This window comes from Cherax quadricarinatus, unplaced genomic scaffold, assembly GCF_038502225.1.
Source record: "Cherax quadricarinatus isolate ZL_2023a unplaced genomic scaffold, ASM3850222v1 Contig1098, whole genome shotgun sequence".
In the NCBI taxonomy this organism is placed as follows: Eukaryota; Metazoa; Arthropoda; class Malacostraca; order Decapoda; family Parastacidae; genus Cherax; species Cherax quadricarinatus.
This window is the reverse complement of record NW_027196124.1, coordinates 32,217-104,305: the sequence shown is the minus strand read 5'-3', so window position 1 is coordinate 104,305 and position 72,089 is coordinate 32,217. Positions and strand designations below refer to the sequence as shown.

Here is a 72,089-nt window from a genome sequence, read left to right as displayed (position 1 = left end):
ACAAAACATCCAGGCCATGGGAAAACCTGGGTAGCCACAGCCACTCAAGAGGGAGAGGTTTTTTAGTGCCAGGAAGGAAAAAAAAAACTGGCAGGAAATGGCAGAAATCGTACACCAAATCCAGTCATTCCTGGAGTGGAACCACAGTCGATGGCCTCCACTCCAAACCAACAGATACAGATACTAATGCCGGAAAAAAAATCCCCCCCCCCCAGTACCAACAATACCACCAGTCCGATAACATTCTTCTTGGCAAATATACAGGGTCTAAAGCCAGCAACAAACAACAAAATACCTTTCATCCGTGGACTGCTTGCAGAGGCAAAGGCAATGTTCGCGGCTTTCACTGAGACCCACATAAAGGATCACTTGGACAACGAAATATGGATCCCAGGTTACAACCTATACAGATGTGACAGAGTGAACAGGCAAAAGGGGGGGGGGGGGGGTTGGCCTGTACATTGCAGAGTCACTTGTTTGCACAGAACTGCTAAATGCCTCAAATGATGTAGTGGAAGTTTTAGCAGTAAAGGTCGAGAACCAAAACCTAGTCATTGTGGTAGTCTACAAGCCTCCGGATGCAACATCCCAGCAATTCCAGGAACAGCTGTTAAAAATTGACCACTGTCTGGAAAATCTTCCAGCTCCTGCACCCAACATCTTGCTCCTGGGGGATTTCAACTTAAGGCACCTAAAATGGAGGAATATAGCAAATAATATTGTTGCAGTAATAACACCAGGAGGCAGCTCTGATGAAAACTCACACTCACGCGAGCTTTTAAATCTCTGCACAAAATTCAATTTAAACCAGCAAATAATAGAGCCTACTAGACTGGAGAATACACTAGACCTCATCTTCACTAACAATGATGATCTGATAAGAAATGTCACCATATCAAAAACAATATACTCAGATCACAACATAATTGAGGTTCAGTCATGTATGCGCGGAGCCCCAGACCGACATAATGAGATTAGTCACGAGGGAGCATTCACCAAATTCAACTTCAATAACAAAAACATAAAGTGGGACCAAGTAAACCAAGTCCTAACCGATATAAGCTGGGAAGATATACTAAGTAACACAGACCCCAACTTATGCCTAGAACAGATTAACTCGGTGGCACTCGATGTATGCACAAGGCTTATTCCTCTAAGAAAAAGGAGGAGTAGATGTAAAATAGAAAGAGACAGGCGCTCCCTTTACAGGCGACGGAAAAGAATAACAGAGCGGCTAAAAGAGGTCAATATATCTGAAATGCGTAGGGAGACACTGGTCAGAGAAATAGCAAGCATCGAACTTAAGCTAAAAGAATCCTTTAGGAGTCAGGAATCGCGGGAAGAACTAAAAGCCATAAATGAAATCGAAAGAAACCCAAAGTATTTCTTCTCCTATGCCAAATCAAAATCGAGAACAACGTCCAGTATTGGGCCCCTACTTAAACAAGATGGGTCCTACACAGATGACAGCAAGGAAATGAGTGAGCTACTCAAGTCCCAATATGACTCAGTTTTTAGCAAGCCGCTAACCAGACTGAGAGTCGAAGATCAAAATGAATTTTTTATGAGAGAGCCACAAAATTTGATTAACACAAGCCTATCCGATGTTATCCTGACGCCAAATGACTTCGAACAGGCGATAAATGACATGCCCATGCACTCTGCCCCAGGGCCAGACTCATGGAACTCTGTGTTCATCAAGAACTGCAAGAAGCCCCTATCACGAGCCTTTTCCATCCTATGGAGAGGGAGCATGAACACGGGGGTCGTCCCACAGTTACTAAAAACAACAGACATAGCCCCACTCCACAAAGGGGGCAGTAAAGCAACAGCAAAGAACTACAGACCAATAGCACTAACATCCCATATCATAAAAATCTTTGAAAGGGTCCTAAGAAGCAAGATCACCACCCATCTAGAAACCCATCAGTTACACAACCCAGGGCAACATGGGTTTAGAACAGGTCGCTCCTGTCTGTCTCAACTATTGGATCACTACGACAAGGTCCTAAATGCACTAGAAGACAAAAAGAATGCAGATGTAATATATACAGACTTTGCAAAAGCCTTCGACAAGTGTGACCATGGCGTAATAGCGCACAAAATGCGTGCTAAAGGAATAACAGGAAAAGTCGGTCGATGGATCTATAATTTCCTCACTAACAGAACACAGAGAGTAGTCGTCAACAGAGTAAAGTCCGAGGCAGCTACGGTGAAAAGCTCTGTTCCACAAGGCACAGTACTCGCTCCCATCTTGTTCCTCATCCTCATATCCGACATAGACAAGGATGTCAGCCACAGCACCGTGTCTTCCTTTGCAGATGACACCCGAATCTGCATGACAGTGTCTTCCATTGCAGACACTGCAAAGCTCCAGGCGGACATCAACCAAATCTTTCAGTGGGCTGCAGAAAACAATATGAAGTTCAACGATGAGAAATTTCAATTACTCAGATATGGTAAACATGAGGAAATTAAATCTTCATCAGAGTACAAAACAAATTCTGGCCACAAAATAGAGCGAAACACCAACGTCAAAGACCTGGGAGTGATCATGTCGGAGGATCTCACCTTCAAGGACCATAACATTGTATCAATCGCATCTGCTAGAAAAATGACAGGATGGATAATGAGAACCTTCAAAACTAGGGAGGCCAAGCCCATGATGACACTCTTCAGGTCACTTGTTCTATCTAGGCTGGAATATTGCTGCACACTAACAGCACCTTTCAAGGCAGGTGAAATTGCCGACCTAGAAAATGTACACAGAACTTTCACGGCGCGCATAACGGAGATAAAACACCTCAATTATTGGGAGCGCTTGAGGTTCCTAAACCTGTATTCCCTGGAACGCAGGAGGGAGAGATACATGATTATATACACCTGGAAAATCCTAGAGGGACTAGTACCGAACTTGCACACGAAAATCACTCACTACGAAAGCAAAAGACTTGGCAGACGATGCACCATCCCCCCAATGAAAAGCAGGGGTGTCACTAGCACGTTAAGAGACCATACAATAGGTGTCAGGGGCCCGAGACTGTTCAACTGCCTCCCAGCACACATAAGGGGGATTACCAACAGACCCCTGGCAGTCTTCAAGCTGGCACTGGACAAGCACCTAAAGTCAGTTCCTGATCAGCCGGGCTGTGGCTCGTACGTTGGTTTGCGTGCAGCCAGCAGCAACAGCCTGGTTGATCAGGCTCTGATCCACCAGGAGGCCTGGTCACAGACCGGGCCGCTGGGGCGTTAACCCCCGACCCACGGAACTCTCTCCAGGTAAACTCCAGGTACTGGCATCATGAGTCCGCTGGATTTACCCACCGGCGAGCATGCCTGTGAGGCACTGAGAACTGATTTGTTTTATTACTCTATTTCGATTAAGGCTCTTCATTAAGGTCTTATTGTCAGTGATATTTTCTAGTGCAGAGAAATTTTAATTTATACGCTAAATGTGATTCTTTTGTATAGGCGGCATCATTTTATAGCATCGTTGTCAGATATCGTTAACAAAACTTCTGCGTCCGGATGTACTGTTATTATCAGACAGGCTAAAGAAAATGCAGACAAGGCAACTCTGGCAAGCTCCTCTCACCTCTTTTAAGTAACAAGCTTTACTGAACTAAACATTCCTTAGTGGCGCGCCAGTGTGTAGCGTCGCACACACTTACGTAATAATAAGAAAACCTCTAAAGATACTGTATGTATAAGGAAAAAGAAGTTCTGCATTACGGTGGCTAGACACTCGAGTCGTGCTGGAAAGTATCTTGGGCAAAAATACCATATGTAAAAAAAATTTTTTTTTAGCTAATTTATTAAGCTTAAAGCCTATTGACTATCTGAGGGCCACTATGGCTACATATCACCTGTATACTACCAGTCATTGATACTTTAATCCCTAAAATAGGGATTAAAAGTCACTTCTATTATCAAGAAAAAAACAGTGGATGTATTAATCCTTAATTTCACGATATGGATTACATTATATAAGAATGCAATGTCGAAAGGAATTTCACAGGTATGGCCACTTTTATATGTACAAAAACGTTTGATACAGTGAACTATGTAAGCTGATTAAGGCTTTTCTGAACAAGAAACGAACTGCCCAAGTCAATACGGCAACAAAATCCTAGCCGACACTATGTGGAGCTCTGAAGGGTGATATCTTCGCCCCCCCCCCTACTATTCTTGTGCTGTACAAATGACATGTTCATTTGTGTTAAAGAGTAAATTTTATTTGTATGCGGATGACAGTGCTTTCTTAGTGTTAGGAAAATACTCACAAGATATAGCTAAGTTAAAAATTAAATGTCAAATAGATCAGAGCGGGTATACAATGCTTTGCGTCTAATTGTGATAATGAAGGATAACCCACTGAACAGATTATTACGTTTCTTTCATGTGTAAAAAATTAAACTTATGATTGTAAAACGTTTTTCAGATTGTCTTAAAAAGTTACTTACTTAGGTTAGGTTAGGTTAGGAAAGATTTGTCAGGAAACAGGACAAGTGTTTCCTGATGCGGGTCTTAGTCATATGATGACCCGCCGCTGGAGCTTTAGATCATCTGACCGAGGCCTTCCGCTGGCTTACCGGTCCACCCCTTTAAAAATTAGAGTAATGATTATAACCATTTCATGCTACTACTCACACACTTAGCTCCCAAAAGAGATGGACTTAAGAACTACAAAACACCAAATCTCTCTCTTCTATGTTTTAACATGCGAACTTTCCTGAAACGGCAGTTAGATAAAATCTGGTTCGAATTTTTAACCCCAAAGAGTTAGGCACTCAGGGTAACCTAAGAAAGGCAGTGCGTTATCGAGAGACAGTTGATCTCCATTTGGGTCCTTCAGCCTTGTCCTCCAGGATGCGACCCACATCAGTCGACTAACACCCAGGTACCTATTTGCTTGCTAGGTGAACGGGACAACAGGTGTAAGGAAACGCACCCAGTGTTTCCACCCTTGCCGGGGATCGCACCACGGACACGCAGCGTGTAAAGCGAGAGCGCTGCCTACCAGGCCATTGGCACCCTCAATAATTATCCAGTCCTGTCTAATCACGAAGATTTACTAATGTGAACTGTCCCTCAAGTTTCCATCTTCTGATTGGGAAAGGATGGATGTATGTATAGGCAAGTCTCCTTATTCCTCTGTACAACCATGTAACTTGTAAAAACAATCTTAATCCTTACAAAACTTTGGGGGCCCAGTCCCTGGACCCATTACGTACCTCTGTAATCTGTAAATACCTTTGTAACTTGTCATGATTGTGACCAGACCTACCTGGAGTTCATTACCTTTGTAAATTGTGAGTTCATTACCTCTATAACTTGTTCAGCTATCAAAACTTTGGAGTCCAGTCCCTGGACCAATTATGTACCTCTGTAATCTTTTGACTACCGCCCACAGGATGGGTATGGGGTGCATAATAAACATATTAAACTAAAATCCTTACAACGCTTGCCCCTGTTCGTCCAGCAATAAATGGGTACCCAGGAGTTAGTCGACAGTTGTGAATATAATTTCTAGGAGAGAGGCCCTAAAGGTCTTAATGGAATTAACCTCGACTTTCTTGGGTTATCTTGGACGCTTACTCTCCGGAGTTAATAATCTCAAGTGTCTTATTCTTCTACTCTGTCTCCAGTTTAAGCCGCCGTCATTCTCTTCAAATCTTTAAACTTTCTTCATTTAAAACAAATATGATTATAGCTTTTTCTTCTTTCCTAGAAGTGCAGTTTGGATGGACTTCTACTAAAAACCCATCCAGTTTTTTTCAATACTGCTCATGTGCCCTACCAGTAGTTTTAGCTATGATATTTTCATGGATATTTACTTAAGTTTATCGTATTCACTTAGTTTGGAAACTCTGGAGCTGTCACTGGAGGGTGCACACTCTGTTCCATTCTCTTCAGGTCACACACTCAGTTTTTCCTCAAGGACTGAAACACTGGGTTGGACACCCTGAGCTACTATCAGCAGGATGTTACCAGCAGCCATCGCTGTAGCAGTGAATGACTGCTTGATTGAGATGATCTTCATTGTTGAACCTCTACTGGTAATGCAAAAAGATGCTGCTCCTCTTCGTTTTCACTTTGAAATTAGCTGGAGAGAACTGCACATACCAGCAGTAGTAAACACCCAGCAAGTAGTGAGGAAAATATATTTTAAAGCACCTAAAACTATGAAATAGCCTGACACACGCATTTCTCTGCAGTAGCAGCTATCGGGAGAAAGACAAACACATGTAGTGGACTAAACCTTTACTGAGACAATTATTATTATAATCAAAAAGAAGCGCTAAGCCACAAGGGCTATACAGCGCTGCAGGGTAGGGAAGGAAGCAAGGGAATTGGATGGCAGAAGGGAGGGGGGATGATCAGCAGGTTACAGAAAACAGCGGGGCAGGGGATAGTACGGGGGTAGAGGGTAGCAAGAGATACAAGTAGAAAGGGCTGAAAGTATCAAAATTTGTGGAGTAAGTCAGTCGTTGTCAAAAAGTCAATGAGAGAGTCCGGATGAAAGGTGGGTCCATCAGCGAGAAGGGAAGGTAAAGAGAGAGCAGCGGGGCGAAGACGACGACAGAGGTAAATTCTGCGTGCTCGTTGATAAAGTGGGCAGTCCAACAGAATGTGGCTGACTGATAATGGAGCTTGGCAATTCTCACAGAGAGGAGCAAGACGCCTCTCCATGAGATATCCATGAGTAAGACGAGTATGGCCAATGCGAAGACGGGAGAGAGTAGTCTCCCAACCTCGACACTGGTGATAAGAAGACGGCCAGTAACCTATACTCGGTTTAATAGACTGAAGTTTGTTGCCGAGCATAGTAGACCAACGTTGTTGCCAACGGGTGTGAAGGTGGGAAGATATTACAGCAAAATAGTCCGTACATGGAATACCTCTATAAGAAACTGGTAGGTCATGTACTGCTGACCGCGCAGCAGTGTCTGCCTGTTCATTGCCCTGTACGTCAACATGACCAGGGACCCAACAAAAAACAATATCTTTATGCTTAGTAAAGATGCGGCGTAGCCAAAGTTGGATACGGAGGACTAAGGGGTGAGGTGTATCAAATTTTTGTATAGCCTGTAAAGCACTAAGGGAGTCTGAGACAACCACAAATGATGACACAGGCATAGATGCAATACGGATAAGTGCTGTAAGGATGGCATATAATTCAGCAGTAAAAATACTAGCTGAAGATAGTAAATGCCCTTGTACGACGCTGTCCGGAAACACTGCTGCGAATCCTACGCCGTCAGAAGACTTAGAGCCATCTGTGTACACAGCAATGGCATGAGAATGAGAGTGAAAGTGGTCAAGAAAAAGAGAGCGGGAAGCGACCGTAGACAGTTGGGCTTTCGAGCAAGGGAGGGAGAAAGAACAGACTCGAACAGCTGGAACTTCCCAGGGGGGTAGGGAAAAGTGTGATGCTACATGTACATAGAAAGGTGGTAGTTGAAGAGAAGACAAGAGCGAATGAAGGCGAAGAGAGAAGGGACGGAGTAAGCAGGGGCGGCGAACAAATAAAGAATGTCTACTAATATCAGTGACCATTCTATAAATGGAAGGATTGCGGAGATCATGAGAGCGTACATAGTAGCGCAGGCAATGGGCATCACGGCGATCGGATAAGGATGGAACGTTCGCTTCTGCATAGAGGCTTTCGACAGGGGAAGAGCGAAAAGCACCAAGGCATAAACGTAATCCTTGGTGATGAATGGGGTTAAGGCTAGAGAGAGTAGCAGGAGATGCCGCTGAATAGATCTGGTCACCATAATCAAGTTTCGATAAAATAAGGGTGGAATGTAGGTGAAGGAGGGTTCGACGATCAGCTCCCCACGAAAGATGAGCAAGGGTTTTAAGAAGGTTCAGCCGGCTGTGACAAGTTGCCTTCAGAGAGGTAATGTGAGGTTTCCAGGATAACCTACGATCAAAGAGGAGGCCCAGAAACTTGACTGTATCACGTTCAGGGATACGTGAGCCATAGAGGTACAAAGGATGATCAGAGATGACAGAGCGTCTAGTGAAAGTGATTTGGTGGGTTTTAGTGCTGGAAAATTTAAACCCATGTGTGGTGGCCCAATTGGAAACACGGTCGACTGCATGCTGGAGAGAAACTGTAAGGAGGTGACAGTCAGCGCCTGCACAGGCAATAGCGAAGTCATCAACATAGAGTGATGACCAAATATTTGATGGAAGACTAGAGGCCAAATCATTAATAGCAAGGAGAAAAAGTGTTGTGCTCAGAACACATCCCTGGGGGACACCTTCAGCTTGGATAAAGTCCGGGGAGAGCACATTATTAACCCGAACACGGAAATGCCTGTCAGTTAAAAAGTTCTTAAGGAAGGATGGTAGATTGCCTCGAAGGCCTAAGGAGTGGGCTTGGGCTAAAATATTATACCTCCAAGTTGTGTCATATGCCTTCTCAAGATCAAAAAATATGGCAATAACTGAGTGGTTATTCGCAAAGGCATTACGAACATACGTATCCAAGCGCAGTAAGGGGTCTATGGTAGAACGTCCCTTACGAAAGCCATATTGACGAGTGGAGAGACTGTTGTGTGTCTCTAAATACCACACTAAACGTCTATTTACTAGACGTTCCATTACTTTGCAAACTGCACTGGTAAGAGCAATGGGACGATAGTGGGAGGTTTCATGTCCCGTAGTGCCTGGTTTGCGGAAAGGGAGAACAATGGCGGATTTCCACAGCTGTGGAAGAACTCCTTGTGACCAAATAAGATTGTAAAGGCGTAATAGGACTGCAAGGGCTGACTGATGTAAATGTTGTAGCATACGAATATGAATGTCGTCGGGCCCAGCTGCCGATGATCGACAAGCTGAGAGTGTTGCCTCCAGTTCTTGAAGTGTAAAAGGCACATTATACTGTTCTTCTCTGAGAGAAGAAAAGTCCAAGGGTGCTAACTCTCTGGCAGACTTTGAGGAAAGAAATGAGGGGCATAGATGGAGTCCCTGAGAAATACGGACCAGATGATTGCCAATTTCATTGGCAACATCTAGTGGGTTTGCTATATCAACACCGGCAACCCGCAGAACAGGAGCCGGGTCAGGAGAATATTTACCACTCAGTTTTCGTACTTTTTTCCAGACTGCACTCATAGAGGAAGCAGAGGTGATGGTGGAGACATAATCTCGCCAGCAAGTGCGTTTAGCATCACGGATGACACGGCGAGCGATCGCACGCTTCTGTTTAAAATCAAGGAGTCGCTCTGTGGTTCTATTGTACCGGTACCTGCCCCATGCAGCGCGTTTCAAACGTACTGCACGAGCACAAGCAGGAGACCACCAAGGAACGCATTTCTGAGAATGCCTGCTCGAAGTTTGGGGTATAGAATGAGAAGCTGCGGTGAAAACGGAGGATGAGAAGAGGTGTAAAAGCTCATCGATGGAGGACGAAGAAGGAACCTCTTTAAAAACAGTCAGGTGTGAGTAAAGGTTCCAATTTGCCCGATTAAATTGCCAGCGTGGGGTGCGAAGAGGTGGCGAATATGAAGGGGAAGTAAGAATGATTGGGAAATGATCACTGTCATGTAAGTCCGGGAGAACAGACCAAGTAAAGTCTAATGCGGCGGAGGAAGAGCAAACTGAGAGATCGATGCAAGAGAGAGTATGAGTCCGAGGATCAAAATGGGTGTGAGTACCTGTATTTAAAACATGGAGGGGGTGGGTGGCAAGAAAAGCCTCTAACTGAATTCCACGGGAATCACAGTGAGACCCTCCCCAGAGGAAATGGTGGGCATTAAAATCACCAAGTAACAGAATTGGTGGCGGTAATGACGAAACAAGGAAGGCAAAATCCGGAATAGATAATGCCCGAGAAGGAGAGAGATATAAAGAACAGAGCGTATACCACCTATGTAAGTGGATACGGGCTGCTGTGTAATGCAGCGAAGTATGAACAAATAGCTGATGGTACGGAATATCAGTGCGGAGAAGAAGGGCACTTTCATTAAAGGTCCCATCAGGAAAAGGATCTGAAGAATACAATAAATTATAGCCTGAGATGTGAGAAATAACAGCAGAGTGTAATTTTGGTTCCTGTAAGCAAACACCAACAGGGGCAAACTGGGAGAGTAACATCTGAAGCTCACCCCGATTACCCCTGAGGCCACGTATATTCCACTGTAAAAAGGCCATGATTGGCAATGATAAAGATACTTGAAATCCGCAGGTAAGGGTTCCTACGGACTAGGAGGGTTAGAAAAGTCCACATGCGGAGGCAGTGGAAAATGTTCAAGCAGCGAAGGAACGGTGCGCTGTGAAGAAAGGAGTTGCGCAGATGGAGCAGAGGAGAGAGAAAGAGCGGAAGGTGGATCAGTGTCCATTGATGGTTTGGTCTCTGCAATATATTCAGAGATTGCTTCAAGTGTTTCAGAATTCAGAGATGTCGTATGGGAGACAATATTGGGAATGGTAGGGGGAGGATGAGTAAAGATTGGAACTGTATTGGACTGTACCAAGGTAGGGGGGGGCGAAAGGGTGGAGGGAACTGGAGAAGCGTGGCAGGGGACAGAAGAGACAGGAACCTGGGAGGTGGCAGAAGAGGAAGAAACTTGGGAGGGAACAGGGGAGGAAGGTACATTACGAGGAGGAGGGTGAACCTCTGCACTTGTAACTGAGCCAGTGAGAGGGGAAGAACTAGGGACAGAGACAGGGAGGGTAAAATGAGGAGGTGGAAGATGGGTAGGAGGTGTTACCGGACCTTTTTTTGACTTTTGAGAAGTAGAGGGACGATTGGGAAGAGGTGTCGTACGAGGTCTCGTCGATACTGAGGCTTGTAAGAGAGAACTCGAAGAAGCGAGATTAGACTGAGGCGTTGAAGTAGGGACGTCTGAGCCGAGGACAGCAAAAGGATTAGATACAGGAGTGATTATGGGAGAGGTAACCACAGAGGTGGGTGTAGAAGATGGGATACCAGAAGTGGGGGGACGTTTTGAAACACGGGAATAAGAAACACGTGGGAGTCTCCCTTGGAGGCGGAGATGAGAAACTGCCATGGCATAAGGGAGACCTTCTGTCTCTTTGAGGTAACGGATTTCCCGCTCGTTTAAATAGACCTGACAACGGCGAGAGTACGAAGGGTGAGCCTCATGACAGTTAAGGCAAGAGGGAGATCGATTGCAAGACGTATTAGAATGGTCATCGGCACCACAGACTGGGCATTCGGCGATAGATCTGCAATATTTCGCTGGATGGCCAAATCGCCAGCAATTTCTACACTGTTGTGGTGTAGGGATCACCTTTCGAACTTGTAACCGATGTCCTGCTATATAAACTGAGGATGGGAGTTCTCGGCTGTCAAAAGTTAAACGAGCCACATTGCTAGGGTATCGTCTCCGCCCACGGGCAGGAAGAACGTAAGTGTCTACCTTGAGGATTGGGAGATCTTGGAGTTCCAGCTGTTCTAGAATGTCGGTGCCACATGTCTGGAAATTTTGTTGAACTATGGTATGGGGCAGAATAACGGTACCACTACAAGAATTGAGGGAATGATGTTTTTCAAGGGTGACAGGAACAGTATCTATATGGGAAAGACGAGAGAGCTCACGAGCCTGGGTAGCATTCTGTACGGTAATGATGCGCGTACCGCTCTTAAGAGCATGAAAAGAAATATCTTTACCAACATGGCGTAGGAGTGCCTTGCCAATACTATGGTCAGAAAGATAGGCAGTAGAGGAAGTTGGTCGTAAAGTGAAGAATTTAGTCCACTGTTCAGTCTGAAACTGAGCGTGGAAAGGTAGTGAAGGACGTGTCGATCTTTTCTGAGAAGAACGAGAAGGTGAAGGTGGAGAAGTATCATCAGCAGGTAATTGTCGTTGACGTTTAGGCGTGGGACCAGAGTTGGTCCGACGTGGAACGGGTCGGCGATTTGAAAATTGCCGCACCGTAGAGGGAGAGGCCGGAAGCATAGTCAGAGGAGAGCGAAGGTCTGATAAATCGAAGGAGTCAGTCGAGGCCTCAGTACCTGAAGCAGGTGAGGAAACAGCACCGGCAATAGGTACAGAGGCATGAGGAATGTCTGAAGAGTGGTCCAAAGACGAGGCGGGGTCAGAACGGGGTGCGGTATCAAGAAGGGGCCCGGGGGTACCAGGTTCATGGACTAGGGCTGCCATGGTTAGGTTACTTCTTTCTTTTTGTTTTTAAGAAAAAAAAAGAAAGAAGAAAAGAAAATAAAAATAAAAAAAAGAAAAAAAAAGGGGGGGACCGGGGAGGGATAGTTCCTAGGAGGAATGAAAGGGCCAGAAATCTCCCTCCGCGCCCAAGAGGACTCGACACCGCTAGTAGCGCAGATGCAGCATGGAACCCGTGCCATACCCTACCCTTCATGCCAGTAAACCAGCAATCTGGGATAGCAACCTCACATCTGCCGAGCTACCTCGGTGGACAAAAGAGAGGGCGGCCGGATATCCGCCACAAAGCATACCTCCTTCAGCCACCACCCCCGGAATCCGAAAGGTGGCTTCCAGAGATACACCCGTCGCCCAAAAGACACCCAAAGCTACTCCGGGATACCGGAGAGGGATCGGGACATCCCTAGGCAATCCAGATTCCACGGCAAACTACGCCACCGCCAAGAAACCTCAACGGAATGGGATCGACCCCGGTGTCCTTTCCTCTACCTAGGAACTAGCGTGCCTGTGGGAGAAATCCCAAAGGACAAAAAGAGGAAGGGCAAAAGGGAGGAGTGGGGAGGAGGAGGAGGAAAGGAAAAAGGGGAGGATGGGGAGGATGGGATAGGGGAGGGGAGATTGGGGGGTAATTAGGTTCGGTCTGAGGAAGAAGACCGATAGGTCTAATTCCTCAGACCAAGAGCCTCTTCACCACGCCAAGGAGCCCCCCTTGAAGAGGTTACTGAGACAAGATCAGAAAGCCTTGTTCAGCTACACGTCTTTCTCCCTATTAGTGTCAGCAATATGACCTAAAATCAGCAAATAGGAGTGAGCTAGCACGCGTCAGGAGCACTGACCAGACGTTGTGAAGAGACTAGAACTAGATGGATCAATAAATTAGCAACACGCTCTCTACACTCTAGTCAAGCTTCCTTGTAGTGCGTGTATGTTGCATGTCATGACTAAGTTTATATCACATAGTTTCTGAATGACCTTTCAATTCATGGGTCTTTCAAACCCACGTAGAGAAATTTTATCTATCATTAAGGCTTTGTTCCTGTTATTATTATTATTATTATTATTATTATTATTATTATTATTATTATTATAATTATATTATGAAACCAGAGATTATCCACTATCCTCCTTCCTCTGGCCTTTCAAGGGAAAGTTAAGTTTATTTAGGTACAGGGTGCACATAAATGCAATTATCATACATAGTAACATGTGTAAATGACCTTGGATAACCCAGCAAGGTCAAAGTGACTTATTTCCTTTGGGGTCCTTGGTAATGCCTAATAAAGGGCTCTTGATATTAATACCATAATAATCTTCCTTCTCCACACAGAGGCTGCGCAGCAGGACGGTGATGCGGTGGGTGTCACTAGGGGTTCTGACCTACGTGTATGTGGTGGGGGAGCTAAGCCACTTTCTGCTGGGGATCGTGTCTAGGCCAATGAGCCAGGAACTCCACTACGGCGACCATGCCTGCCTACCTAACCCCAACCTCTCGAACAAGTCTGACGAATGCCGCCCGTTAAATGAAACCAGGTGGGGGCCGAGTGCTGCGTAAGGAAGACATAGTAACAAGCCTCGTCGACATCAGCTGTTTTGATGGTGTTAAGGCTGTAGGTAGTATGTTCGACGGTGATACAGCCTTGTGGCTGCAGGGATCGAGTCATAGTTCCTGGCCCCGCCTCTTCGCGTTAAGAGAGTACATAAGGTTTTCGGATTATTAACCTAAATGGATATAAGTCATTTTGACTTGGGTTATCCTAGGTAATTTATGCTATGTATGATGACTGTAATTTTGTGTACCTGTGCCTAAATAAACTTAAAAACCTGAAGGATTAGCCACCTATGATAACCCAATAGTCAGTGCGTCATCGAGGACTGTCTTATTTCCATTGGGGTCCCTTTAATCTTGTCCCCCAGAATGCGATCCACACAAGTCAACTATAACTCAGGTACCTACTTACTGCTAAGTGAACAGGGACAGTAGGTGTAATTAAACATGCCCAACGTTTCCATACATGCCGGGGATCGAACCACGGCCACTCAGAATGTGAGCTGAGGGCGCTATCAATCGAGCCACATACCTTTAGGATTTAGAATGTGAAAAATTATGATTATTATTATTATTGCAAATCACCTGCAGGAGGTTACAGGGGATTACCTGAACTATTTCCTACAAGTAATCTGGGTGAGGTAAGTGGGACTCAGTCACAGTAGATCACTGAACTGCAACTCCTTCGACTGCCCATAACCTTACTACTTTCACAAAAAACTAGACCTAATAATTATAATATTAAAACTGGTACTCTCGTTCATTGAAATTCGGTGGACTGTATGGTATTTTGGTTGCTTGCTGGGTACACAAAAATATAACTATTAGTACAGTGCATATAATAATGGTGTTAATAGAAAAGAACTTTGTATTACCACTTACCATCTAATTGCTGGAAGACACTTAGTGCTGATGGAACACACCCTAACCTGACCCCTGGGGGCTAGAATTTACGATGGCCAAATTATTATTATAATCAAGGGGGAAGCGCTAAACCCGGAGGATTATACAGCGCCTGAGTGGGGGGGGATGTGGAAGGCATTCAGGCTTAATTCGGGGCACTGGAGCACAGACCCAATACCCTAAATCAAGAGCCTCACCAACATCAAGGAACCTTCCTTGAGGGGTACGATGGCCAAAGCAAGACTACTTAAACATGGATAAGCATCACTTAGCTGTGTTGCTAGGAAGGATTCATTGAAGTCCTCGATGTTTACATCCTCCACATACAATTCTTGAGGTCCCGCAAATTTGTCCCAGTTCTTCAGCAGGGGACATTAACACGGGTTCCTATTACAAATTCAGGCCGAAATACCTCATTTTGGCCTCCGAGAACGCACGATAATTAACAATTTCCCACTACATCCAACGTTCACACATTCAAAATGGCATCTCCCCCCCAGCGTCCCTACTGGCTGTTCCATCCCCTCCCTCGAAATTTCTCGAAGGGTCCAAAGAGTATCATATTTTATTACACAGTTATGTTCTACATTTAGGAAATTATGTAAAAAAAAATCCACTTAGGATTTATAATAGTACCACTGGCTAGGATTATGGTTTGGCTATGTAAAGGTGACTCCTATGGTCCTATGGCTTCAATTTTGTTGCTGGTGTCAGGATTTTTTTTTTTTTTTTTTTTTTTTTATTTTATTTAAAATACAATACATAGCTTAACATAAAAACCCTTAAACTAGGGTTGATACACATTGTATATAAACACATTTTGAAAACAATCTCTCAGAACGTACAATAGCAAATAAACACAATATTAACAAACACAAGAGGTTACACAATTATACTAGAAAATATCGCTTGTGACAAAACATAACATTAGGAAAATGGGCAATCTTAACCCTATGTACACAAGAACAACAACAAGAACATAACATGTAGGTGACCCCTGTAGCAGGTTCAATAATATAAATAAAACCATAATCCCTTCGGTATACACTATTTACATAATATACTGGGACATTGCCAATGCACAATACAATACAATAAGAAGAATAGTATGATAAATATATAAATATATCGGTTACTCACAACCAACACAAATAATCTATAACCGAAAGAACCTACATCACAATCTCATGATAAAACAAAGTACATACTCGCCTTACCACAAGTCTTACGAGTCAGCCACAAAACTAGAAAAAGCCATAATCATTCCGCACTCATCTACAGGCTATACACATTATATAACATAGCAATAAAATGCTCGGTACAAACACACAAAACCCCGTTTGCCAGGCCATAGCCGAAAGGTACATCAAGTACTTCAACAAAGAAAGAAGGCAGTAGACTCTGACTTAAGACATCTATAACACATATAACTTCACCACCACATCCACTCACACAACCACATTTTCCTCAACCACGCATTACACAGATACACACAGTAAACCAGCCGTTGTGCATACCCAACCCCGGAGACAAGCCCGTTCCATCCCCTGAAATTCACTCCCCCCCCCCCCTTTCACAACGTTAACAATGCTCTCACACTCATACTACGGTACCCTGCTGAAAAAGCCTGGTCCCAGCGACTTCCATATATTTCCCGATTATAACACAACGTTCTATAAATGGTCCCCGCCAACACCCTTTTGCGCACCTCCCAATCCCCATTCCTTCTCATTGCCCAGGATACAAAAACAAAATCCGCAATTATATACGTGATTGCACGTTGCACAGGCGCCTCGACGCCTCCCACGTCCAAACTTAACGCCCTCAATACTAATATCCCGCCTCCTCCCACTGTCCTCAGAACCTTACCCATCCATTCCCTGATACTCCCCAAATTATCACAAAAATACACTACATGAAACGCAGTCTCCTCATCCCCGCACACCCGACACGCGCCCTCCACCATCAACCCTCTTTCCTTAAGTGCAGCACCCGACGGCAGTATACCATGGAGAAAACGGAAAAATACCTCTCGCACATTTGGACGCACGCGCATCAACCGTAATCTTTCCCATATATCCTTCCACGCATACATAGGGTAGATACTCTCAGCCTTCACGACTACCTTCGTCCTTACAACACGCTCCAAAACACCCACTCGAACTTTATTAGGGTCCCGTACATGCAGCAACGCCCGCAACACGTCTTCACACACTTTCATCTCCGACCCTCCCCACCACATTCGCACCTCTTCATGCAAGCCATTCACGCCCCTCCCTGCATGACCCCGCACACGGCGTAACCCCCACTTCAAATAAATGCACTTGACTCTTAACCGTAAATCAATCAACCCCAATCCTCCTCTGTTGACCGGTAAAGTAACCACACTCCTACTCAACCATTCACACCCGGAACCCCAAAGAAAATGGAAAACCCTCTTTAACAGCCTCGTAACATCCGGACCTGCTAACGGATATACCGCAGCCACGTGCCAGACTTTACTGTATAACAACACATTCACAACAATCGCACGCTGATGTACTGTCAAATGAGTTGGTCTCAACCCATCCAATCGCCCCACCACTCGATCCACAACAAGTCCAGAATTAACCATCCTCGCCTCTCTCGCACTACGCATATACACTATTCCACACACTTTTATCCTGTCCACCATATTCCAACGTACATTCCTTCCCCAACTCTCTCTTCCCACCCAATCTCCTAAGACCAGTAATTTTGATTTTTCCACATTAACTCTTAACCCGGTAACCCCCGCGAAATTATCAATAACATCTCCAACCGCACGTAAACTCCTCTGCGTTCGCACGAGTATTGTCGTGTCATCCACATACCCTATTATTCCCTGCACTCCACTTCCTACTCCCCAATCCACCTCCATACACGCTTCCACCTTTCTATAGAAAGGGTCTGTTAAACAGGCAAACAACAATTGAGACAGGGGACAACCCTGCCTAATACCCCGACCCATGGATACCCACTTCCCCAATTTCCCATTTACTTGTACACACACTCCCACACCTGTATACAATGTCTCTGCCCAACGTACCACCTCCTCCCCAAAACCCTGCCTCCTTAATATATACCACAACACCTCACGTTCTACACTATCATACGCCGCCTGCCAATCTAACGCTAAGACACCCCCCCCCTGCTCCCCTCCCGACCCTTCCACAAAATTCTTTATAATACTATGCCCGTCATACATCGTCCTCCCAGACACACCATATTGTCCTCTCGCAACCACTCTATCCACCACACACTTCATCCTATTTCCTAAAATTTTTGCAAAAATCTTATAATCAGCACACAGCAATGATATTATCCTAAAGTCCCGCACCGTGTCCTGTTTCTTACCTTTTGGCACTAAAACCACAACCGCAGTTCCTTGCAACCTGCCCATCCTCCCCTCCCTTTTCATCGTATTCATTAGTTCTACTAAGAAGGACTTCAACACATTCCAATGGCTCACATAAAACTCGCAGGGCAAGCCATCCAGACCTGGAGCCTTACCCCGTGCCATCCCCTCCAAAGCCCTCCACACCTCCCCTTCTTCAATATCCCCCCCCAACGCCATGCGATCACTGCTACTTAGCACACAAGATACATTCTCCCCCAACCTCCCGAAAGCCTCCCCATCCACTCCTACACTCAGTAAATTTTTTCCAAACCACCTATCAACGTAATCACTCATTGCCTCCGTTGTTCTTAACTCATGTCCCGCCCTATATCCACCTAAGTCCTCATGTACCACCAGCCTATCAATTTCCATAGCCATACGTCGCTGCCTCTGTCCCCTTAACACACAGGCCGATGGTCGGTCACCCCACACCGCCTCTTCAATTCCACCCTGCACTCTCACCGCATCAAATCTATCATTCTGCAAATCACGAATCCTTCCTTTTAACAACTCGATTTCCTCCATGGGATACTGCCCTGCCTGCACGCCCCTCTCATAACAACTTTGCAACCTACCCTCGAAATACTGCTGCAACCCGTACGTCATCCAACCCTGGTACTTTCCCCATCGCACATAAAACTGCCGGATCCTCTCCTTAGCTACCCCATCCCACCACCCCAGCAAGTCACCCACATCCCTACCCTCTCCCCACAAATTCTCCCACATTGTCCTAAAATCTAACCCCGCCTCCTCCACCCCAAGAAGTCTCACATTTAACTTCCAATACCCTGGATACCTCTTAGGTAAGCTGGCCCAAGTCAAGTCCGTATAAACAGCTCTATGATCCGTGTAAACAGCTTCCACCGTACGCACACACATCACTCGCACACTTCTCGTCACATATAACCTATCGAGCCTGGCCGCGTATCCCTGTCTATGAAACGTATGCTCAACCATTAGGTCCCCACCTCCAATAACATCCCTTAACCCCACGCCCAGCAAAAGATCCCTTAGGCTAACCAAAAAACACCCTGCCCCCCGTGGCTCCACATCCTTTCTACGTACTATACAATTCCAATCACCGCCCATGATTGTTACCGAGGGAAGAGATCTCAAATAATAAACCAAAACATCACGCACAAATTCATTCTTCACCCGTACATCACGCTCCGCCGGCGCATACACACAAACCACTGCCAGTCGCTCACCTCTCCACCATCCATCTACCCGGAGTACCCTACCCTCCTCCCCTCCCTCACATCTAATTACAACAAACGGGCTTGTCTCCCGAATCAGAATTCCAACCCCACCTTTCAAACGGTCCGAATATGCCACAAACACACGATATCCGTCCACATTCAAATCCCGACCCGCCTTAAAGTTATGCTCCTGCATGAATACAATATCTATGGCATGACGCCTCAGAAACCCCTGGAGCCACAAACGCTTCACATTCATACACAACCCATTTACATTCACAGTCATACACCTGAAACCTTCTTAAGGGGTTTTACACGCTGCCCTGTAACTCCTTTCATAGACACGTCACCAGCCTTCCTATTTTTCCCACCATGCTCACCACAGTGAGCTCTATTCCCTCCCCGGTCGAACACCTGACCGGACACACCTGTGGCGCCTCCACTCACCACATCAGCCCACGGTTTCTTCCCCGGTCTTTGCGCCGGGGTCAAGACATCATCGGAATCAGAGTGCGTTGCCGCCCTCTTCCGCCGAACACTCTCTGCATCCATGGTCTGGTCGGGGGATGCCTCACAATGCACCTCCGCCGCCACCTCGACCACGGTCACCATTCCCGTAGAAGAGGCACCTGCAGTCAGCTGGCTGTCTCTCCTCTCGTCCTCACTCTCCTCAGGTCCCACCACCGATTGTACATCATCTCCAGCTCTCTTCGTCTCCAAAAACTTTTCCGTCAACTGCTCCAGAGCCACATCCTCTGCTCGTTCTCCTCCACTCAACTTGGTCTCCCCTTCCACCAAAGCGGAGACTGTAGATTCTACAGGCATCGATGGGCTCGACCCCACCGTCGGGAACTCTCTCTCCACCTCCTCACTCCAAGACGAACTATGGCCCTTTACAGGCGTCCCGCTGGCAGGCCCCGCCTTCGGGTCAGGCCCTCGCTCCGTCCTTCTGTCTGCAACCTGTCGTTGCTGCTGCCTCTCACACTGTGCTGCCATATGGTCATAAGCACCACATAGCCTGCAGGTCTTGCGCTGCCCTGCGTAATACACCATCACTTGCGTCCTAAAGTCGTCCAGGATGACAAACGACGGGATGGGATGCCTCAGCGTCATCTTTAGGTTGAACGTACCCTCCGGCCAGCCGGCGTACGCCCCATCCACCCAGGTACCTGCCATTGCCAGATGCACAGTACCATAACGTTCAAAAACGTTCCGTATATCTGCCTCGTCAGCTTCGAAAGGCACGTTGCGTACCTTCACCCAAGTGTAGTGTCGCGACACGTCAATTAAACGAACTCGTATTGCCGAGTTTACGTCCACACAGCCATCTTGATACTGCTCCACCAGGCGCTCATACACTGCCGTCGATCGTAGCTTAACGAATATTCGGTAAGCCCCGTTGAGCGATACTCCATACAAATCTTGATCAGCAATGCCGTATGTGTCGCGAATAATCAAAGGTAGAAGCACCTGTGCGGACTGAGGCGTAATTACACCCCGCACTAAATCAAAGCACACAGTGTTGACGCGCCTTCTGACAGTCTGCGCCATCTTGTGAAAATCAATCTGCGCAGGAAGGCCTCTCAACCAGGAGCGTGTGCGCAGCACAACCTCACGGCAATAAAGCGATGAGGTCAATCAGGTGTCAGGATTAAATATATATATATATATATATATATATATATATATATATATATATATATATATATATATATATATATTGGTACCACAGTTGAGGCCTGGAAACTAGTTTTGACTGCATATTTATGAATTTAAAGAGAAAGATGGCTCCAGCTTCATCCTGTTCCCTATCCGTATATCTCTTGTAAATAAAGTTAGAACCCCTAAACCTAGCCTTGTAAAACCCTGTGTTAAAGAGAGAGAGAGAGAGACTTATTAAAGCTCTCCATCATAAACCGCTGGACTTAACATCTTAGCGTCCAAATTTCAGTTCCGGTATGAAAGCAGGGAAAGTTGAGTCTGTCTCGCTCTACCTGTGGTTCCGTGTGCATGAAACACCCTGCATTATGCAGCACAGCAATAATTTCTCTCCCTCCCTCCCCTCGTATTTGCTGAAGAGGGCCTCAATTGGGGCCGAAACATCCAGACCTGCCGAATTTTTCCTAAAATCTATAGTGTGGTATTTCGTAGGTTTTATGACATCCTCATCTGCAGCACTTGCCTGGTATCTGAACACACGACTACCATCCTGCTATGGGAGTGTGAAACCTAGCCAGTGTTACTCTCTCGGGAACGGAGGTTCAAGCCTCCACCATTCCTTGCGTTGATCCACGCGGATTTTAACGCTTCATGTGATAATTATCAACCTTTTCTGACTTCACACTAAGTTTTTTTTTTTCCTGTTCCTATGTCTCGGCATATTAAGCTCCCTTGTACAGTGAAATTTTGCGTAAATAGCACAATGATAGGCTTTCTTAAAACGTGATATTCATTGTTATAAACTTTACAGTATGATTTACGAAAAAAAGCTCTGTATAGAGGAGCTTTACAATATTCCCATCTGGCAGTGAAAATTTAAGGTACACCTTAATGAGCACGGTGTAGTCGATAGGCTTCAAACCCCCCATTAACCAACTAACACTCCGTCAGTGTCTCCGTCAGTGTTGCACCCGCATTTTTATTCCTTTTTTCTTACAAATAATATCAGGTTCAGCGCCTCTAATGTTGAGCTCTGGCTCTTGGGTTCACAGGACTAGCCTCTACTTTTTCCTCCTCTTGGACCTTCCGCTTCTCTAGAGCCCTGATCCCTTCAGGGAGGTACCTTGATACAGATCAGGGGATCTTGATTTGATTCAATGGGATCTTGGTGCAGATCAGGGGCTCTTGATTTTGATCAGGTGGTTATTGATGCAGGCCAGGGGCTCTTGATGTGGATCAGGGACTCTTGATGCAGATCAGGAACTCTTGATGCAGATCACGGGACTCTTGATGCAGATCACGGGACTCTTGGTATGATCAAGGAAGTCTAGATCCAGGGAAGTGGATCTGGCCTTCCATCCCTGGGCGCCAACTTTATTTCCTCCTATTCCCCATGTTGCCCTGCGTGTTTAGCACTTCTTATGATTATTATAATAATTGAAGAGGGAATACAGTATTTTCTAACTGTCCCCTTGATGCTGTCCTCTCCTTGGATCAAACCTGATTACTTTCCTTTTCCTAGTCTTTGTAACCCATACTGTTTTAGAACTTATCCATATAATAATAAAATAATAATAATAATAATAATTATTATTATTATTATTATTATTATTATTATTATTATTATTATTATTATTATTATTATTATTATTATACCTCAATTTTATTACTTAAATTACCAGTAAGTGCTAAACCTGTAGAGGTCATGTAGCACCTAGGGGTGGGAGGCAATCATGTTTGCATCGACACCATGCCCAGCCTTTCTAGGGCAGGGTAGGTGCCTGAGCCCGAGCTTTCAGCTCACAACACTGTCATTCCCATCAGCCCCCTTGGGGCAGGGATGGCAGACTAGAGAGGCCTAGCTTGTGGCTAGGCCTGGGGACACTTGGTCCCAAAGATGAGGAGGTACTTGTGCCTCCTCCCATGGGAGACTTAGGTCTCAGACATTCCCTAAAGAGGGAGCCAAGGCCGGGCCACCACTTGGAAAAGGCCCGGGCTGGGAGAATACCGGCGAATCTTTAATAATAAAATAATAATCATGTTTGATCCAAGGAAGAAGAGGTAAGTCTTCTTCCATGGATCTAAAGCCCTTCACTGGCATCAAGGCCCCTCTATGAATGGACTGATTGATTTGGGTGTTGATTTTCTGTCTCTCTTCGTCCTGGGCTCTTTTATGTTATACAGTCTTTTTTTTTTCTTTTTACACATTGATAGTCTCCCATCAAGGTAGGGTGACCCGAAAAAGGAAAAAACACTTTCACCATCACTCACTCCAATCCTGTCTTGCCAGAGGAGCACCAATACTGCAGTTTAAAACCGCAAATATATCCACCCCTCCTTCAGAGTGCAGGCTGTGTCCATATTTTTTATATCATGGTGTACCGTGTACAGTATTTTGTATGTCCTTGTCATGGTTCCCCTTCTGCATCTTTCTTGATATGTGAAGGCAAATTCTTTGGTTTCCCACCAAACATGGTGACCCAATGAAGAAAACGTGTTCACCGTCATTCATTCAGTCACAATCTAGAATGGTGCTATGTCAACATTCACAATTCATATTTCAGTCACTACAACTTTGTTTTTTGTTTGTGGGCTTCACACTTGTGCTGTATACTCGAGGATTATTTTACACTTGTTGTAATAGTCAGTTTTAAAGGATTGTAATTTTTTTTGTGATTTTTTAAAGGCCATTTTCATGTGTGCTATTCTGGCATAGATTATACTAATGTTATATTATTTGTATGGTCCAAATGACAGGTTAGAACAATATATGGTAAAATTGATATGTGATACTGACAGGTTGTTGGAAAAAGACAAAATGTAAACAGGACATTTTATTTAGAACTGGTCACTGTATAAGTGTCAGGTCCTAGTACCAAAATGTTTCCAATAAAATTTTCTAGTTTTTGCACTGTCTTTTTTCCAGTAGCATAGAATGTATTCTCAGGTCCTTTGTCTTCTTATTTTGTAATATTTTTTTTGGCCAGGCAATATAAAGTGTGGGTATACAATATGTAGGATACACAAATAACCCACACATAGGAGAAAGAAACTTATGACAACATTTCTGTCTGGCTTTAATCATTAACTTGACACTAGTTAATGATTCAAAACATCATCATACTTTTCTCCTATATGCGGGTTATTTGTGTATTGTTCCTGTCACGATATTGTGCCTTTTTATTCTTCAGTTTGTATGATCGTTGATTTTCAGATGGAAGCATTTGTATCTCATTACATATACGTATATATATACAAAACATTGCATCAGAATGTATTTTTCTCCATGAGCTGCTTACCATGCAGCCTGTTTGTAATGTACGACCCATTGCCTAGCACCATCCTACTTGCTTAGAGACAGCCAGCGTCTACTAATAAGTCTAATGACTTTCTTGATAAGGTTCAGGATTGCTTTTTAGAACAGGTTGTGACAGAACCAACTAGAGGAAACAATCTGCTTGACTTGGTTCTTGCCAACAAAGATTCACTAATTAATAATCTTGAGGTTAATGATGAGCTTGGGGAAAGTGATCACAAATCACTTAGTTTTAATATATCATGGAATTACCCAGATAACTGCACTCAAATCTCTGTCCCAGATTTTCGCTTGGCCGACTTCATGGGACTGAAAAATTACCTGGGTGGGCTAAATTGGGATGTCCTGACTATGGGTCAGGTAGGTGATCTTGGTTGCCAATATGACGTTTTTCAGAGCATAGTTCTAGCTGCCCAGACAACTTTTGTTCCAAGTAGGGAAATTAGATCTAACAAAAATGATCCCAGATGGATGAGCAATATATTAAAACATCTCATTGGTCAAAAGAGAGGCATATACATATGGGTGTATCAAAAGAGGGGATGGGCAGTTAAGAAATCAATATATTCAATTAAAGAGAGAAATAAAGAAAGGAATAAGAGAAGCAAAAAGAGATTATGAGGCTAAGGTCACAAGGGATTCAAAGACTAACCCAAAACGGTTCTTTCAGGTATACAGAAGTAAGATTAGGGACAAGATTGGCCCACTTAAGAGTAACTCTGGTCAGATCACTGACAGTGATAAGGATATGTGTGAAATTCTAAATACCTACTTCCTCTCAGTTTTCACCCAGGAAAATACTAGCGATATTCCTGAAATAATAGATTATGTAGAACAGGATGATCAACTATGTATGATTGCGGTAACTAGTGACATGGTCCTCAGACAAATAGAGAAACTAAAACCTAACAAATCCCCAGGTCCTGATGAACTGTTTGCAAGGGTGTTAAAGGAATGTAAAGAGGAGCTTAGCATACCTTTGGCTAATCTTTTTAACATGTCACTACAAACTGGCATAGCGCCTGATAAGTGGAAAATGGCAAATGTAATACCTATTTACAAGGCAGGTGACAGGTCCTTGGCTTCGAACTATAGACGAATAAGCCTTACCTCTATAGTGGGAAAATTTATGGAATCAATAATTGCCGAACCAATTGGTAGCCATCTTGACAGGCACAGATTGATTAATGAATCTCAACACGGTTTTACAAAGGGGTGTTCCTGTCTTACGAATTTACTAACTTTTTTCACTAAGGTGTTTGAGAAGGTAGATCATGGTAATGAATATAATATTGTGTATATAGACTTCAGTAAGGCTTTCGATAGAGTTCCACACCAGAGGCTGTTGAGGAAACTTAAGGCACACGGAATAGGAGGAGAAATTTTTTCCTGGGTAGAGGCATGGCTGACAAATAGACAGCAGAGAGTTTGCATAAATGGGGAGAAATCAGAATGGGGGCACGTCACAAGCAGTGTTCCTCAGGGGTCAGTGTTGGGACCGTTGTTGTTCACAATTTACATAAACGACATAGATGAGGGAATAAATAGTGACATAAGCAAATTTGCTCGTGACACCAAAATAGGCCATCCAATTCATTCTAATGAGGACACTAGAGCACTCCAGAATGATTTAAATAGATTGATGCAATGGTCGGAGAAGTGGCAGATGCAGTTTAATATTGACAAATGCAAAGTTCTAAATGTTGGACAGGTAAATAACCATGCCACATATAAACTAAATAATGTAGATCTTAATACTACTGATTGCGAAAAGGATTTGGGAGTTCTGGTTAGCAGTAATCTAAAACCAAGACAACAGTGCATTAGTGTTTGCAATAAAGCTAACAATTCTTGGCTTCATATCTAGAAGTATAAATAATAGAAGTCCTCAGGTTGTTCTTCAACTCCATATATCCTTGGTTAGGCCTCATTTAGACTATGCTGCTCAGTTCTGGTCACTGTATTACAGAATGGATATAAATGCTCTGGAAAACGTACAGAGGAGGATGACAAAGATGATCCCATGTATCAGAAATCTTCCCTATGAGGATAGACTGAGGGCCCTGAATCTGCACTCTCTCGAAAGGCATAGAATTAGGGAGGATATGATCGAGGTGTATAAATGGAAAACAGGAATAAATAAAGGGGATGTAAATAGCGTGCTGAAAATTTCCAGCCAAGACAGGACTTGCAGCAATGGTTCAAGTTGGAAAAATTCAGATTCAGAAAGGATATAGGAAAGCACTGGTTTGGTAATAGAGTTGTGGAGGAGTGGAACAAACTCCCGAGTACAGTTATTCAGGCTAAAACGTTGTGTTGTTTTAAAAATAGGTTAGATAAATACACGAGTGGGTGTGGGTGGGTGTGAGTTGGACCTGACTAGCTTGTGCTGCTGGGTCTCGTGCAGTGCTCCATCCTTGAGTGGAGATGATCAGACTGGGTGGGTCATTGGGCTAATCCGGGAGGGGGGGGGTCATTGGTCTAATCCGGGGGACACATGGACCTGCTCCACATGGGTCAGTAGGCCTGTTGCAGTGTTCCTTCTTTCTTATGTTCTTATGTTCTTATAAAGTCTTCATCTTGGCTTTGCAGTTGTCCTTTGCTCCTGGAGGACGACAAAAATTCGACTTGCGTGTGGGACTACTCTGGCCTGGGGCTGCAGTATCAGGTGCTGGCAGGACCTGCCTTCGTAGCCGTCTTCACCACTGCCGGTGTCATCATTGGTATCATCTCCGACAGGTTTAACAGGTGAAATATATGCACGGGTTCAACCCCTTGGATTCAGCTAGTGAACCTCATATGTGACCCATAACTCAGTTATAGAAAATTCAATTCATTACCAAAAGGGTTTTGGTTCAGTTTACTGGGCTGGATACTGTGATTAATAGCAAATCTTTTTACAAATGCCCCTGTTCACATACAGTAAATAGGTACCTAAGTGTTAAGATGAACAGGGGTGGAAAGTGTAAGGTTAAACTACATAAGTTCAAAAGCATATCTATATATTGATTTAGATTATTGCTATCAGTGATTAAGAATTTCATTAAATAAATCACTCATACATGACCCAAGTTTCAGAAAAGTTACTTCACTTGCAACATAAATTAACAGTTATTTTCAAGTAAATAAATTCTCTCTTAGCTAAAATAAGTTACTCTCACTTAAATGAACACAAAGAGTTGTATGTAAAGTAGTTTTATTGTTTTTATTTAGTAGGCATTCCGTTATAAAATTTATTTTTGTAAATTATATTATTGAATACTCACACTGAACACTAATACCCACATCCAATACTAATAACCATACCCAAAATTAATACCCATACCCAACACTAATAATCACACCCAACACTAATACTCACACCCAACACTGATACTCACAACCAACACTAATACTCACAACCAGCACTAATATGCCACACCTGTTACTATCACCCATGCCCAGCACTAACACCCACACCCATCACTATCACCTACACTCCATAATTTAATACCTACTTCAGGCAGCCATTCCTGAAACTAATGAAGTAAGTGTCGCAGGAAGACAGTAGTGACAGTATGTTGTGCGGCATTGACGCTGGCAACGGGGCTCACAGGTGCTGCTATGAGTTACTGGCAGCTGGTTGTCTTCAGGATGGTCATGGGCGCTGGGTAAGCAGACCTACTCTCATCTTGCAAATGCCTGACTTGATATATGTTCGGTTAACCCTCATTATCATACACCTCGAAATGAAGGACTTTTAAAATAATGGGAAAAGTCCATTGGTTAAACTGTAGTTTTAACTCCTTTATTTTCAGAATTTATTGCAGTACAGTGGTCCCTCAATAATCGTCCGGTCTGAAAGTCGTCCATTTCGGAAATAGTCCTGTTTTTTCGTCAAAATATTGGCTCGCAAATGGTCCGGTAACTCACTAATAGTCCTTCGTCCCAGACGCGTACTCACACTCTGAGCCGCCTCGGCCTTTCCTTCCCAGCCAGTGTGCCATTGTTTATCAGTGAGCGACGGTCCCCTCACATGCTCCAGCAAAATATTTCATAATATTCCATTTATTTTAGTGCTTGCAAGTTATTTAAGTGCTAAATAAGCTACCATGGCTCCAAAGAAAGCTCCTAGTGCCAAGCCTTTGGTAAAGAAGGTGAGAAATACGACTGAATTTAAGAAAAACATTATTGAACAATATGATAGTGGCGTACGTGTGGACAAACTGGCCAGGATGTATAACAAATCCCGTACAACCATGTCTTCCATCATAGCCAAGAAAAAGGAAATCAAGGATGCTGTTGTTGCAAAGGGAGTAAATATGCTGACAAAAATGAGATCACCAGTACTCGAAGATGTTGAAAAGTTATTATTGGTGTGGATAAATGAGAAACAATTAGCAGGAGACAGTCTTATGACGTTGCTTATTTGTGAAGAGGCTAGGCAGTTGCATGACGATTTGGTAAAGAAACTGCCTGCAACTAGTGGTGATGTGAGTGAATTTAAGGCCAGCAAAGGCTGGTTTGAGAGATTTAAGAAGCGTACTGGCATACACAGTGTGGTAAGGCATGGTGAGGCTGCCAGTTTGGACCACAAGGCAGCTGAAAAATGTGTGCATGAATTCAAGGAGTACATAAACAGTGAAGGACTGAAACCTGAACAAGTGTTCAATTGTGATGAAACAGGCCTCTTTTGGAAGAAAATGCCAAAGAGGATTTATGGAGAAACATTACCCAGAGAAGGATGTTGCAAGCCATATCGGCAACTTGTACAGTGACAGAGTCTTGGCCCATTTTAGGGAAGTTTTAAAGAGATGCCAGAAACAGAGCTCTCTGGACAGTTTTTTTGCAAGACAGGACTCCAGTGACTCTCAAGGTGGTCCTAGTGGCATTAAGAAACAGAGAAGAGAAGTAACCCCAGAAAAGCAATTGGTACCTGAGGTGTTGATGGAAGGGGATTCCCCTTCCAAACAGTAAATCCTCCAATCTGTCTCCTTCTCCAGTCTTCCATACACAAAGAAGAATCGCCAATAAAGGTAAGTGTTATTCTGTTAATGTTTAATTCATCATGTGCCACTGTATTGTTTATGTACTACATCTATATTTCATGTAAAAAATTTTTTTGTTTTAATACTTCTGGGTATCAGGAACGGATTAATTGAATTTACATTATTTCTTATGGGGAAAATTGATTCGTAAATCGTCCATTTCGATAATAGTCCCACTTCCAGGAACGGATTATGGACGATTATTGAGGGACCTCTGTATTATTATAAACTGTGTGTTCTGTGCAATATTCGGTATAGGAACTCTTTTGAGTTAGGCCTAAGAATTAACAACTGGACATTCAAACTCCAAACTGAACTGTTTGCCATCCTAATTGCGCTAAAGCTTACTTATGACACTGAGTTTGACTCTATCATCATTACTGATTCTGTGTCATCACTTAAGGCTCTTGACTCACATAATGACTCTAACAACATGCTCATTTGAGAAGCCAAGTATAGATACATACTCAAAAATCCAGGAAAAAAAGAATTAATATACAATTGTTATGGATCCCATCACACAATACATTACTCCTCCATGATAACATTGATATGTTAGCCAAGAAAAGTACCCTGAAGCATAACGTCGAATATAACTTTGGTGTATCTGTCTAGCATTAGGAATAATATTAGGAGAGAAGTAAATAATGCAACTGAATGTTATAGGAATGCAGTTTGATGTCTGAGTATATTCATAACCCACTGTGATAACATGAACATAGATCAGTATGTTTATGGGGCAACTTGCAATGTGAACAGACTGACTAATATTGTAGTGGTCAGTCTTAGGCTTGGTTAGAAGTACTTCTGGCAGTTTGGGAGACACAGATGTTCAAACCAAAAGCACAGTATATGGCCAGCCCTATTGTCACTATCTTGAGCACACTGTTTAATTGCCCACTTATTGAGGAATATACAGATAGACATTATAATAACCTATGTGAAATAAGATACCAGTTATATTAACCAAATTTCCTAAATTTGTAAAATCCAGATATACTCCTATTACCCCTTTTGGGACCTAATTCCTAGTCCTTTTGTGTTTCTGTATGCTCTTGCTCTACCGTCCACAGGATGGATATAGGGTGTACAATAAACTAACCACTTTGGTGGTAAGATCTAATCTTAGGTATACAATAGAGTACTTAAGTGCTTTTTTTTTTTGGCTATACTATTTTAACATTATCTAGGTAGTAGGTTGGTACACAGCAACGGCCAAGGAAGGTACTACTGTCCTGCCAAGTGAGTGTAAAATGAAAGCCTGTAATTGTTTTACATGATGGTAGCATTGTTGGTGTCTTTTTTCTGTCTCATAAACATGCAAGATTTCAAGTATGTCTTGCTACTTCTACTTACACTTAGGTCACACTACACATGCATGTACAAGCATACATTATATACACACCCCTCTGTGTTTTCTTCTATTTTCTTACTAGTTCTTGTTCTTGTTTATTCCCTCTTATCTCCCTGGGACAGTGGAACAGAATTCTTCCTCCATGAGTCATGCGTGTCATAAGAGGCGACTAAAATGCCCGGAGAAAGGGGCTGTATACATTACTAAAATTAAAAACAGAAACTTTTGTTTTTCTTTTTGGGCCACCCTGCCTCGGTGGAATACGGCCAGTTTGTTGAAAGAAGATATTAACGTGTTCTGTGATTTAACAGCCACTCAGAAAATCCCCCTGTGTATTTCGTTAAATCTGCTGTAGAGTTGGCAAAATGTTTCATAATTTATTTGTCTACATTACAAAACTTAATCTCTTTTATCTTATTGATATTTGAATTAACTTTAGCTGGTTGATGCATTTCTTGCTTAGGTTTGGGTGCCCAGTACATTAGTCTCTTTAGTGTACTGAATAAAGTAACTAAATAGGTCAAATTGATATCGTGTTTGTGTCCCATGCTATATATTCTAGCCTGAGTTTTCTTCTTGTTCTCCAAGAGTCTTTTCAGTTATTTTTTTATTATGTCAAGGAAGAATTGCTAAATCCTTTGGATCATTCAGTGCCTTGGAAATGGGAAGTAATCGAGTTTGATTTGAGAAAGTGGAGGGTAGCCCCAGTAACCTCGTGTGTGTGATATTTGCCAATAATTTTTATGGACACTTTTATTGGCTCTGTTTTCATGTACAGAAAAAGATTAATTTTTCATTTTTTACTATTGTTGACTCTATTTTCATTTACAAGAGGAAGATTAATTTTTAAATTTTACTAATCTCTTTGCATTTTATGTCATGTGGTATAGATTTCCTTCCAGAAATTTTCATATGTATGGATATTCTGGAAACCAGTATTGTTATTATTAGTATTATTATTATTATGTTTACAAGGAGAGTGCTAAACCCACAGGGGGTCATACAGTGTGTGGGGTATGGGAGGTATTCAGGATTGATCCAGAGAGGATAGCAGGTCCAGTTCCTTGAGCCAGGAGCCCCTCACTTGCTTCAGCAATCCTCCCAGGCATATAACTAACCTTGCTACTTTCCACTACCCTCAGGGAGTCGGCCTTCACACCCACTTGCAGTAGTATGATCTCTGATATGTTTGATGAGGTAATTATTACTTTTTATTTAATCAGACTTAAAGAAAATTTGTATTTTTGCCATATAAGTAAAACACAGTGTTTTGTGTATTTTGTATGTTTTGTTTATTTTGTTTTGCATATTTTGCATGTTTTGTTATGTATATTTTGTATGTTTTGTTATGTATATTTTATATGTTTTGTTTTGCATATTGAGAGGGAACAGTAACAGGTGATTTTCAGAATGTTAATAATACTATATGGTAAACAAAAGTGTACTTATTAACTTGTAATTCATTTACTATGCAATACTCTCAATAGCTATAAATGTTGACAAAAAATCAAACAGCATTACTGTCTCTTGCAGTCTCTCCGTGCCCTAGCGCTGGCAATCTTCAACTGGGGGGTCTACTTCGGCTATGGTCTCTCCTACGTTGTGGGTAACTTCATCACTGCTGCTGACATTGCCAATATGGTGGGTAGTACACTGAACATCAGGATTTTAAGAGTAATTAACGTGAAAAGTAAAAGGACACAAGTGCAACTAATGTGACATTTATTGTGGCAACGTTTCGCTCTCCAGGAGCTTTATCAAGCCATTGTAGTAATGGCTTGATAAAGCTCCTGGAGAGCGAAACGTTGCCACAATAAATGTCACATTAGTTGCACTTGTGTCCTTTTACTTTTCATATTGTCGGTAATTCTACCAACTTTATTACAGTAATTAACGTATTTCTAGTTCAGTTGTATTTTAAAATTTCCGTCTGTGTTTTGTCTTTCATATTGACATTTGAATAATTAATGAATATTATAACTACTAGATGATTATTTAATTAGATTATTTTACTAGAATGGTTTGCAATCTTTGACATTTTATATAACAGTCTGGTTTATGATTTATGAGATAATGAGATTTTATGTAACAATTTGGTATAACATTTGTAGTGGCTAAGCCTCTCTGTAATCTTTTAGCCACCATCTACAGAACAGATATGGAAGTGCATAAAAATGCGGTCATATTAACTAGATTCATAGTACAAAATGTTTTCTTGTTATTATGAAATTAGAAGATACAAAGGGTTACCAGTTTGCAAGCATTTTATTCTTTCAAGTTTTTCAAATTATAAACAAGTTGTTTACACAGAAAACAATATCACAAAGGATGTTTTTTCTGTGCATATTTATACTAAGATTCAGGGGTTGTAAAACTAATTACAGCCTCTCCTCACTTAACAACGTACTCATTTGTGACAACTCGGACTTACAACAAGCTCTCTGACCAATATATGTACAGTGGAACCTCGACTTACAAATTTAAATCATTCCATGACCTCGTTCATATCCTGATTTGTTCGTATGCTGAGTCAATTTTCCTCATTTAAATTAATTGAAATGGCATTAATCCATTCCAGTGGAATTCCTGCTCTTAGGAGGCATGGCAAAATACTTCAATATGATGCTAATATCAACTCAACAGCTTATTTATATATCACAGTTCATCTAATTTCACCATCACTTAAGGAATGCACAACAGTTGCATCATTGTCAGTGTTCAGCATTTCTTCGATGTCAGCTTCCTGTACCTCCATTAGCACACAGTCAAGATGAGTAAATAGAATTGTCAACACCTATTGCTTGGGTACATTTATTCTGTTAGTGGGTTGGATCTGTGAATGACCTGCCTAGAATGGGCCAACAGACCCAATGCAGTGTTCCTCCTTTCTAATGTTATTATGTACCCATGACACCAATCATACCCATCCCTCCCACTCATGTATTTGTCCAATCTCTTTTTAAAGCTACCCAAGGTTCTACTGAAGCTAAAACCTTGGGTAGTTTCAAATTTAGGTTGGATAAATACATGAATGGGACTTGCACGTGATTAAATAGGGTTATTAAACCATTTATCACAGGATTATTAAAGCTTATTGCTTGGGTAGCATTGATTCTGTTAGTGGGCTGGATTTGTGAAGGACCTTCCAAGTATGGGTCAACAGACCTGCTGCAGTGTTCCTCCTTTCTTATGTTCTTATGTTGATGAGTGGAACAATCTGCCTAGTATGGTTACTGAGGCTAACACCTTGGGTAGTTTCAAATTTGTGTTGGATAAATACACAAGTGAGAGGGGTTGGACGTGAGTGGGACCTGCACATGAGTAAATAGAATTATTTTTTATTTTTTTTTTATTATCACACTGGCCGATTCCCACCAAGGCAGGGTGGCCCGAAAAAGAAAAACTTTCACCATCATTCACTCCATCACTGTCTTGCCAGAAGGGTGCTTTACACTACAGTTTTTAAACTGCAACATTAACACCCCTCCTTCAGAGTGCAGGCACTGTACTTCCCATCTCCAGGACTCAAGTCCGGCCTGCCGGTTTCCCTGAACCCCTTCATAAATGTTACTTTGCTCACACTCCAACAGCACATCAAGTATTAAAAACCATTCGTCTCCATTCACTCCTATCAAACACGCTCACGCACGCCTGCTGGAAGTCCAAGCCCCTCACACACAAAACCTTCTTTACCCCCTCCCTCCCTCCAACCTTTCCTAGGCCAACCCCTACCCCGCCTTCCTTCCACTACAGACTGATACACTCTTGAAGTCATTCTGTTTCGCTCCATTCTCTCTACATGTCCGAACCACCTCAACAACCCTTCCTCAGCCCTCTGGACAACAGTTTTGGTAATCCCGCACCTCCTCCTAACTTCCAAACTACGAATTCTCTGCATCATATTCACACCACACATTGCCCTCAGACATGACATCTCCACTGCCTCCAGCCTTCTCCTCGCTGCAACATTCATCAGCCATGCTTCACACTCATATAAGAGTGTTGGTAAAACTATAGTCTCATACATTCCCCTCTTTGCCTCCAAGGACAAAGTTCTTTGTCTCCACAGACTCCTAAGTGCACCACTCACCCTTTTCCCCTCATCAATTCTATGATTCACCTCATCCTTCATAGACCCATCCGCTGACACGTCCACTCCCAAATATCTGAATACATTCACCTCCTCCATACTCTCTCCCTCCAATCTGATATCCAATCTTTCATCACCTAATATTTTTGTTATCTTCATAACCTTACTCTTTCCTGTATTCTCTTTTAATTTTATTCTTTTGCACAACCTACCAAATTCATCCACCAATCTCTGCAACTTCTTTTCAGAATCTCCCAAGAGCACAGTGTCATCAGCAAAGAGCAACTGTGACAACTCCCACATTATGTGTGATTCTTTATCTTTTAACTCCACGCCTCTTGTCAAGACCCTCGCATTTACTTCTCATCTCATCATTTACTTCCCCATCTATAAATATATTAAACAACCATGGTGACATCACACATCCTTGTCTAAGGCCTACTTTTACTGGGAAATAATTTCCCTCTTTCCTATGTACTCTAACTTGAGCCTCACTATCCTCGTAAAAACTCTTCACTGCTTTCAGTAACCTACCTCCTACACCATACACCTGCAACATCTGCCACATTGCCCCCCCTATCCACCCTGTCATACGCCTTTTCCAAATCCATAAATGCCACAAAGACCTCTTTAGCCTTATCTAAATACTGTTCACTTATATGTTTCACTGTAAACACCTGGTCCACACACCCCCTACCTTTCCTAAAGCCTCCTTGTTCATCTGCTATCCTATTCTCAGTCTTACTTTTAATTCTTTCAATAATAACTCTACCATACACTTTACCAGGTATACTCAACAGACTTATCCCCCTATAATTTTTGCACTCTCTTTTGTCCCCTTTGCCTTTATACAAAGGAACTATGCATGCTCTCTGCCAATCCCTAGGTACCTTACCCTCTTCCATACATTTATTAAATAATTGCACCAACCACTCCAAAACTATATCCCCACTTGCTTTTAACATTTCTATCTTTATCCCATCAATCCCGGCTGCCTTACCCCCTTTCATTTTACCTACTGCCTCACGAACTTCCCCCACACTCACAACTGGCTCTTCCTCACTCCTACAAGATGTTATTCCTCCTTGCCCTATACACAAAATCACAGCTTCCCTATCTTCATCAACATTTAACAATTCCTCAAAATATTCCCTCCATCTTCCCAATACCTCTAACTCTCCATTTAATAACTCTCCTCTCCTATTTTTAACTGACAAATCCATTTGTTCTCTAGGCTTCCTTAACTTGTTAATCTCACTCCAAAACTTTTTCTTATTTTCAACAAAATTTGTTGATAACATCTCACCCACTCTCTCATTTGCTCTCTTTTTACATTGCTTCACCACTCTCTTAACCTCTCTCTTTTTCTCCATATACTCTTCCCTCCTTGCATCACTTCTACTTTGTAAAAACCTCTCATATGCTAACTTTTTCTCCCTTACTACTTTCTTTACATCATCATTCCACCAATCGCTCCTCTTCCCTCCCGCACCCACTTTCCTGTAACCACAAACTTCTGCTGAACACTCTAACACTACATTTTTAAACCTACCCCATACCTCTTCGACCCCATTGCCTATGCTCTCATTAGCCCATCTATCCTCCAATAGCTGTTTATATCTTTCCCTAACTGCCTCCTCTTTTAGTTTATAAACCTTCACCTCTCTCTTCCCTGATGCTTCTATTCTCCTTGTATCCCATCTACCTTTTACTCTCAGTGTAGCTACAACTAGAAAGTGATCTGATATATCTGTGGCCCCTCTATAAACATGTACATCCTGAAGTCTACTCAACAGTCTTTTATCTACCAATACATAATCCAACAAACTACTGTCATTTCGCCCTACATCATATCTTGTATACTTATTTATCCTCTTTTTCTTAAAATATGTATTACCTATAACTAAACCCCTTTCTATATAAAGTTCAATCATGACTTCGAACAGGCGATAAATGACATGCCCATGCACTCTGCCCCAGGGCCAGACTCATTGAACTCCGTGTTCATCAAGAACTGCAAGAAGCCCCTATCACGAGCCTTTACCATCCTATGGAGAGGGAGCATGGACACGGGGGTCGTCCCACAGTTACTAAAAACAACAGACATAGCCCCACTCCACAAAGGGGGCAGTAAAGCAACAGCAAAGAACTACAGACCGATAGCACTAACATCCCATATCATAAAAATCTTTGAAAGAGTCCTAAGAAGAAAGATCACCACCCATCTAGAAACCCATCAGTTACACAACCCAGGGCAACATGGGTTTAGAACAGGTCACTCCTGTCTGTCTCAACTATTGGATCACTACGACAAGGTCCTAGATGCACTAGAAGACAAAAAGAATGCAGATGTAATATATACAGACTTTGCAAAAGCCTTCGACAAGTGTGACCATAGAGTAATAGCGCACAAAATGCGTGCTAAAGGAATAACAGGAAAAGTCGGTCGATGGATCTATAATTTCCTCACTAACAGAACACAGAGAGTAGTAGTCAACAGAGTAAAGTCCGAGGCAGGCACGGTGAAAAGCTCTGTTCCACAAGGCACAGTACTCGCTCCCATCTTGTTCCTCATCCTTATATCTGACATAGACAAGGATGTCAGCCACAGCACCGTGTCTTCCTTTGCAGATGACACCCGAATCTGCATGACAGTGTCTTCCATTTCAGACACTGCAGGCTCCAGGTGGACATCAACCAAATCTTTCAGTGGGCTGCAGAAAACAATATGAAGTTCAACGATGAGAAATTTCAATTACTCAGATATGGTAAACACGAGGAAATTAAATCTTCATCAGAGTACAAAACAAATTCTGGCCACAAAATAGAGCGAAACACCAACGTCAAAGACCTGGGAGTGATCATGTCGGAGGATCTCACCTTCAAGGACCATAACATTGTATCGATCGCATCTGCTAGAAAAATGACAGGATGGATAATGAGAACCTTCAAAATGAGGGATGCCAAGCCCATGATGACACTCTTCAGGTCACTTGTTCTATCTAGGCTGGAATATTGCTGCACACTAACAGCACCTTTCAAGGCAGGTGAAATTGCTGACCTAGAAAATGTACAGAGGTACAGAGAACCTTCACGGCACGCATAACGGAGATAAAACACCTCAATTACTGGGAGCGCTTGAGGTTCCTGAACCTGTATTCCCTGGAATGCAGGCGGGAGAGATACATGATTATATACACCTGGAAAATCCTAGAGGGACTAGTACCGAACTTGCACACGAAAATCACTCACTACGAAAGCAAAAGACTTGGCAGACGATGCAACATCCCCCCAATGAAAAGCAGGGGTGTCACTAGCACGTTAAGAGACCATACAATAAGTGTCAGGGGCCCGAGACTGTTCAACTGCCTCCCAGCATACATAAGGGGGATTACCAACAGATCCCTGGCAGTCTTCAAGCTGGCACTGGACAAGCACCTAAAGTCGGTTCCTGATCAGCCGGGCTGTGGCTCGTACGTTGGTTTGCGTGCAGCCAGCAGTAACAGCCTGGTTGATCAGGCTCTGATCCACCAGGAGGCCTGGTCACAGACCGGGCTGCGGGGGCGTTGACCCTGTGAAGTGTGACCAAAGTGTAAGTTGGAGTAGCAAGATATCCCTGTTATCTAGCGTGTTTATGAGACAGAAAAAGACACCAGCAATCCTACCATCAAGCAAAACAGTTACAGGTTTCTGTTTCACAGTCATCTGGCAGGACGGTAGTACTTCCCTGGGTGGTTGCTGTCTACCAACCTACTACCTAAATAGAATTATCAAAGCTTATTGCTTGGGTAGCATTGAAAAATGAGTTGGGCAAATACAGTGGACCCCCGCATAACGATCACCTCCCAATGCGACCAATTATGTAAGTTTATTTATATAAGTGCATTTGTACGTGTATGTTTGGGGGTCTGAAATGGACTAATCTACTTCACAATATTCCTTATTGGAACAAATTCGGTCAGTACTGGCACCTGAACATACTTCTGGAATGAAAAAATATCGTTAACCGGGGGTCCACTGTATTCTGTTAGTGGGATGGATTGTGAAGGACCGGCCTAGTATGGGCCAACAGGCCTGCTGCAGTGTATTATTATTATTAGTATGTACGTAATAATAATAATTATTATTATTATATTATTATTATTATTATTATTATTATTATTATTATTAATTTAGGGAAGTGGAACACAGATCCAATTCCCTTGATCAAGAACCCTTCACCAAGGAACCTCCCTTGAGGGGGAGTTCGCATCCTGAAATTTCGTTCATATCCAGAAGCAAAAAATTGATCGAATGATTGTTCGTATCCTGAAAAATTCTCATGGTGGGGCATTCGTAAGCCGAGGTTCCACTGTATATACCTAAATAATGTATATTAGAGCTGATTTCCTCTCTTCTGTTTATTACAATGTACAGTACATTGCTGTATAAACATTTAAAAATACACCAGAAATTTTATAAATGGTACAAAGGTGACATTAAAACAATATCAAAGATGGTTGACACAAACCCACTATCATTATAGTATGCTCTTCACTTAACAATGAATCCGTTTACCATCTTGGTCTTAGGAATGGAACTCCGTCGTTAACTGAGGAGAGGCTGTAGTAAGTTTGCCCAAAATGCTTTGCATACTAAGGGACTTTCTGCATGCTTAACTAAATGTCACCCACCTCGATACAAACATTGTATCATGCTGAAATTTATTTATTTATTTATTTAGAAATTTAAGCATACATACAGAGGTACAAAAAAAAAAAAAAAACAGGTAAGAGCAGCATGCCAAATCCACTTATATGCATAGCATTACTGTCTGGCCTAAAATTAACTTAAGATTAACTAAGCAATGATGAAATCAGTGATAAGACATTATTGTAAACAGATAACTATAAAGCACAAATGAGTATTACAAAGACAGCTCATATGGTTGCATGCATTGCTGTTCATTCAGTAGAATGGAGTATTCTGTTAGGTAGTGTATTTAAAAAAATAACAAAGATAGATTGGGTCCTAGGTTTAACACTTATGTGATATAATTGTGAGTAACATTTTGGATATACAATTTATAAGGTTCAGTTATTCAGTATTTATTTGGTTTTGAGTGAGTAAGTGAACTTTGAGAAGAGACTTGAATTTGTAAACAGGTAGTGTTTCTTTTATATTTACAGGTAATGAATTCCAGATTTTAGGGCCTTTTATGTGCATTGAGTTTTTGCATAGCGTGGTCATGTGTTCTGTTGAGGTTGGCAAGGAGATGTTTGAGGGGAGGGTTAATATCAGAGTTAAGTGTTCTATGTATGTAATAGGTGCAATAATAGGTATGGATGTTTTGTATGGTGAGTAGGTTGAGTGTTTTGAATATTGGTAGAGTGTGTTGCCTGTAGTGAGAATTTGTTATCATTCTAACTGCAGCCTTTTGTTGGGTAATTAGTGGTCTGAGATGGTTAATTGTTGTTGAGCCCCATGCACAAATTCCATAGGTGAGATAGAGGTAAATAAGAGAGTGATAAAGGGCCAGGAGGGCTGACTGTGGAACATAGTACCGTATCTTCGATAGTATGCCTACAGTCTTGGAAATTTTCTTAGAAATTTGTTGTACATGTGTATGAAATTTGAGTCTATTATCGAGGTGGATTCCTAAGAATTTTCCCTCTGTTAGCTTTGTGATAGGTGATCCGTTTATCATTATGTTAAGAGGTACATCTGTAGCTCTGTTACCAAACTGAATGAAGTAGGTTTTGTCAATGTTAGTGTAAGTTTGTTAGTCCTCATCCAGGTAGATATTTTCTGTAATTCGGTGTTTACAGTATTGGCTAGCGTGACTGGGCTCGGGTGAGAGAAGACGTATGTAGTGTCATCTGCAAAAAGTGTGGGTTTGAGTAATTGCGAAGCATTTGGTAGGTCATTTATGTATAGGAGAAAGAGAAGAGGGCCAAGGACACTTCCCTGTGGGACACCAACTGTAATTGGTTGTGCGGAAGAGCTTGCCCCATTTGCGTACACATATTGGCTTCTGTTGCTGAGGTAAGACTTGAGGTAGTTGAGGGAGTGCCCTCTAATACCATAGTGTGACAATTTTACGTGGAGCAAGTCATGGTCAACTGTATCAAAAGCTTTACGTAAGTCAATGAAGATCCCCAGTGGGACTTCTTTTTTCTCTATTGCATTGTATATATGTTCTAGCATGTGTATAATAGCATCATTAGTATTTTTATTAGGCCTGAATCCAAATTGGCAGGGGTTGAGAATGTTTTGGGAGATGAGGTAGGAGTAGATTCATTTATGAATTAATTTTTCGAAGATTTTTGAGAGAGGGTGTAAATTGGATATTGGCCTATAGTTATTCAACTCTGTTTGGTCTCTTCCTTTATGGATCGGGGTGACCCTTGCTATTTTGAGAACTGTAGGAAAGGTGGAGGATTCAATGGATTTGTTAAAGAGTGTTGCAATGATTGGTGATAGTACTTGTGACGCTTTTTTGTATATAAAGGGTGGTAAGGTATTTAAATCTCCTGCCTTGTTTTTGAGTGCGTTGATAATAAGGGAGACTTCGTATGGGTTAGTCGGAGCTAGGAACAGTGTGTTCGGGTAGTTGCCAGTGAGGTAGTCATTTGGTGGGGTATCTGAGCTTGGGATTTTATTGGCAAGGTTTTGACCTATAGTGGAGAAGAAATCATTTAGTCTGTTTGCTGTTTCTGTTGGTGGGAGTTGGGGTTCATCTGATTTTGCTAATTTTATTTCGCTATGTCGTGATATCTTTTTTGTTCCCAGAATTTCTGATAGGGTCTTCCAGGTCTTTTTTATATCACCTCGTAAGTTGGATAATCTGTTCTCATCATACAATTTTTTTGCCCTTCTTATCAGGCTGGTTAGGATTGACAAGTAATGTTTTGTTTGGTCTCTGGTTATGTGACCCATTCTGTACTGTTTTTCATATTGGTGTTTTGTATTTATGGATTTGAGAATGCTGGGTGTTAGCCAGGGACTGTTCAGTCTCTTAGCTGTCATCTGTTTAGTTTTTTTAGGGCAGTGCTTGTTATAAAGGTATTGGGTCTTTTTTAGAAAATTATTAAAACATTCATCAATATCTGTATAGATTTCTAGCTCAGTGTGCCAGTCAATGTTTGTTACTGCTGTTGTGAAGTTATTAATGGCTGCCTCATTGTGAAGTCTGAAGGTGACTTTAGTAGTGCCTTGGGGTATTTTACCAAGAGTTGTTATGAGGAAAGTAGGGTAGTGGTCTGTGGTATTATCTGTAATTATGCCTGATTTTAAAGGGGATATGGTGTTGGTCCAGATGTGGTCAAGTAGGGAAACACTAGTCTCTGTAACTCTTGTAGGTTTTGTTACTGTTGGTAGCAACATGCAGTTACTCATTATGTTTGTGAATTCAGTAACGTGTGGGTCCTGGTCTTGCAGGAGATTTATATTGAAGTCACCTGAGAGTAGTAAGTGATCTTTGTTCATGCGTGCATCAATTATCATACTTCCTAGGTTTTGACTAAATTGGCTAATGTTTGATTGTGGAACTCTGTAGATGTTTATCACTGTGAGAGGTTTTTGTAGGTATTTGGATTTGAATTTAGCTATTATATATTCCCCATGTTCATCCCTTGTGCAAGTATTAGTGATACATTCAAGTTGGTCTGAGTAGTATATAGCAGTGCCACCCCCTTGTTGGTCTGGCCTACAGTTGTGTATGGCTGTGTAACCAGGAATAGCATAGACATCTGTAGTATCAGGCTTTAGCCAGATTTCAGTTAGTGTAATGATGGACATATTGGCATGCAAGGAATTTAGTAATGCTAGGAGGTCATCGTAATGCTTGCTTAAAGATCTGATATTGTAGTTAAAGATAGTTATGTTGTTGTTGGCTCTGAGAAGTGCCTTTGATTGTTCTGCTGTGTAGTAATTACAGTAACTGTTTGAATCATTTAAGTCATTAAATAAGAGGTTAGTATCAGGATCAATGCTTGTAATCATAAGATTTGTAGTGAATCTATAGTTAGAATTAAGTATAAAACAAAGTAAATATTCTAAAGCTAAAAAAATAGCACCTGAATTATTTAACAAATGTAAAAATAATGAGCTAAGGTAGTTTTTTAAAGCTAAAATAAAGGAGACAAAATAAAAGGGACTAAAATAATTTGTGGTGAACAAATAAAGTGATGATCAAATAATGGAGCTTGGGAATATGATAGTAGGTAGTACTTTAAAGGTAATTCTTTAAAGTGAGAGAGTAATTGTGGTAGGGGACTTGAATGCTAAAGTAGGAGAAACTTTTAGAGAGGGTGTGGTAGGTAAGTTTGGGGTGCCAGGTGTAAATGATAATGGGAGCCCTTTGATTGAACTTTGTATAGAAAGGGGTTTAGTTATAGGTAATACATATTTTAAGAAAAAGAGGATAAATAAGTATACACGATATGATGTAGGGCGAAATGACAGTAGTTTGTTGGATTATGTATTGGTAGATAAAAGACTGTTGAGTAGACTTCAGGATGTACATGTTTATAGAGGGGCCACAGATATATCAGATCACTTTCTAGTTGTAGCTACACTGAGAGTAAAAGGTAGATGGGATACAAGGAGAATAGAAGCATCAGGGAAGAGAGAGGTGAAGGTTTATAAACTAAAAGAGGAGGCAGTTAGGGTAAGATATAAACAGCTATTGGAGGATAGATGGGCTAATGAGAGCATAGGCAATGGGGTCGAAGAGGTATGGGGTAGGTTTAAAAATGTAGTGTTAGAGTGTTCAGCAGAAGTTTGTGGTTACAGGAAAGTGGGTGCAGGAGGGAAGAGGAGCGATTGGTGGAATGATGATGTAAAGAGAGTAGTAAGGGAGAAAAAGTTAGCATATGAGAAGTTTTTACAAAGTAGAAGTGATGCAAGGAGGGAAGAGTATATGGAGAAAAAGAGAGAAGTTAAGAGAGTGGTGAAGCAATGTAAAAAGAGAGCAAATGAGAGAGTGGGTGAGATGTTATCAACAAATTTTGTTGAAAATAAGAAAAAGTTTTGGAGTGAGATTAACAAGTTAAGAAAGCCTAGAGAACAAATGGATTTGTCAGTTAAAAATAGGAGAGGAGAGTTATTAAATGGAGAGTTAGAGGTATTGGGAAGATGGAAGGAATATTTTGAGGAATTGTTAAATGTTGATGAAGATAGGGAAGCTGTGATTTCGTGTATAGGGCAAGGAGGAATAACATCTTGTAGGAGTGAGGAAGAGCCAGTTGTGAGTGTGGGGGAAGTTCGTGAGGCAGTAGGTAAAATGAAAGGGGGTAAGGCAGCCGGGATTGATGGGATAAAGATAGAAATGTTAAAAGCAGGTGGGGATATAGTTTTGGAGTGGTTGGTGCAATTATTTAATAAATGTATGGAAGAGGGTAAGGTACCTAGGGATTGGCAGAGAGCATGCATAGTTCCTTTGTATAAAGGCAAAGGGGATAAAAGAGAGTGCAAAAATTATAGGGGGATAAGTCTGTTGAGTGTACCTGGTACCTGGTAAAGTGTATGGTAGAGTTATAATTGAAAGAATTAAGAGTAAGACGGAGAATAGGATAGCAGATGAACAAGGAGGCTTTAGGAAAGGTAGGGGGTGTGTGGACCAGGTGTTTACAGTGAAACATATAAGTGAACAGTATTTAGATAAGGCTAAAGAGGTCTTTGTGGCATTTATGGATTTGGAAAAGGCGTATGACAGGGTGGATAGGGGGGGCAATGTGGCAGATGTTGCAAGTGTATGGTGTAGGAGGTAGGTTACTGAAAGCAGTGAAGAGTTTTTACGAGGATAGTGAGGCTCAAGTTAGAGTATGTAGGGAAAGAGGGAAATTTTTTCCCAGTAAAAAGTAGGCCTTAGACAAGGATGTGTGATGTCACCGTGGTTGTTTAATATATTTATAGATGGGGTTGTAAGAGAAGTAAATGCGAGGGTCTTGGCAAGAGGCGTGGAGTTAAAAGATAAAGAATCACACACAAAGTGGGAGTTGTCACAGCTGCTCTTTGCTGATGACACTGTGCTCTTGGGAGATTCTGAAGAGAAGTTGCAGAGATTGGTGGATGAATTTGGTAGGGTGTGCAAAAGAAGAAAAATTAAAGGTGAATACAGGAAAGAGTAAGGTTATGAGGATAACAAAAAGATTAGGTGATGAAAGATTGAATATCAGATTGGAGGGAGAGAGTATGGAGGAGGTGAACGTATTCAGATATTTGGGAGTGGACGTGTCAGCAGATGGGTCTATGAAAGACGAGGTGAATCATAGAATTGATGAGGGAAAAAGAGTGAGTGGTGCACTTAGGAGTCTGTGGAGACAAAGAACTTTGTCCTTGGAGGCAAAGAGTGGGAAATGTATGAGAGTATAGTTTTACCAACGCTCTTATATGGGTGTGAAGCGTGGGTGATGAATGTTGCAGCGAGGAGAAGGCTGGAGGCAGTGGAGATGTCATGTCTGTCGAGGGCAATGTGTGGTGTGAATATAATGCAGAGAATTCGTAGTTTGGAAGTTAGGAGGAGGTGCGGGATTACCAAAACTGTTGTCCAGAGGGCTGAGGAAGGGTTGTTGAGGGTGGTTCGGACATGTAGAGAGAATGGAGCGAAACAGAATGACTTCAAGAGTGTATCAGTCTGTAGTGGAAGGAAGGCGGGGTAGGGGTCGGCCTAGGAAGGGTTGGAGGGAGGGGGTAAAGGAGGTTTTGTGTGCGAGGGGCTTGGACTTCCAGCAGGCATGCGTGAGCGTGTTTGATAGGAGTGAATGGAGACAAATGGTTTTTTAATACTTGACGTGCTGTTGGAGTGTGAGCAAAGTAACATTTATGAAGGGATTCAGGGAAACCGGCAGGCCGGACTTGAGTCCTGGAGATGGGAAGTACAGTGCCTGCACTCTGAAGGAGGGGTGTTAATGTTGCAGTTTAAAAAACTGTAGTGTAAAGCACCCTTCTGGCAAGACAGTGATGGAGTGAATGATGGTGAAAGTTTTTCTTTTTCGGGCCACCCTGCCTTGGTGGGAATCGGCCGGTGTGATAATAAAAAAAATAAATATAAAAGGGACTAATATAAGTTGTGGTGAACAATAAAGTGGTAATCAAATAAATGAGCTATGGAGTATAATGGCAAAATAGTGAACTTATTAACTTTAGCATCGACTGTAAGGCTAATATGTGTAGCCTGGGACATATGTAATTGATGTGTGTTACCTGGGAAATTTGTAAGCCTATGTGTAACTTGGGACATATAAAAGTGATGTGTTGCTTTGGAAAACTGTAAGTTCTAATACAGTGGAACCTCAAAAATTGAACTGCTCCCAACTCAACCAATTATGTAAGTGTATTTTTGTAAGTGCTTTTATAAGTGTATTTTTGAGGGTCTGAAATGGACTAATCTAATTTACATCATTCCTGATGAGAATAAATTCATTTGGTAGCGGCACTTGAACAGCCTTCTAGACCGAAGAAAGTTCGATATTTGAGGTTCCACTGTAAGCGTAATATGGAACATTTGTAAATGCTGTGTGTTACTTGGGACATTTGTAAGTGCTAATGTGTGTAACATGGGTCATTAGTAAGTGGATGACCTCAAGCAGTGTACATTCAGTTGGTAATTTTTGATACTATCTGCAGGGATGGAGGTGGTCATACATTATAACCGGGATGATGGGCGTATTGGCTACTCTCCTACTCTTCCTAATAGTGAGAGATCCTACCCGTGCCAGCCAGGCTGAGAGCAAGTCAGGCATACAACCCACTAAACCACTCAGAACCATCAGCACCATCTCGGGCGACTCTGAAGACAGTGACGTCGAGTTCACAGACATCAATGGGAAGAACATTGTGACATCGCCTACGGGCAGCCAGGCAAAGGAGGGGCTTTTGAGAAGACATTCTGGTCCGAAGGATGTGGCTAAGGCTCTCTGCAAGCCTCCGCTGCTGATGCTGACTTTTGCTGCCTGCATAAGACATACAGGTGATTACTGTGCTTAGGTTCCAGTCTTGAAGTACTTTTTCTTAGCACCATTTATGGATCTGAAAATACAAATAAAACAATACAATAATTAATTAGCTTACTTGAAAATGAAAATAATAAAAATTATTATTAGTGCTAGGGTTGTGGTTTGTTCGTTGGATTACATGCGGCCAGCAGTAACAGCCTAGTTGATCAGGCCCTGATCCACCATGAAGCCTGGTTAGAGAACAGGCCATGGGGGCATTGACCCCCAGAACTCTCTCCAGGTATACTCCAGTATTTATATTAGTATTATTATATTGGGGGAAGTTAACTCTAGAGTGGCTCATTCAGCACCAAGGGAATGACTTACGATCATGTTTAATGCAAAGAAGAGAAGAGCGGCTTAAATTTCTTGAAGCAAGAGTTCTTCATCAACATGAAGGAGAAGTCCTGAAAATCTCTCATAATCAGTACATAACCCTAGCACTCTCTGATGCATCATTGCATTACTAGTATAGAGTACCAGCAAGATGAAGGATTAGACACATGGAGCATGTTTTTCGGTTCAGTATGATGATGATACACAAGACAGCAGAAAATAAGGTAATTAGTCCCGCAGCCTGTACATCACCTTCCACTGTCTTCTGCATACTGTTCTGCAAGAATGAGGGACTGATTGCCCCATCTACTGTCTTCATATATCATCTCTCTATTTTTAGTTAGTTAGTTTAATATGTTTATTATGCACTCCATACCCATCCTGTGGGTGGTAGTCAAAAGATTACAGAGGTACATAATTGGTCCAGGGACTGGACTCCAAAGTTTTGATAGCTGAGCAAGTTACAGAGGTAATGAACTCACAATTTACAAAGGTAATGAGCTCACAATTTACAAAGGTAATGAACTCACAATTTACAAAGGTAATGAACTCCAGGTAGGTCTAGTCACAATCATGACAAGTTACAAAGATATTTACAGATTACAGAGGTACATAATGGGTCCAGGGACTGGGCCCCCAAAGTTTTGATAGCTGAACTAGGTACAAAGGTAATGAACTCACTAGTTACAAAGGTAATGAATCCTGTAAGAATGGTTACTTACGTTTATACATGGAAACGATCATGAACAAATTATAGAGTAATGAGCAATTCACACTTCCACACCCGGTCACAACTGTAATGAGTTATTGGTGCAAATACATTGATTGTTGAGTCACACACACACACACATACACACACACACACCGGTGAAGAGGCGGGGCCAGGAGCTAGGACTCGACCCCTGCAACCACAAATAGGTGAGTACAAATAGGTGAGTACACACACACACACACACACACACACACACACACACACACACACAATATAACAGAAGTAAGACACGAGAGAGAGGGGTGGGTTGATTGCATCTTCTTGGACTGCAAGAAGGCCTTTGACACAGTTCCTCACAAGAGATTAGTGCAGAAGCTAGAGCATCAGGCGCATATAACAGGAAGGGCACTGCAATGGATCAGAGAATACCTGACAGGGAGGCAACAACGAGTCATGGTACAATCCTGGATCGTATCAAGAAAGTCACCTGACTCTAAATTTGACAGGAAATTTAGAGTCAGGTGACTTTCTTGATACGATCCAGGATTGTTTTTTAAAACAGTTTGTGACAGAGCCAACTAGGGGAAATAACCTCCTTGACTTGGTTCTTGCCAGTAGGGAAACACTAATTAATAATCTTGAGGTTAATGATGAGCTTGGGGAAAGTGATCACAAATCACTCAGTTTTAATATATCATGGAATTCCCCTAATAATGGCAATCAAGTCTCCGTCCCTGACTTTCGCTTGGCTGATTTCATAGGACTGAAAAATTACTTAGGTGGGCTGAACTGGAATGACCTGACTAAGGGTCAGGTAGGTGGTGATGGTTGCCGATATGATGCTTTCCAGGGCATAGTTCTAGCTGCTCAGTCAAATTATGTTCCAAATAGGGAAATCAGATCAAACAAAAAATGATCCTAAATGGATGAACAATAGATTAAAATATCTGATTGGTCAAAAGAGAGGCATATATAGGCAAATCAAAAGAGGAGAGGGGCAATTGAGAAATCGATATATTCAGTTAAAGAGAGAAATAAAAAAGGGAATTAGAAAAGCAAAAAGAGATTATGAGGTTAAAGTTGCAAGAGAATCGAAGACTAACCCAAAAGGATTCTTTCAGGTATACAGAAGTAAGATCAGGGACAAGATAGGCCCACTCAAAAGTTCCTCGGGTCAGCTCACTGACAGTGATAAGGAAATGTGTAGAATTTTTAACACATACTTCCTCTCAGTTTTTACACAGGAGGATACCAGCGATATTCCAGTAATGATAAATTATGTAGAACAGGACGATAATAAACTGTGTACTATTAGGGTCACAAGTGACATGGTCCTTAGGCAAATAGATAAATTAAAAACCTAACAAATCCCCAGGCCCTGATGAACTGTATGCAAGGGTTCTAAAGGAATGTAAAGAGGAGCTTAGCACACCTTTGGCTAATCTTTTCAACATATCACTACAAACTGGCATGGTGCCAGATAAGTGGAAAATGGCAAATGTGATACCTATTTTCAAAACAGGTGACAGGTCCTTAGCTTCGAACTATAGACCAATAAGCCTAACCTCCATAGTGGGAAAATTTATGGAATCAATAATTGCCGAGGCAGTTCGTAGCCACCTTGAAAAGCATAAATTAATCAACGAATCTCAGCATGGTTTTACAAAGGGGCGTTCCTGCCTTACGAATTTATTAACTTTTTTCACTAAGGTATTTGAGGAGGTAGATCATGGTAATGAATATGATATTGTGTATATGGACTTCAGTAAGGCTTTTGACAGGGTCCCACATCAGAGACTATTGAGGAAAATTAAAGCACATGGAATAGGAGGAGAAATTTTTTCCTGGATAGAGGCATGGTTGACAAATAGGCAGCAGAGAGTTTGCATAAATGGGGAGAAATCAGAGTGGGGAAGTGTCACGAGCGGTGTTCCACAGGGGTCAGTGTTGGGCCCCCTGCTGTTCACAATCTACATAAACGACATAGATGAGGGCATAAAGAGCGACATCGGCAAGTTTGCCGATGACACCAAAATAGGCCGTCGAATTCATTCTGACGAGGACATTCGAGCACTCCAGGAAGATTTGAATAGACTGATGCAGTGGTCGGAGAAGTGGCAGATGCAGTTTAATATAGACAAATGCAAAGTTCTAAATGTTGGACAGGACAATAACCATGCCACATATAAACTAAATAATGTAGATCTTAATATTACGGATTGCGAAAAAGATTTAGGAGTTCTGGTTAGCAGTAATCTGAAACCAAGACAACAGTGCATAAGTGTTCGCAATAAAGCTAATAGAATCCTTGGCTTCATATCAAGAAGCATAAATAATAGGAGTCCTCAGGTTGTTCTTCAACTCTATACATCCTTGGTTAGGCCTCATTTAGATTATGCTGCACAGTTTTGGTCACCTTATTACAGAATGGATATAAATTCTCTGGAAAATGTACAAAGGAGGATGACAAAGTTGATCCCATGTATCAGAAACCTTCCCTATGAGGATAGACTAAGGGCCCTGAATCTGCACTCTCTAGAAAGACGTAGAATTAGGGGGGATATGATTGAGGTGTATAAATGGAAGACAGGAATAAATAACGGGGATGTAAATAGTGTGCTGAAAATATCTAGCCTAGACAGGACTCGCAGCAATGGTTTTAAGTTGGAAAAATTCAGATTCAGGAAGGATATAGGAAAGTACTGGTTTGGTAATAGAGTTGTGGATGAGTGGAACAAACTCCCAAGTACCGTTATAGAGGCCAGAACGTTGTGTAGCTTTAAAAATAGGTTGGATAAATACATGAGTGGATGTGGGTGGGTGTGAGTTAGACCTGATAGCTTGTGCTACCAGGTCGGTTGCCGTGTTCCTCCCTTAAGTCAATGTGACCTGACCTGACTAGGTTGGGTGCATTGGCTTAAGCCGGTAGGAGACTTGGACCTGCCTCGCATGGGCCAGTAGGCCTTCTGCAGTGTTCCTTCGTTCTTATGTTCTTATGTTCTTATGTAATGATGTATCACAGTGGGCACCTGTGACGAGCGGGGTCCCACAGGGGTCGGTCCTAGGACCAATGCTATTTTTGGTATATGTGAACGACATGATGGAAGGGTTAGACTCAGAAGTGTCCCTGTTTGCAGATGATGTGAAGTTAATGAGTAGAATTAAATCAGATGAGGACCAGGCAGGACTTCAAAGAGACCTGGACAGACTGGACACCTGGTCCACCAAATGGCTTCTCGAATTTAATCCTGCCAAATGCAAAGTCGTGAAGATAGGGGAAGGGCACAGAAGACCACAGACAGAGTATAGGCTAGGTGGCCAAAGACTGCAAACCTCACTCAAGAAGAAAGATCCTGGGGTGAGTATAACACCGAGCATGTCTCCGGAAGCACACATCAATCAGATAACTGCTGCAGCATATGAGCGCCTGGCAAACCTGAGAACAGCATTCCGATACCTTAGTAAGGAATCGTTCAAGACACTGTACACCGTGTATGTCAGGCCCATACTGGAGTATGCAGCACCTGTTTGGAATCCACACTTGATAAAGAGCGTCAAGAAACTAGAGAAAGTACAAAGGTTTGCGACAAGGTTAGTTCCAGAGCTAAGGGGAATGTCCTATGAAGAAAGATTAAGGGATATCGGCCTGACGACACTGGAGGACAGGAGGGTCAGGGGAGACATGATAACGACATATAAAATACTGCGCGGAATAGACAAGGTGGACAAAGACGGGATGTTCCAGAGAAGGGACACAGAGGCACAAGAGGTCACAATTGGAAGTTGAAGACTCAGATGAATCAAAGGGATGTTAGGAAGTATTTCTTCAGTCATAGAGTAGTCAGGCCGTGGAATAGCCTAGAAAGTGATGTAGTGGAGGCGGGAACCATACATAGTTTTAAGGCGAGGTATGATAGAGCTCATGGGGCAGGGAGAGAGAGGATCTAGTAGTATTCAGCGAAGAGGCGGGGCCAGGAGCTGTGACTCGACCCCTGCAACCACAAATAGGTGAGTACACACACGCACACAGGGGCTTGGACTCGACCCCTGCACACACACACACACACACACACACACACATTGGAAGTTGACACAAATGAGTCAGAGAGATAGTAGGAAGTATTTCTTCAGTCATAGAGTTGTAAGGCAGTGGAATAGCCTAGAAAATGACGTAGTGGAGGCAGGAACCATACACAGTTTTAAGACGAGGTTTGATAAAGCTCATGGAGCGGGGAGAGAGAGGGCCTAGTAGCAACCGGTGAAGAGGCGGGGCCAGGAGCTAGGACTCGACCCCTGCAACCACAAATAGGTGAGTACAAATAGGTGAGTACACACACACACACACACACACACACACACACACACACACACACACACACACACACACACACACACACACACACGCATGCACACATGCACAAATGTGGTAATGCTTTATTTACAGCTAGCAAAGTCAGGGTATTTCTCCAGAATGGTCTGTAATATACCACTGTGGATAAAATACTTTGCCATTTCTTGAACACTTCTGAGTGAGTTGTTTCTAAATTCATTAATTTTATCGCACTCCAGTGCATAATGACGCAGGGTGTGACAATAGTCCATCTGGCAAAGTTTACATTTCGTTTGGTCTACATCTGGTGGTGGTGATTTAACCTGCCAAAGATACTTGTAACCGAGCCAGAGCCGGGCGGTAGTGACATCCAAGAGTCTGGTTATTTTGTTGGATGCACCATAGACATGTGGCTTCTCCTGCATGATAGAATGATGATAGATGGACTGACTGGTGTCAATCTCCCTGAGTCTTAAGTCAATAAAATTCAGTTGAAGTTCTTTTCGTATTATTGTTCTCAAACTACTACATGACAAGCCAAGATTGTAATCTACTCCCTCTTTGAAAGCATACAGCTTAGCCAATTTATCAGTTCCATCATGCATCCGAAGACCAATGTGAGATGGAATCCACAGCATGTGCACTCTGACTCCACTGTCCACAATCTTACCATACCTATATCTGGCTTCTGACACAAGCATGCCACAATTTATACTTAATGAGTTGAGAGCATTTATGGATGACAGAGAATCAGTTACAATTAAACTGTCAATCTTAGAAACATAGATGCATTTCAGTGCAAGGAGTATGGCAAACAGTTCTGTCTGAAGGGTAGAGGCCCAATTATTGATGCGTGCTCCAAATTCTTTAAGAGAGCCATCACTCTGTATGACAACAGTAGCACTACCAGTTGCACCAGTGGATAATAAATAATTTGCGAGAGTGTGTGCTGTGTGACTAAGTTATCAGTACAGCTTAAGGCATCATGTTTGGCTTCAAGGCAAAGTTTTGGTTGTCATTTAAGAAGTAGTTTGGGGGGAAATGGAGAAATGGTAGTTTGGAATGGGGTAATATCCCATGGAGCAGAGAAGTACCGCTGTTGCCTTACTTGACATAGATCATGTATCTGATTCATGCGGAGGTCGGTTCCAGTTTTTTCGATCCATCTGGAGGATGTATTTCTCTATTCAAATGAAAAAGCCACTGGTTAGCAAAATATCTCACAAAGAGATATGCAGTTGTTAAACACATGTCTAATTCCTCTTTGTTCCCTGATGCATTATTACAATATGTCTGGTTCTCGACTAGTAACCCGTTCTTCTGTATAAATTATTAAATGTAAAGAGAAGATAGACTTTATAGTTTTCCTCTTTTTTTGGGTTACCCTGTCTTGACTGGAGACAGCCAGTATGTTGAAAAAAAAAAGAATCTACCTTTTGAATACAGTGGACCCCCGGATAACGATCAGCTCCCAACTCGACCAATTATGTAAGTTTATTTTTGTAAGTGCTTTTGTAGGTGTATTTTTAGGGGTCTGAAATGGACTAATCTAATTCACAATATTTCTTATGAGAACAAATTCGGTCTATAATGGCACCCAAACAGACTTCTGGATTGAAATAATATCGTTATGCGGGGGTCCACTTTATTTTGACACTGCATTATATCTACCATTTAATATCAGTAATCCCTTTTTATCTTTTCTTTATAGCATCATGTTTATTCCTGGCACACTCTGACACTCCCTTACATCTGGTATTGACACACACTAATTCTACCTTTTTTTTTGTGCTTGCTTCAGCGGGCTTCTCATGGGCATACAACACTCAGCTTTATTTCCTCACCTACTACCCTGGCTTCAACATCGGCTTGTGGGTGATGAGTGCCTCTATAATTGGTGGGTCACTGGGAGTGACTGTGGGTGGATTCGTTTCTGACAAACTGGTCAAGAGGATCGGCATCCGTGCTAGGCTGTACGTACTGGCTGCGAGTCAGGTAAGATACAAGAGACTTGACTGGCTACCTGCATTTAGAATAGTAGTGGTGGTGGTAGTAGTAGTAGTAGTCATCATAGTAGTAGTAGTAGTACTAGTAGTAGTAGTTGCAGTAGTAGTAGTAGTAATAGTAGTACTAGTATAGTAGTAGTAGTAATAATATCCCTGTAATATTCATAGAGAATGACTAAACCCATAGGAATTGTACAGAGCCTGTGGAAAGGGAGGCAGTTATGTTTGATTTGAGATGTTAACCAATTTCTTGGTGCAAGATTCCTTCACTTGCATCAAGGCAGCTTCCTGAAGGTCAGAGTACTGAGACCCAGTTCATAACTTACGTGTGAGTTTGAGATCTTCTAGAACAGTATAAATTGTGGTCTGTAGAAGTGACTCACACAGCAATTTATATTGATGTGGGATAGTTCTCAGTAAACTCAAGATTCTGCAAATATTATATATTATAGCAAAAATTTCAGTAAACTGATTAGCATTACATCACATTCTTTAGCTCCTAAAATTTAGATGTTGCCGCCAAATTGACTACTTTGTCGTGCAACTCATATCCATCCTGCGAACAGCGATAGCAGACCAAAATCCATCCTGTGGATGGTAGTGGCTAGCTTATCATGCATCTTATATCCATCCTGTGGATGGTAGTGGCAAGTTTATTGTGCACCCCATGCCAGCCCTCTAGATGGTAGTGGCTTGTTTATTGTGCACCCCATGTCCATCTTGTGGATGATAACAACTGGTTTATTGTGCACCCTATATCCATCCTGTGGATGGTTACAACTATTTCATTCTGCACCCTATATCCATCCTATGGATGAATTCAAAGATCATACAGATATGCAGAAATCCTGGGAACTACCATGTGCCTGGAAAGTATTAATTCTCAACAGGAATACATCTCAATATATTATATACAGTATTAAAGCATTTAGAGTTTTAGTTATTTATTTGTTAGCCAATCTCTTTTATAATTATATCATAATCGTAAGATTCACAGTCCATGTGTTCTGCCTTGCCTCTGTCAGCTAATAGCAACGCCTTTCGCCGCTGGTGTGCTGTTCTTCCCTCCTCCAGGCGCCTTCTTCAGTCTCCTGGGGTCTTACATCTTCGGTAGGTACCCAATTTCGTAGGTACCCAATTTGATAGGTACCCAATTTGATAGATACCCAATTTGGTAGGTGCCCAATTTAGTAGGTACCCAATTTGATAGATACCCAGTCTGGTAGGTACCCAGTTTGGTAGGCATCTAATGGCTTGCCAATTTCAAGATTGTTGACTACTAGTGCATAATGAATTTGTGAGATCCATACATGCTCTGAAGGTAAGAGAAAAATTAGCTTTAAGACACTGTACAACCATTTTACTTATTTAGTGTTATGATTTGCATGTATTTTCAATAGCATTTGCTGAACTGACAAAAACCAAGAGTATACTGTACATGTAACATGCAGTACTGTGCAGTGCATAGCAATGTGTAACATATTTGAAAATATCATTCCAATTTGTACTCTATTTCCTAAGACAAATATATTATAAAATCCCAAATTATTATTATTATTATTATTATTATTATTATTGTGTACTCTCTTACTCTACATATTTTAAAATTTCCTGACTTCAGAATAAATTGATATTTACTCTCTTCTACACTATAGATGTTTCCCTTCTCCCTTAACTTCATTGATGTTTTCCTTCTTCCTCGATGCCATTGATGTTTATCTTCTTCTGTGACACCATTCATGTTTAACTTCTCCCTTGACACCATTGATGTTTAGCTTCTCCCTTGACATCATTAATGCTTAGCGTCTCCCTTGGTACCATTGATGTTTACCATCTCACTCAACACCTGGAGCATACCAGGAGAGAGTTCCAGGGGTCAGCACTCCCACAACCCGGTCTGTAACCAGGCCTCATGGTTGATCAGGAACTAATCAACCAGGCTGCTACTGTTGGCCGCACGTAATCCAACGTATGAAACACAGCCCGGTTGGACAGGTACTGACTATGTGCCTGTCCAGTGCCTGCTTAAAGACAGCCAAGGGTCTATTGGTAATCCCCCCGATGTATGTTGGGAGGCAGTTGAACAGTTTTGGGCCCCTGACACTTATTGTGTTGTCTCTTATCGTGCTAGTGGCATCCCCGCTTTTCATTGGGGGGATGTTGCATCGTCTGCCGAGTCTTTGCTTCCGTAGGGATTGATTTTCGTGTGCAAGTTTGGTACTAGTCCCTCTAGGATTTTCCAGGTATATATAATCATGCATCTCTCCCTCCTGCATTCTAGGGAGTACAGGTTTAGGAACTTCAAGCGTTCCCAGTAACTGAGGTGGTTTATCGCAGTTATGCGTGCCATGAAGGTTCTCTCTACATTTTCTAGGTCAGCTATTTCACCTGCCTTGAAAGGTGCTGTTAGTGTGCAGCAATATTCCAGCCTAGAACAAGTGACCTGAAGAGTGTCATTATGGGCTTGGCATCCCTGGTTTTGAAGGTTCTCATTATCCGTCCTGTCATTTTTCTAGTAGATGCGATTGATACAATGTTATGGTCCTTGAAGGTGAGATCCTCTGACATGATCACTCCAGGTCTTTGGCGTTAGTTTTTCGCTCTATTGTGTGGTTGGAATTTTATACTCTGCTCAAGTTTTAGTTTTCTCACGTTTTCCATATCGGAGTAATTGAAATTTCTCATCACTGAACTTCACATTGCTTTCTGCAGCCCATTTAAAGATTTGGTTGATGTCCGCCTGGAGTCTTGCAGTGTCTTCAATGGAGGACACTGTCATGCAAATTCAAGTGTCATCTGCAAAGGAAGATACTGTGCTGTTGTCATGCAAATTCAAGTGTCATCTGCAAAGGAAGATCCTGTGCTGTGGCTTATATCTCTGTGTCCTATATAAGGATGAGGAACAAGATAGGAGCGAATACTGTGCCTTGTGGAACAGAGCTTTTCACCGTAGCCCCCTCAGACTTTTCACCGTAGCCCCCTCAGACTTTACTCTATGACTACTACTATTTGTGTTCTGTTTGTTAAGAAATTATAGATCCATCTACCGACTTATCGTGTTATTCCTTTATCATGCATTTTGTGCGCTGTTACACCATGGTCACACTCTCAAAGGCTTTTACAGAGTGTGTATATTACATCTGCATTCTGTTTGTCTTCTAGAGCATCCAGGACCGTGTCGTAGTGGTCCAGTAGTTAGGACAGACAGGAGCGACCTGCTCTAAACCCATGCTACCCTGGGTTGTGTAACTGATGGGTAACTAGATGGGTGGTGATCTTGCTTCTTAGAACCCTTTCAAAGATTTTTATGATATAGGATGTTAGCACTATCGGTCTGTAGTTCTTTGCTATTGTTTTACTGCCCCCTTTGTGGAGTGGGGTTGTCTGTTGTTTTTAGTAACTGTGGGACGACCCCAGTGTCCAAGCTCCCTATCCACAGGATGTTAAAATCACGTGATAGGGGCTTCTTGCAGTTCTTGATGAACACGGAGTTCCACGAGTCTGGGCCTGGTGCAGAATGCATGGGCATTTATCGCCTTTTCGAAGTCATTTGGGGTCAAGATAATATCAGATAGTTGTGTGTCTACCAAATTCTCTCTTATAAAAAAATCATTTAGGTTTCGACTCTGAGTCTGGTTAGTGGCTCGCTAGAAACAGTCATATTGGGACTTGAGTAGCTCACTCATTTCCTTGCTGCTATCTGTGTAGGACCCATCTAGTTTAAGTAGGGCCCAGTACTGGATGTTGTTCTAGACTTTGATTTGGCATAATAAAAGAAATGCTTTGGATTTCTTTCAGTTTCATTTATGACTTAGTTCTTCCTGCGTTTCTTGACGTTTGTAAGATTCCTTTAGCTTTAATTCGATGTTTGCTATTTCTATGACCAGTGTCTCCCTATGTATTGCAAATACATTGGCCTCTTATAGCCGCTCTGTTATTCTCTGCCTTCGCCTGTATAGGGAGCGCCTTTCTCTTTCTAGTTTACATCTTCTCCTTTTCCTTAAGGGGATATGCCTTGAGCATACCTCGAGTGCCACATAGTTAATTTGGTTTAGACATAGGGTAGGATCTGTGTTGCTTAGTCCATCTTCCCAGTTTATATCAATTAGGACTTGGTTTACCTGGTCCCACCTTATGTTTTTGTTACTGAAGTTGAATTTGGTGAAGGCTGCCTCGTGACTGATCATATTTTGTCGGTCTGGGGCTCCCCGCATACGTGTCTGGACCTCTATTATGTTGTGATCTGAGCATATTGTTTTTGATATGATGACATTTCGTATCAGATCATCATTGTGAGTGAGGATGAGGTCCAGCGTATTCTCCAATCTTGTAGGCTCTATTATGTGCTTGTTTGAGGTGAATTTGGTGCAGAGATTTAAAAGCTCGTCTGTGTGCGAGTTTTCATCTGAGCTGCCTCCTGGGGTTATCTCTGCTACCGGGTTATTTGCTATATTCCTTCATTTGAGGTGCCTTAGGCAGAAATTTCCCAGGATTTCCTTCTTACTTGACACCATTGACTAATACCATTTTGTACGACACCATTGACTGCTACTATCTCATACGACACCGTTGATTTCTAACATCTCATGTGACATGTTTGACTTCAATGAATGGACTTAAAGTATAACCCACCATCATGCACCACAGTCTTTATCGTTCCCTTTTCTTATTTAGCTGAGATGTGGTTTGGTGTTCTGTTCGCTGTGCTGCTGGAACTGGTGCCAAGCACAGTGCAGTCCACTTCCATTGCCGTCTTCCTCTTCGTTATGAACAATGTGGGTGGTAACATGCCCGTAGTGGTCGACCCTCTGTCTCATCTCCTCTCCTACCGCAGTGCCCTCTATATCATGTATCCTGGAATGTATCTAGCAAGTAAGTGATCATTATTATCATTATTATTAGTAGTAGTAGTGTTAATATTAGTACAGTACTATTATTGTGGGGAATTGCTGAAGCTATAAGAGGTCCCAAAGCATCTAAGGAATTGGAGGAAACTAGAATTTATTCAGATTAATAACCCTGAGGGCTGATAGCTCAAGATAATCTGATCTATTTATACTGAAGCCTTTTTAAGATTTTTCCCCAAAATGTGACCCACATCATTCGACTAATTCACAGATTCCTACTGTATTTTGTGCTGGATAACAGAGGCAGCAAGTGTTATGAGATTTTCCCATACATCTCACTGCATGTCAGGTTTGATCCCATGTCTCCCCAGCAGTGAGCCGAGGTTACGTGTTCTGGTGATTCCTGCCCTATAGTTGTATGAGTATCATTGTATGAGTAAGTGGTCATTAATTGGTGGGATGTCGTCGTCAGTCTAGAATCTGGTCGTTGTACGAGTGGGATACAGTCGTTATGCGGAAGGAGGGAACTGAGATTTTATTTGGTCATTATTCGAAATTATGTTCTATGAACATTTGTTCAGTGGAAAGTCTATTGTACAAAAAGTCTTTGCATACATATATATCATGTTCTGTTAACATTTGTTAGTTTTCAGATTATCAAAAATTCTCTGCATAACCAGGGGTTTTCCACACTTACTATTAAAATTTAATTAAATTTTGTACAAACCATGTGTCTTGTGGAAATAAAATATTTATTTATTTCTTCATTTTATTATCTCAAAATTATTAGTACAGTAAATGAAATCTTCATTAGATTTTTTTTTTTGTTAGATGCTAATAATGGTAATCCTCACAGTTTTAGTGATTTCTTTTATTATAACATAATTCATTAGGAACTATAATGAATGTTCCCTGGCTCTTAATATTATAGCATGCTGATTTGAGGCTTATGATTCAGTATAATTCTATTTTCCCCATAGGTTCTGTCTTTATTATACAGTATAATAATGCTATTTTCTCCATGGGTTCTGTCTTTATTGTGCAGTATAATTATATTTTCTCCTTAGGTTCTGTATTTATTGTACATAATTCTATTTTCCCCATAGGTTCTGTCTTATTATGCAGTATTATTCTATTTTCTCCATAGGTTCTGTCTTCTTCTTCCTCACAAGTTTCCTGTTGTGAAGATAGACTTAACCAGTGTTGTACATGGTTGCTGGGAATACCCACCTTGCTGGCAGAGGACTGCCACATGTTGAATTGAAAAATAATGCAGATGGTCACAGAAGATGTTGGACAGAAAGCCTATAGAGCCTCACACAGCTACATTAATCAGAGAGTACGTAATGTATAAGACAAGAACAGGTAGTCAGGAACACATTTGCTGAGTCTTGTACATCTGAATCATCTGACACCATCAACAGACAATTGACCAGAATAATCTTAGCCTTTTAGCAACATACATGGGTTTATTTAAATCATTATCTTATCTTAAAAATGTTGGAAATATAATAGTTATGTGGTAAAAATTATAAGTATTATTTGATTCTCTTACACAAATATTGTGTATTAATTGGCTTTGAAAAATTTTTGAATTTAGAAATTCACAAATTATTTAATTTTCTGATTTGTGTTGCCTGACTTGCCTTGCAATAGCCTTAGATTCTCACATTTTACGATACCATAATAATAATATTTATTGATAAAGAAATACTGTAATAGTACAACTTGGCATGTACACTGCTCAGAGTTGATGGTTCAGGAACACATTCTTTGACCTGCAGAATTTGTAATAATCATCATTAGTACAGTATTCTCCCAATTTACAATAACTTACAATGATCTGCACTTATAATCTTGGCATTTTGAAACTAGTTAATTATTTACAAACTATGATTCTCCCTTCCACTACTTTCGGCCATGGCAATATCACTTTTGGTGAAAAGACAGTTACAGTATTCAACAAGGCTGAAATATAAATTTTTTTCTAAATTTTTTACTAAATTCATTGAGATATTTTGTGTATCTTCATATATGCATATGTGGAGAAATCATATTTGCTTGGTAGAGATTTGATAATTACATTTGTGTGTTAGAGGTGGTACGGAGTCATGTCTAACACATGGTCAGTGGCTGAGGTAGTGCCAGTTACTGCATAGAGAAGACCAGGGCCAGGACCCATCCTGGTGAACCTACCTGTACCTGGCTGAGGTGCAGAGGCTCAGGTCAGTTTCCTCAACCACCCTCCCTCCCTATTCCTATTGCATCATCCATGGATGTAAAACCTCTCACCACTTTGGAATCTTTGTTGAGGAAACATTTCACCACATTATGGCTTCACCAGTCCAGTACAAAGAAGAACAGTGGAAATAGAGAAGGAGTTTGAGGTAATCAATCCCTCAGCCTGGAATTCTTCAACATTTATCCAACCTATGGACAAGCTCTATTTACACTAGTGGATGGTTCCACTGTGACTCTGCCTCCTCCTGCTTTAACTCGCCTGACTGCAATGTATAAGCTACTTCTCCTAGCATATGCTCTACTTTCTTCAAGATTGATGGACTGAACACATTGATTCCAGGCTGAGAGACTGATCACCTCAAACCCCTCCTCTATTTCCACCATTATTCTTTGTATTGGACTGATGAAGCTGCTGTGTGGTGAAATGTTTCCTCAGTAAAGATTCCAAAATGTTGCACAAGTGTCTTATTCTTCAACTTGTCAGTTTTCTAAACCAGTTTTCACAACTCTCATCACTGCCTTCCCACGCGCACCTGATAACTTCAACATAACAATGAGCATATGATAGAGGGCATATTGGAAGTACATGTATTGTCTATCTCAAATCTTTGCTCTGCTGTATTCCAATAAGTACTGATTGCTCCGAGGGTCTTCGGTGTTTAATATATAGTGTTACTAAACCATAGCAATTAAAAGTCACGAGCTGGATTTCTGGTTAAGGCTCGAAATATTTTATCAGAAGAAAGTTTTGTATGTATCAAGAGGCTATGCAAATAGCATGAATATTATGATTCATGAAATAGTAATACACAATTGCAAACAAACCACAGAACGAGTGGGATTTGAACCCCACCATGGGTTCAAACCCCACCTATTCTGTGGTTTGGTAACATGAATATTACTTGCATTAGTAACTGGGTCATATTAACATAATGAGAGGCTGGTGTTTAATAATTAACATACCAGGCAAATGACAGACTAGGTAAAAAAAAAAATAATTTTTGATCTCTCTTATTTAATATTTATTTATTATTATTAAAAAACAATACTATTAGTTGAATGATATCTTTTCAGCTCAGGTTGTCTTTATATCTGCATCATGTAGCTATTCAATGAGATATGAAGGAGAGGCTGCACTCAGCAATAAAAAGGCAACTAGTTCATTTTGTATTTTTAGTAAATTGCTTTTAATGGACTATTTTTCCAAACATACCATAATATATTTCTTAAGCATTATCATATTCTGTAATACTATACTTTAGTACTGTACAGTGTATTTTCTGTTTTAAGTTATTTAGTAAAATATCCTGAGTTTACTTTGAGTGTTACAAATTCTTTGGAAAAAACCTGGATGGGTGCACAGTAAAAAATGCCAAATCAAACTTTTATAATAGGAAAATATGAACAGTCTGTACTTAATTTTCAAATGAAATATGAAAACAGCTGCAGCACAAAGTAGTCCAGTGGTAGCTGTCAAGTATTTGATATTGTTAGTTGTCAGTGATGTATAAGCATAGCACATGTAATTGTATGTTAATGGTATATACTCTAAATATTCCAGGTATATATAACTGTATACTCATGATATATGCTCATCATATGGCTTAGATGAGATTTATATTGGTACTGTGATTTATATATGGTTCTGAATGTTATTGAAATGACAGTAGTTTGTTGGATTATGTATTGGTAGATAAAAGACTGTTGAGTAGACTTCAGGATGTACATGTTTATAGAGGGGCCACAGATATATCAGATCACTTTCTAGTTGTAGCTACACTGAGAGTAAAAGGTAGATGGGATACAAGGAGAATAGAAGCATCAGGGAAGAGAGAGGTGAAGGTTTATAAACTAAAAGAGGAGGCAGTTAGGGTAAGATATAAACAGCTATTGGAGGATAGATGGGCTAATGAGAGCATAGGCAATGGGGTCGAAGAGGTATGGGGTAGGTTTAAAAATGTAGTGTTAGAGTGTTCAGCAGAAGTTTGTGGTTACAGGAAAGTGGGTGCAGGAGGGAAGAGGAGCGATTGGTGGAATGATGATGTAAAGAGAGTAGTAAGGGAGAAAAAGTTAGCATATGAGAAGTTTTTACAAAGTAGAAGTGATGCAAGGAGGGAAGAGTATATGGAGAAAAAGAGAGAGGTTAAGAGAGTGGTGAAGTAATGTAAAAAGAGAGCAAATGAGAGAGTGGGTGAGATGTTATCAACAAATTTTGTTGAAAATAAGAAAAAGTTTTGGAGTGAGATTAACAAGTTAAGAAAGCCTAGAGAACAAATGGATTTGTCAGTTAAAAATAGGAGAGGAGAGTTATTAAATGGAGAGTTAGAGGTATTGGGAAGATGGAGGGAATATTTTGAGGAATTGTTAAATGTTGATGAAGATATGGAAGCTGTGATTTCGTGTATAGGGCAAGGAGGAATAACATCTTGTAGGAGTGAGGAAGAGCTAGTTGTGAGTGTGGGGGAAGTTCGTGAGGCAGTAGGTAAAATGAAAGGGGGTAAGGCAGCCGGGATTGATGGGATAAAGATAGAAATGTTAAAAGCAGGTGGGGATATAGTTTTGGAGTGGTTGGTGCAATTATTTAATAAATGTATGGAAGAGGGTAAGGTACCTAGTGATTGGCAGAGAGCATGCATAGTTCCTTTGTATAAAGGCAAAGGGGATAAAAGAGAGTGCAAAAATTATAGGGGGATAAGTCTGTTGAGTGTACCTGGTAAAGTGTATGGTAGAGTTATAATTGAAAGAATTAAGAGTAAGACGGAGAATAGGATAGCAGATGAACAAGGAGGCTTTAGGAAAGGTAGGGGGTGTGTGGACCAGGTGTTTACAGTGAAACATATAAGTGAACAGTATTTAGATAAGGCTAAAGAGGTCTTTGTGGCATTTATGGATTTGGAAAAGGCGTATGACAGGGTGGATAGGGGGGCAATGTGGCAGATGTTGCAAGTGTATGGTGTAGGAGGTAGGTTACTGAAAGCAGTGAAGAGTTTCTACGAGGATAGTGAGGCTCAAGTTAGAGTATGTAGGAAAGAGGGAAATTTTTTCCCAGTAAAAGTAGGCCTTAGACAAGGATGTGTGATGTCACCGTGGTTGTTTAATATATTTATAGATGGGGTTGTAAGAGAAGTAAATGCGAGGGTCTTGGCAAGAGGCGTGGAGTTAAAAGATAAAGAATCACACACAAAGTGGGAGTTGTCACAGCTGCTCTTTGCTGATGACACTGTGCTTTTGGGAGATTCTGAAGAGAAGCTGCAGAGATTGGTGGATGAATTTGGTAGGGTGTGCAAAAGAAGAAAATTAAAGATGAATACAGGAAAGAGTAAGGTTATGAGGATAACAAAAAGATTAGGTGGTGAAAGATTGAATATCAGATTGGAGGGAGAGAGTATGGAGGAGGTGAACGTATTCAGATATTTGGGAGTGGACGTGTCAGCGGATGGGTCTATGAAAGATGAGGTGAATCATAGAATTGATGAGGGAAAAAGAGTGAGTGGTGCACTTAGGAGTCTGTGGAGACAAAGAACTTTGTCCTTAGAGGCAAAGAGGGGAATGTATGAGAGTATAGTTTTACCAACGCTCTTATATGGGTGTGAAGCGTGGGTGATGAATGTTGCAGCGAGGAGAAGGCTGGAGGCAGTTGAGATGTCATGTCTGAGGGCAATGTGTGGTGTGAATATAATGCAAAGAATTCGTAGTTTGGAAGTTAGGAGGAGGTGCGGGATTACCAAAACTGTTATCCAGAGGGCTGAGGAAGGGTTGTTGAGGTGGTTCGGACATGTAGAGAGAATGGAGCGAAACAGAATGACTTCAAGAGTGTATCAGTCTGTAGTGGAAGGAAGGCAGGGTAGGGGTCGGCCTAGGAAGGGTTGGAGGGAGGGGGTAAAGGAGGTTTTGTGTGCGAGGGGCTTGGACTTCCAGCAGGCATGCGTGAGCGTGTTTGATAGGAGTGAATGGAGACAAATGGTTTTTAATACTTGACGTGCTGTTGGAGTGTGAGCAAAGTAACATTTATGAAGGGATTCAGGGAAACCGGCTGGCCGGACTTGAGTCCTGGAGATGGGAAGTACAGTGCCTGCACTCTGAAGGAGGGGTGTTAATGTTGCAGTGTAAAAACTGTAGTGTAAAGCACCCTTCTGGCAAGACAGTGATGGAGTGAATGATGGTGAAAGTTTTTCTTTTTCGGGCCACCCTGCCTTGGTGGGAATCGGCCAGTGTGATAATAAAAAAAATTTTTACAAAAGATGTCCAGTGTGTATGCATATACTCTATGTATATTAATCAAAACTGTTGATAAAAAATTTGCTAATGTAGCTGTCTTCTGTGTACTAAAGTACTGAGGTTGGGAGTGAATTTTCAGTCTTGTGAGCTATTTGTTTAAATATACAGTATTTTTGCAATGCAATGCTCAGAATACTGTATATAGAATAGCACTTAAAAATTAAAATGAAGTCTTTTATTTTTAATTCAACACACAGGTTTCTCTTGCTTTATACAGGCTTGTTTTGTGCAAATTAATTATTTTGGGAGGTCTGACTTAAATCAGTAATTCTGTGTACCACATGCATGTGCTGTTTGGAATTGGTGCAGTTAGAAAAATGTATTTAATATTTTTAAAAGCCAATGCAGAGATAACCCCCCCCCCCCCCAAAAAAAAAAAAGAAAAAAAGAAAGAGGAAACACATTCACTGTCATTCTTATAATAATTTTCTTGTCAAAAGTGTACTTACATCATGGTTTAGATGGTCCTCCAAGTTACAACATATTCAGACCTCCTTTAGAGTGCAGGTGCAGTATTTCCTAACCCCAGGACTCAGGTTTGACTAAACAGTTTCTTCCCTGAATCCCTTCATGAATATTACCTTGCTCACACTCCAACAACACATCAGGCCATGAAACTAAATCTTCTTTCTTCTTTCAACAAACCGGCCATATTCCACCGAGGCAGGGTGGCCCAAAAAGAAAAACAAAAGTTTCTCTTTTTAAATTTAGTAATTTATACATCAGAAGGGGTTACTAGCCCCTTGCTCCTGGCATTTTAGTCGCCTCTTACAACACGCATAGCTTATGGAGGAAGAATTCTGTTCCACTTTCCCATGGAGATAAGAGGAAATAAACAAGAACAAGAACTAGTAAGAAAATAGAAGAAAACCCAGAGGGGTGTGTATATATATGCTTGTACTACATGTATATGTAGTGTGACCTAAGTGTAAGTAGAAGTAGCAAGATGTACCTGAAAACTTGCATGTTCATGAGACAGAAAAATCGACACCAGCAATCCTACCATCATGTAAAACAATTACAGGCTTTCGTTTTACACTCACTTGGCAGGACGGTAGTACCTCCCTTGGTAGTTGCTGTCTACCAACCTACTACCTAGAATGAAACAATCTTGCCACTAAATATTAATGGTCTGATTGAGCTAGTACAGCTGGCATGAGCTTGAAGCACAACTCCTGCATATAGCAAAAGACACTTATACAGTATTTGTGATTACTGCTGTGATAAAAACAACACACCTGTAATCCCTATGGGTTTTCGGTGGTGTGTTAATGTTTGCCACGATCATTCTGATAGAGGTCCTCAGGTATGATCTTTTGAATGGTAGTTAATTATTGTGTTTATCCGCAAATTTAAGAGTGTGGATACTGAACCTGTGTCTGAAATGACACATGATGAACCCTGGGTGCATCCTATTCCTCAGTTGCTATGTGGCCCCTATGGGTTTAAGAATTCCCCTGATTTAAATAAAAAAACTAATTAATTTCACTGTAAATGTGCTGTAGTTGCCAAAGCAAAGCTGTTTGCATTATCTCATTTTTTTTATTTTATTTTGAAGCACTAGTTTTGTGTGCATGTGCAAGTCAATACAGTACTGTAATGTTTTTAGATGCATACATTCCACATACATTAGGAGTTTAGTTTTACCCATCACTGTTATGTGTAAATGGTTTAAAAAACTAATAAGTTGATAAATGAGACACTCATGCAACATTTAGGAATCTTTATTCTGGAAGTATTTCACCACACAGTGGCTTCTTCAGTCCATTGTAGAGCAAGGTGAGGAGTTTGAGGTAGTCAACTCTAGGCTGAAGGACTGATCACCTCAGACTCCTCATCTTTTACTTTTCTCTGCATTTAACTGAAGAAGTCAGTGCATGGTGAAACTTATCCAGAATAAAGATAACCAAATGTTGCACAGGTGTCTTTATTTATCAGATGTTGTTTATGTCACCATTGTTAGCCCATCACTATTATTTAGTGTAGTTTACCTGGAGTTTATTGATCACCATTGTTATGCTCCACCATTATTTGTATTTTTTGTAATGAATTCTGTTAAGAAGAGATAATTAAATGCACGGTGATAAAATTTTGCAGTGTTTTATTTCTCACATTTATTTCAAGCTACAGAAGCCTCTCATATAACACATGTTCATGTTATAAATGGAACAATAATGAAATTTTGTTTACCATTATCATTTTACATGGGAAAAATCCGGTCCTGCACACCATAACGTGCCATTAATTTTGGGATTATAATTATACAGCACGTCAGGGTGGATGGGAGGTATTCAGGCTCAATTCAGGGAACCTGAGTACAGATCCAATTCCCTAGATCAAGAGCCCCTCACCAGTGTCAAGGAACCTCCCTTGAGGGGCTATAAATTTGGGGAAAAATAAACACAACATATGAATTCCACTTAGAAAATTCCATGGCCAAACAAGACAGTATGGATGAGTGAGGCCTTGTTTGTCGAGTGGCTCAAGCATTACCTTTTCCCTTTTTCAATTTGAATCGGTTATTTTGCGTTCTTTCTTGAAGGGATGTCCTCAGAACCATATTTATATCTCAGCCTCGCATACCTCAACGTACATTCTAGAAGCTCAAATCTTTCATACGAAGAAAGACAGAAATCCCTTGAACAAAACATTTAGCTGAAGCCTAGCTTTAGAAATCATTGTTACCTTGACATATTTTAAAGTCCCACCGAGTTTGCCCATCAGTTGTAACTATAATGGCTTTCTGTGAGAGGTAAGAGTTATATATATATACGTATATACATATAAACCATTTCTAATATGTGTACATGTGCATCTGTTAGCTTTAAAATTAAAAATTCTTTTGGCAGTAGAAATTATTACACCCTTGGTCACCTACCTCCAGCATTTTGAATTGGTTGTCTTGGGCACCACAAGCCATTCTTGTCTCACAAACAACTTTACCTCTAACTACATAACTAATGCTGTTAGATAAAGGCACTGCATATCTGGCTTGCATTCTTTGAATTTTACATGGTTAATGACATCACTGATATCCATTATCTCTTTATTAATGTAGGTTAACAGCTATAACAATACTGAAGAAGTCACTTGTGGTGAAACATTTCCTCTAATAAATGTCCTGAACTGTACATAAATGTCTTGATCCACATATAACAATACTATTGACTAGATCAGGTTTCATATACCAGCCTGAGATAATTACACAAAATGAAATTCTACCTATGAAAGTAATTATTATTATAATAAAAAGAAATACTAAACCTATTAATGATTAATTAGCAGCACAAAGATTTTCATTACAGTTGATTACATCTTTATTATTATAATCAAAAAGAAGCGCTAAGCCACAAGGACTATACAGCGCTGCAGGGCAGGAAGGAAGCGAGGGCATCAGGTGGCAAAAGGGAGATGGATGAGCAACAGGTTACGGATAACAGCGGGGCAGTGGATGGTGAAAGGGTAAAGGGCAGCAAGAGACTGAACCAGAAAGGGCTGAGGGGAGTGCGAAAAGTATCATCAGAGTTTGTGGAGTAAATCAGTCGTTGTCAAGAAGTCAATGAGAGAGTCAGGATTAAAGGAGGGTCCATCAGCAAGAAGGGAAGGTAAAGAGAGAGTAGGGGAACGAAGACGACGTTGGAGGTAAATTCTGCGTGCTCGTTGATAGAGAGGGCAGTCTAACAGAATGTGGCTAATCGATACTGGAACTTGACACTGCTCACAGAGAGGAACAGGGTGCCTCTCCATGAGATACCCATGAGTAAGACGAGTGTGGCCAATGCGAAGGCGGGAGAGAGTGGTCTCCCAACCTCGGCACTGATGACAAGAAGACGGCCAGTAACCTATGCTCGGTTTAATAGAATGAAGTTTGTTACCGAGCAGAGTTGACCAACGTTGTTGCCAACGGGTGCGAAGGTGGGTAGCTATTGCAGCAAAATAGTCCAGAAATGGAACACCTCGATAGGAAATTGGTAGGTCATATACTGCTGACCGCGCAGCAGTGTCTGCCTGTTCATTGCCCTGTACGTCGACATGACCAGGGACCCAACAAAAAACAATATCTTTATGTTTGGTAGAGATACGGCGTAGCCAAAGTTGGATACGGAGAACTAGGGGATGAGATGTATCAAATTTTCGTATAGCCTGTAGAGCACTAAGGGAGTCTGAGACTACTACAAATGATGACACAGGCATAGATGCGATACGAATAAGTGCTGCAAGAATGGCATACAGTTCAGCAGTAAAAATGCTAGCTGAAGATAGTAAATGCCCTCGTACGACGCTGTCCGGAAACACTGCTGCGAATCCGACGCCGTCTGAAGACTTAGAGCCATCTGTGTACACAGCGGTGGCATGAGAATGAGAGTGGAAGTGATCAAGAAAAAGAGAGCGGGAAGCCACCGTAGGCAGTTGAGCTTTCGAGCAAGGGAGTGAGAAAGAACAGACCCGAACAGCTGGAACTTCCCAGGGGGGTAGGGAAAAGTGAGATGCTACATGAACATATAAAGGTGGTAACTGAAGGGAAGACAAGAGTGAAAGTAGGCGAAGAGAAAAGGGACGGAGCAAACAGGGGCGGCGAACGAATAAAGAATGTCTACTAATATCGGTGACCATTCTATAAATGGAAGGATTGTGTAGATCGTGAGAGCGTACATAGTAACGAAGGCAATGGGCATCACGGCGATCAGACAAGGATGGAACATTTGCTTCTGTATAGAGGCTCTCAACAGGGGAAGAGCGAAAAGCACCAAGGCACAAACGTAAGCCTTGGTGATGGATAGAGTTAAGGCTAGAGAGAGTAGCAGGAGAGGCCGCGGAATAAATCTGGTCACCATAATCGAGTTTCGATAAAACGAGGGCTGAATGTAGGCGAAGCAGAGTTCGACGATCAGCTCCCCAGGAAAGATGAGCAAGGGTTTTAAGAAGGTTTAGCCGGCTGTGACAAGTTGCCTTCAGAGAGGTAATGTGAGGTTTCCAGGTTAACCGACGGTCAAAGAGAAGGCCTAGAAACCTGACTGTATCACGTTCGGGGATACGGGAGCCATAGAGATACAAAGGATGATCGGAGATAACAGAGCGTCTAGTGAAAGTAATTTGGTGAGTTTTGGTACTTGAAAATTTAAACCCATGTGTGGTGGCCCAAGTGGAAACACGGTCGACCGCATGCTGGAGAGAAACTGCAATAAGGTGACAGTCAGCGCCTGCACAAGCAATAGCGAAGTCATCAACATAGAGTGATGACCAAATATTGGGTGGAAGAACAGAGGCCAAATCATTTATAGCAAGGAGAAAAAGTGTTGTGCTTAGAACACATCCCTGAGGGACACCTTCAGCTTGGACGAAGTCCGGGGAAAGAACATTATTGACTCGAACACGGAAATGTCTGTCAGTTAAAAAGTTCTTAAGGAAGGATGGTAGATTGCCTCGGAGGCCTAAGGAATGGGCTTGGGCCAAAATATTATACCTCCAAGTTGTGTCATATGCCTTCTCAAGGTCAAAAAATATGGCAATAACTGAGTGATTATTCGCAAAGGCATTACGAACATACGTATCCAAGCGTAGTAAGGGGTCTATGGTAGAACGACCCTTACGAAAGCCATATTGACTAGCGGAGAGACTGTTGTGAGTCTCTAAATACCACATTAAACGTCGATTTACGAGGCGTTCCATCACTTTGCAAACTGCACTTGTAAGAGCGATGGGGCGATAGTGGGAGGCATCATGTCCTGTAGTACCCGGTTTGCGGAAAGGGAGAACAATGGCAGATTTCCACAGCTGGGGAAGAACTCCTTGTGCCCAAATAAGATTGAAGAGGTGTAAGAGGACTACAAGGGCTGACCGATGTAAATGTTGTAACATACGAATATGAATGTCATCAGGCCCAGCTGCCGATGATCGGCAAGCTGAGAGCGTTGCCTCCAGTTCTTGAAGTGTAAAAGGCACATTATACTGTTCTTCTCCGAGAGAAGAAAAGTCCAAGGGTACTAACTCTCTGGCAGACTTTGAGGAAAGAAACGAGGGGCATAGATGGAGCCCTCGGGAAATACGGACCAGATGTGTGCCAAGTTCAATGGCAACGTCGAGAGGGTTTGCTATATCAACACCAGTGACCCGTAGAACAGGAGCCGGGTCAGGAGAGTATTTACCACTCAATTTCCTCACTTTTTTCCAGACTGCACTCATAGAAGAAGCAGAGGTGATGGTGGAAACATAGTCTCGCCAACAAGTGCGTTTAGCTTCACGGATGACACGGCGAGCGATCGCACGCTTCTGCTTAAAATCAACAAGTCTCTCAGCGGTTCTATTGTACCGGTACCTGCCCCATGCAGCACGTTTCAAACGTACTGCACGAGCACAAGCAGGAGACCACCAAGGCACACACTTCTGAGAATGCCTGCCTGAGGTGTGGGGTATAGAATGAGAAGCTGCGGTATAAACTGATGTCGAGAAGATGTGTAGGAGCTCATCAATGGAGGATGAAGAAGGAACCTCACTAAAAGCAGTGAGGTGTGAGTAAAGATCCCAATTTGCCCGATCAAATTGCCAGCGAGGGCTACGGGAAGGTGGTGAATAGGAAGGAGAAGTAAGAATGATCGGAAAATGATCGCTGTCATGTAAGTCTGGTAGAACAGACCAGGTGAAGTCTAGTGCAGTGGAGGAAGAGCAGACTGATAGATCGATGCAAGAG

At 41.8% G+C, this 72,089-nt stretch overlaps 1 protein-coding gene across 2 annotated transcripts; it reads left to right on the top strand.

Moving 5' to 3' along the window:
- Positions 1–13,489: 13,489 nt before the first annotated feature.
- Positions 13,490–60,400, top strand: LOC128700335 (protein spinster homolog 1-like). Of its 2 annotated transcripts, XM_070080839.1 has the most exons (10): positions 13,490–13,691; positions 26,795–26,950; positions 27,742–27,852; positions 31,726–31,780; positions 32,117–32,224; positions 46,284–46,626; positions 53,831–54,024; positions 55,061–55,145; positions 58,710–58,907; positions 60,030–60,400. In XM_070080839.1, exons 1-10 carry the CDS (start codon positions 13,510–13,512, stop codon positions 60,065–60,067), a joined length of 1,470 nt encoding a protein of 489 aa, XP_069936940.1. In that variant the 5' UTR covers positions 13,490–13,509; the 3' UTR covers positions 60,068–60,400. The 2 variants fall into 2 exon arrangements, 1 of the variants encoding a protein (XP_069936940.1); XR_011391291.1 differs by lacking the exon at positions 55,061–55,145 and having other exon boundaries at positions 60,030–60,166.
- The last annotated feature ends 11,689 nt before the right edge of the window (positions 60,401–72,089 follow it).

Bases quoted from the DNA above. Each gene is read 5' to 3' on its own strand.
- LOC128700335 (XM_070080839.1), top strand. From the start codon at position 13,510: ATGCGGTGGGTGTCACTAGGGGTTCTGACCTACGTGTATGTGGTGGGG. The intron at 13,692-26,794 runs GTGGGGGCCGAG...TTGGCTTTGCAG, and splicing joins CGCCCGTTAAATGAAACCAG to TTGTCCTTTGCTCCTGGAGG. The intron at 27,853-31,725 runs GTAAGCAGACCT...CACTACCCTCAG, and splicing joins AGGATGGTCATGGGCGCTGG to GGAGTCGGCCTTCACACCCA.